This window comes from Gastrolobium bilobum, unplaced genomic scaffold, assembly GCF_033153095.1.
Source record: "Gastrolobium bilobum isolate Gb01-03AN ecotype WA unplaced genomic scaffold, APGP_CSIRO_Gbil_v1 utg2421, whole genome shotgun sequence".
NCBI classification, from domain to species: domain Eukaryota; kingdom Viridiplantae; phylum Streptophyta; class Magnoliopsida; order Fabales; family Fabaceae; genus Gastrolobium; species Gastrolobium bilobum.
Genome location: NW_026899796.1, coordinates 8847 through 80935, shown reverse-complemented (window position 1 = coordinate 80935; position 72089 = coordinate 8847). Strand labels below are relative to the sequence as shown.

General features: G+C 35.4%; 5 protein-coding genes and 1 pseudogene across 8 annotated transcripts; 4 read left to right on the top strand and 2 right to left on the bottom strand.

Annotated features, from left to right (window-relative positions):
- Positions 1 to 9567: 9567 nt before the first annotated feature.
- LOC133293539 (protein RADIALIS-like 6) lies at positions 9568 to 10775 on the bottom strand. The gene is made up of 2 exons (XM_061492115.1): positions 10446 to 10775; positions 9568 to 9624 (listed from the first exon to the last, which is right to left on the bottom strand). The coding sequence occupies exons 1-2, from the start codon at positions 10773 to 10775 to the stop codon at positions 9568 to 9570; spliced, it is 387 nt and encodes a 128-aa protein (XP_061348099.1).
- Positions 10776 to 16713: 5938 nt separating this feature from the next.
- Positions 16714 to 18481, bottom strand: LOC133293538 (uncharacterized). The gene is made up of 4 exons (XM_061492114.1): positions 18356 to 18481; positions 17762 to 18206; positions 17156 to 17628; positions 16714 to 16941 (listed from the first exon to the last, which is right to left on the bottom strand). Exons 1-4 carry the CDS (start codon positions 18479 to 18481, stop codon positions 16714 to 16716), a joined length of 1272 nt encoding a protein of 423 aa, XP_061348098.1.
- Positions 18482 to 32107: 13626 nt separating this feature from the next.
- On the top strand, positions 32108 to 34687 carry LOC133293537 (subtilisin-like protease SBT4.14; annotated as a pseudogene).
- A 12485-nt stretch (positions 34688 to 47172) lies between these two features.
- Positions 47173 to 56385, top strand: LOC133293536 (mitotic-spindle organizing protein 1B-like). 4 transcript variants are annotated; one of them, XM_061492111.1, is made up of 3 exons: positions 47173 to 47348; positions 47683 to 47997; positions 56296 to 56385. In XM_061492111.1, exon 2 carries the CDS (start codon positions 47743 to 47745, stop codon positions 47965 to 47967), a length of 225 nt encoding a protein of 74 aa, XP_061348095.1. In that variant the 5' UTR covers positions 47173 to 47348; positions 47683 to 47742; the 3' UTR covers positions 47968 to 47997; positions 56296 to 56385. The 4 variants fall into 4 exon arrangements, with proteins under 4 accessions (XP_061348095.1, XP_061348094.1, XP_061348096.1 ...); XM_061492110.1 differs by lacking the exon at positions 56296 to 56385 and adding an exon at positions 50984 to 51120; XM_061492112.1 differs by lacking the exon at positions 56296 to 56385 and adding an exon at positions 49456 to 49472.
- Positions 56386 to 56425: 40 nt separating this feature from the next.
- LOC133293535 (protein RADIALIS-like 1) lies at positions 56426 to 57308 on the top strand. The gene is made up of 2 exons (XM_061492108.1): positions 56426 to 56862; positions 57099 to 57308. The coding sequence occupies exons 1-2, from the start codon at positions 56609 to 56611 to the stop codon at positions 57121 to 57123; spliced, it is 279 nt and encodes a 92-aa protein (XP_061348092.1). The 5' UTR covers positions 56426 to 56608; the 3' UTR covers positions 57124 to 57308.
- A 6323-nt stretch (positions 57309 to 63631) lies between these two features.
- LOC133293534 (putative SWI/SNF-related matrix-associated actin-dependent regulator of chromatin subfamily A member 3-like 1) lies at positions 63632 to 67488 on the top strand. The gene is made up of 3 exons (XM_061492107.1): positions 63632 to 65056; positions 65444 to 65735; positions 66586 to 67488. Exons 1-3 carry the CDS (start codon positions 63632 to 63634, stop codon positions 67401 to 67403), a joined length of 2535 nt encoding a protein of 844 aa, XP_061348091.1. The 3' UTR covers positions 67404 to 67488.
- Positions 67489 to 72089: the final 4601 nt, after the last annotated feature.

Genomic DNA, 72089 nt, shown 5'->3' with positions numbered 1-72089 from the left:
AAACACTATTCATTCTGAAGTTAAACATCAAAAGTAGTAGAAGAAGAAGAACACTTCAACTATACCCTACTTCCAATGAAAGAATGTTTCCAAGTATTATCAAGTGAAATCCTTGAGTAGCTTTTTGAGCACGTCCATTGATTTCTTTCTTGCACTTTGCTTTAAATTTTGATTAGCAAGGCTTCCAAAGATCCCATCAGGAGAATCCTTCAACTCACTGGCGGACCCGGACCCAGAAAAAAAAATTTATGTCTGCACATTTAGATGTCTGCACATTTAGTGGCGGAGTTTGGGGCAGCGGCTCCGATTTTTTTTTGGGTAAAGAAAGTTTAAATTAATGTTTAAACCCGCTCATAATCTAGTTGTTTTCATAATAAGTTGCCGGCAATAATTTAATCAATTATTTTTCCTTTATAAATCTTATCAATCCTTCAAAACAAATATGAGAGTATACTATATCCATACATCATCATTCTATTTTATAGTAGTGAGTAAAAAAGTCAACACAGATTGCAGCCACCTTCTTATGATCCAATGCATAGAAATTTTTCTCCCTTATAACAGAATTCATGAAGTTCTCTGGTTGACTACTTAGCAAAAGATTAATTAATTGTCGTGCTTCTACTTAGCAAATGATATGTCCTCACTTGGACTTGTTGAGTCTGTTATGTCAACGGCGCAACAAATTTTACCCTTTGATGCTATGTACAAAATTGGAGCAGTGCTTTTGAGCACATTTCGGATTCCATAGTGGCTGCTTTCTCTAGTGACAGTGTCAAAAGGTTTAACGCGAATGCAGTTATGAATATTGAATATGATCTTCAGATCATAGAGAATTTTGCGACAAAAGCTATTCTGCTGGTTTGGGTGAAACTTACATTGAGGATGGTTTTAAGAGCTGCTTGGTAGAAGCACGGTAATTAATTAATCTTTTGCTAAGTAGTCAACCTGAGAACTTCATGAATCTTGTTATAAGGGAGAAAAATTTCTATGCATTGGATCCTAAGAAGGTGGCTGCAATCTGTGATAAGTTCAAGGATGTAGGATAAGATTGAAACTCAACGATTTATGGGTGAATTCCTTCCTCGAGCATCATAAAGACAAAGTTTTTGGACTTAATGTTCTCTCTAAGAGAAGGTTTTGTCGTTTGCTTCACATTGAAGGATGTGCACTTGAGAAAACTGAGATTCTTTGTTCTACTAACATTTTTCTTTCCTTTCGATTCCTTTCTTTTACTGTTCGCTATTCTATGTTCGTTCCGATTAATAATGAATTCGATTTCTGAAGGATTTCTCTGCGCTTCACCAGCTCAGGTTTGCTTCTTCTTTGTATCCCAAAATCCTAGAATACTCCTTTTGGTATTCTCCCTATACTATGATGGATGATCTGCGAGAGTCTATGTTTTGTGCGATTATATTGATCTTGGTGAAGTTTCATGCAATTCCCTATTGCGAATTAGGGGTTTCGATTTTAGAGTTTCTTTCAATTTATTTTTTAGGGTTTTTTGAAAGATTCGTGATACGGTAATTTGGGGGTTTAGGGTGGTCGCGATTAACGTTGCTGAACAAGGTTAAATTATTAGTCTTTCGCCCAACTCTGGTATGGGTTTTGAGGTTGCCAGACTGGAAGTTCTGCGATCGAGTTGTTCTACCCTTATTATTATTTCCGTGTTCATCGTTTGCTTTATAGTTATGTGTGATTATGGAAAATTTGGGATGCAGAAGGTTTTGGGTTTTTTATGGGTAAATTATTCTGTGGCTTGTTGTTTATCGATGAGTTAATGGAAGAAAGCATGAGATATGGAGGGTTTTATCGATGGGATTCAGTGTCTGATTTGGGGCGCCATTTGAATGTTTGTTTTTAGAGTATTATGGCTATAAAAGTGGCGAGGAGGACTGAACGAATCGGTGGTACACCATTGTGTATTGGCTAGATGCAACAGAAATCCATGCAGGTTTTTGCACTATAAAATCCCATTGCCAACTATTGTCTATTATCATGGAAATACTGTCGATCCTTATCCAAGGAAGCCCCGTTCCTCTTCCGAGAAGACACAAGTTTCGTTGAGGCTTCTAAGATGCCACCTGAGAAACCCCTAAGTACAACTCAAAGGCAGTATTGATTAGGAAGAGTGGAGATGGGACAAGTGCGACTAAGGCTTCTCAGAAGCCACCTGAGAAGGCCCCTATGCATAACACAAAGGCAGTGTTGATTCCAAAAAATGTAGATGGGACGAGTGTGGCTGAGGCTTCTCCGAAACCACATAAGAAGACCCCTTACTATGATTCAAAGGCAGTGTTGATTAGAAAGAGTGAAGATGGAGATGGGACCAATGTCCCCGAGGCTTCTCAGAAGCTGTCATGAAGTGTATGTAGACTCTGGATGTATGGAAATTGTATACACGGTGACTAGTGCTGTAATTTACATTCATGGTTTTATGGTGATGAGATTTCTGCAATAGCGAAGCTTCAAGAACACAAGAAGGTACTTTCTTGTAATACCATCTTTTAGTATTGAATACAACAAACATGTGCATGTATACCAATTATGTGTTTTTGTAAAAATCTTATTATTTATTGACCTTGGTTTTAAGTATTTGGATGATATCTGAATGGATTGAACTTGATATGTAGCTGAATTATTTTTTGACTGATATTTTAATAATTGCTAATTAGAATGGAGTCTTTAATTTTACTATATGGTGTTTAATTTAGGAACTACCAACAGCATTATAATCAACCAAATGTTGGCTGGAAATTTTTTTTTTAATTTATTCTTCAAGTTTCCTCGGAATGCTAGTAATTATGTGGCTTCCTTTTATGTTAATATTTTTGGAGTACTTAAACTAAAACTTTTGACATCAGGTTGTCATTGGAATTGCTCTTCCGGTTGGATTAGACAAACTTTATTCTGGCAGTACTGATGAGACAGTTCGAGTGAGGGACTGCCATTCTGGTCGATGTGCTAGCGTGATAAATCTCGGTGCGGAAGTTACCTCTTTGATTACTGAGGGTCCATGGGTTTTTGTTGGTGTCCGGAATTCTATTAAGGTAAGCTCTTCTGTTTTCAAGTTGTTTCATTTTGCAGTCATGTATTTTATATATAAGCATTACATGTTAGCTGATTATGTGATCATGGCTATTGTGAAGGCTTGGAAAATCCAGACTACTTCAGAGTTTAATCTTGATGGACCTAATGGGAAAGTCCTTGCTATGACCGTTGGCAATTATACACTTTTTGCTGGAGCAGAGGTAACTTCTCATTCAGTGGTTTATTTTTGTTATTTAATACTATTCTCACTTTTTTCTTCTTTCTGTAATTAGTAACTAGATAGATTTTCTCTTTGATAAGGCTTCTATCATACTCTTTAACAGTTCTTTTATGTCATATATCAATTTATCTATCATGTGATTATTTAAATTGTAGGGTGGTGTAATCTCTGCATGGAGAGGCAGCTCTGAAAGTATGAGACCCCCTTTGAACTGATTGCATCACTAAGAGGAGTTGCCAACAGTCATAGCAATGACTTGCCCGTTAGGTCCATCAAGAGTAAACTCTGAAGCAGTCTGGATATTCCAAGCCTTCACAATAACCATGCATAATCAGCAAACATGTACTGCTTATATATAAAAGACATGACTGCAAAATGAAACAACCTGAAAACTGAAGAGCTTACCTTAATAGAATTCCGGACACCAACAAAAACACATGGACCCTCAGTGTCAAAGAGGTAACTTCGGCACCAAGATTTATCACGCTAGCACATCGACCAGAATGGCAGTCCCACATCCGAACTGTCCCATCAGTGCTGCCAAAATAAAGTTTGTCTGGTCTAACTGGAAGAGCTATTCCAATTACAACCTGTCCAAAAATATTAACATAAAAGGAAGCCACACAATTCCTAGCATTCTGAGGTAACTTGGAGAATAATAAAAAAAAAACACTCGAGCCAACACTTGGTTGATCCCTTATTTTTGTGATCAGTACTTGTTATCAAGTTCATTCGATTGCACTATTAAGGTCTGGGGAGGGAACTTTGGAAGTAACATAGACGCACACAGAGGAAAATGTAAGTTGCGTAACCAGATGTTTGCATAAGTAAATTTTTTATTTTATATCAAGTATATTTTAGTAGTGATTTCATTTTTAGAAATCAAGCTGATATTTTTTATAATGGTCATGGAGTTGGTTGATTCACACAATAAATCTTTTTTGTTTTTGTTATAGGATGTTCTTGCACTTTGTGGGGTGACTGATGCAGAAGCTAAGCGTATATTGTATTGCTCGTGCAGAGACAATTCATTTCGCATATATGACTTTCCATCGTAAGTGAACTTAAACTTGCATCCATTTTCCTTCTGTAACTCTGGTTGTTATATTTCTGTGTTGGGTAAATGTTGTACAGCCCCTGACCATGTCTACATGTACAGATTTTCAGAAAGGGGTAGGCTATTTTTGAAAAAAGATGTTCGGTCATTACAGATAGTTACTGATAGGGTTGGGCTTTTGTTCATTGGAGATGAGACTGATTTGCTAACTGTCTGGAAATGGTTGGAAGAGCCCAAGGTGCTATGAGAAATGTCCAGTTTACCCCATCAACTGGTCTCTTTTTTACACCAAATGCCCAGTTAATGCAAGTGATATTATGCAGGAGGCAGGACAAGATTGAATTTACTTTTTTCTGTGCAGAGAGCAATAGTGATTGTAACAAGAAGTATATCATGAATGAAAAATTCCAATTCCAGTGTTCTCTTTCTTCTGGTGTTATTACTAACTGACGTTATTGTCTCCTGCTTTTATAAATATGTTAAAAAGAATATTTTATGGCTTTTAGTTCCCAATTACTATCCTTAAAAAATTGTGGAAAATAACAATTGGGATGTCTCTTCTGGATGCCTAAAGCAGTGATTTTTATTTTTGGTGAACAAAGCAATGATTTGTGTGATATTCTGTAATGCCTCTACGGATAATTTTAAATATTGAATTTCTTATTATTGTGGATCTCTTTTAAAATCATTTTTTTTGTTTTGAAAATTATTTGTCCTGAAAACTCGCTACAGTTCAACTCACTTTATAAATTCTTTCTAGTTAATGTGTCCTTTACTACTAAATAATTTAGAAAAGAATATGTTGCAAAGTTAAATATTTTTTTTTTTGGGTACATTGCCAGGAGGTATCCCCATTCAACCTTCTCAGGGCACCATGCCCTCGGGGTACGGCCCGTATGGGCTAGCCCCTCATTATAACAGTGGGTGCACTAAGCTTCGCAACCGGAGAAAGGACGAGACTAATCCCCCAACCGAAGATTTTTTGACTTATCCTCTGGCAAAGTCTCTGTCCTGTCACTCAATTACGTTTTTGGCGCTGCTAGAGAGATTATTTGGTATTCTTGGTCTTAGAGCACGTTTTATGTTAATGAATATTTACCATTTTAACTATGTGGGGAATCCAATATGTAACTGCATTTTAATAAGGTAATTCATATTTAATAATGCAATGCAAGAGAAATCTCCTACTTATTAAGGAGGAGTACTTAAAAATTTTCAATCAATGAGTGCATAATATTCGTAAGTACGTGGCATATACAGCACTTAATTGGTGGTCCCGAAACAATGGCTTCAGTTCTTTCTTGGCTGACACGTACCAATTCCCTTATGTAGAAAGCTATAACATTTGTAATCATAATAAACATCAGCATGTGAGCGTGCTAATCAAAAGTTGTAAGAGCTAAAAACCAAAACTTCTATTAACTACCAACCCACTTAGAAATCTCCCAAAGAACAAGAATGTTGGGTAGCTACTTGGGGTGGATGATTAAACTTTGCAGAACAACCAAAGATCATTTCTCTAATATCCTAGTGATGTAGAATAATTGATAAAAGGAGTTATATATAATTTTATCTCCTACACACATATAAAAATGTGTGGGGTCATGTAAAAAGAAGAGAGAAAAATAAAACATGAGTTCCTCACATTTTTATGTGTGTAGGAGATAAAATTATCTCTTATAATATGAAAAACACTAATGCCTTGATAAAACTAAAAGATCCCTATAAAATTTCACTTAATTAGCCGATCCTTTCTTAGCAAGGCTCAAGTTGGTTGAGGTAAGGTTAGATTCAATTTTTACGCTTACTAGTGGACTTAAATATAAAAAGTTGCGTCTTTGGGCTCACATGAATATTGTTATAGCTATCCCATAGAATACTTAAATTCTCTAATTAATAAATAAATAAAATTATAAAGGTACTGAAAAGAGGGTAAAAGAATATCATACATAAAATTGGAAACAATTTCTGTTGTCACTGATATAATTTGGCAGAGTTTCGAGAAAGATATTTGCACCGTTTTAATATACAATGACACGTGAATAGACCTGTTGCCCCATCCTATTTTTGTCGACACTAACATAAATAGTTTCTATGTCATGCTAGGAGTTAGCATACAGAGTAAGTTTATACTCTAAATAAATCACTTGATACTTGAATTCAAGCGGTTTAATTATTATAATTAAAAACAAAAGAATAATAAAAGCAACTGATTAGATGTAACATCACCAGAATTTTTTTTCAACTTTGTGCTGAAATAATCCTTTTCAAACATAGTATAATAGACTATATATTATCCATATAAAACATTTTAAATAAGAACTACCACCTCCAAATCTAAAACCAGGTAACTTTTCGCTTTAAAAATTATAAAGCATTTATTTTCCTTCAATTTTAAAAGGGTACGCCGATGCTGCACCCTTTCTTCCACCATCTAAAACATTAAAAGATGTAAATGAAAATAACTAAATCCATACCAAAATGCAACAAAAGTTTAAATAACATATCCACAATTATGTTCTTGTGTGTCCCTCAATTCATGTGCCTGTTGCAATTTTTGTAAGTGTTGAAGCATTTGAACATCATCAGCAAGAACCACAATGTTGATTTCAGCATTTAAGGTTATGTCATGGATGCTTGTTCTTTTCCTTTCCTTCTTTTGGGCACCTTGAGCGAGATTGTAAGAACCCGCACCGTTAATTAAGGTATTTAATTAATTAATTATGCAAAATTAGGAAATGATTCCATAATTGACCCTAATAATTATTATGAGGCTTTAATAATTATAGTAAGTGAGTAATAATGCTGAAAGTCGCTTTTCGGAAGAAAAGTGCAGATACCGGTTCTGCTAGTCGGTATAAATACGTACCGAAAAAGTATCCCGGAAAATTATAATAAGTGCATGACAATTATTAGAATAATGTGTAGGACTTGTAAAACGAGTTTCAAGTCCAGATAATGAGAACTGGTGCTAGAAACCGGTACTGGCTTGGAAAAGCGCGTACCGGAAAAGTGCTCAGAAAATTATAAGAAAAATATGATAAATCTTAGAAAATTATGTAGTTTCATAATCAAAAATTTGGGATTAAAATGCTAAGCGTAGCAATTAAAGTTAATACTGTGTGTTTAAGTGGCTTGGGCTATAAATACCCATTTTTAAGGGCACATAGCCCTAGAAAACAGAAAACCAACGTGAGAGGGAGCTGATCAGCTGCTTGGTGACTGCCCTATTGGCCTTTCCTTCCATTCTTGAACCAAGTCTTGATCTTTCTTGATTTTCCTTCATCCTTTCACTTGGGAAACACTTGGGAAACATCTTGAGAGGGTGTGAGGGTGCTGTGCTTGAGGTTTGGCCACTGTTTGTGGGCTGTTTGTGCTCTGAGTTGGGGTTTGGGTGGAGTACCTCCTTGCTCATTGGGTTTTGAAGCTTAAAGGAGCTTTCTTGTTGAGTAAAATGACCACCTTGGTATACCATTTTCGTGTGCAGAGAGAGACAGAATCTTGGAGTGACCTTTTGAGCTCCAAGAGCACCTCTTGTTGGCTGGTTGAGTTTTGGTAAGCCTTGTCACCTTTGGTCTTGAGTCTTTGAACTTAAAAATGAAAGCTTGATGCATGTTAAGGCTTAAAGATGATAACTTGTTGTTGGGTAATGTTGAACACACCTAGAAATGCATGTTTAGGTGTTTAAAATCGGTAAAAACCCAACCTTGGAAGGATATCTTCACGAAATGCATTTTCTGCATTCTGTCGTGAAATATCCGGATATGTGCCCGATGAATATCCGGATATATGATATCCGGATATGGGTTTTGTGTATCCGGATAATAGATATCCGGATATGGGATTCTGGATATCCGGATATGGCATATCCAGATATGTCACTTGAGATATCCGGATATTGTATATCCGGATATGGTCCCGAGGAATATCCGGATATTATGGGATTTCGAAGAACAGTAGCTGTGCTGTGAGGACAGTAGGCTATTGGGGGTTTGGGGACCCTAGATTGATGAAGTTGAACTTCTGTTTTAATTAAACTAAGTCAGAATCAAGTGATTAAGGGCTTATGGCTTGGTATGGAGCCTTAAGACGTTAAACGTATGGAAAGGCGTTGTCTTAATATTGTATGCTTGTGGTGCATGTTGTTGATGTATTGTTGGTCCATAACAGATTGTGAATCTGCTGTGTTTGGACTTTGAGCTGTGGACTCTTGGCTTTTGGAGTTAGCTTGCAAGGTAAGCTTTCGTGTCCTCGGTTTAGCCATGTTGTGGTTCCACCATGTCCCATGGGGGTATGGTTTATGCATGTTGTGTACATGCTTTTGGATATTTGATATGTTGATTGAACTTTACATGTAATGGCTTTTAATATGCATGTGTTGTTTCATCTTGACGGGAAGCCTGAGTATGTAGCGCCATACAAGACGGTGTACCGGGGTGAATGCAAGTGGTACTTGCACGGTGTGTAGGTGATAGACGTATACATGCACTGTCTCTGGCCAGTAGATTAGTATTGACACACATGGCATGATTATCTGCTGCATTGCATTGTTTTAGAAATGATAAATGATAAACTGTTTTTGAACTTATATTGCACATGTAAGTGAGCTTGGGGTGGAAGATCCTTGAGGACTCACTGAGATTTCTAGATTAGAGATCTTACCCCACGTTTAGGGAATGCTTATTTCAGGATCAGGTAGTATGGGTACTGATGTCTCAGGCGGCAGGAGGCCGGAGCTTAGCTGATTATGTTGTTTCTGCTTATTTGTTAGCATGACTGGATTTGGATGCTATTTATGTTTTCCGCTATTTTTGATATGTTGTTGTTGAGACTGATGTTGGGCATGTTGCCTTATTTGAGTGAGCATGGGGATTGTCCATGACACTTTCTGTTAGTACTTGTAGTTTAGAGTTGATTAACTGTTAGATGGTCCGGTCTACGTTGTTGTAGTTCCGTGACTAGAGCCACACTTATATTATCTATGTTATGAGGTATTTCAGTTAGCTGTTTTATTGCAATTACATACAGGCGATGTTTTATTAATTGATTATTAAGCAAGTTGGTAATGTTAATGGCACCATAATTGAAAAGAAAAAGTAATTCTGTATTTTAATTAAGCGCAGCTTAATACGATATTATGATAACATTACCGGATATATACGGGGTGTTACAGAGATGAAGGAAGTATTTTTGGGCATGACTAGCAACTTGTGTTGCATTTTTTGTCTTAACAAAATATCTAACAATGTTTTTCCAATCTCCCTTGCCATTTATCTGCAGCCCAGCGAGAAATAACCTATCACAAAAAAAACAAATATAGAGATATCATAAAATTTCACGAATACATATATATACGAAAAATCCATCATAAGTTTAATTAAAAACAAATTGAAGTGACTCTTGATAAGAAACATATTTTCCCTCTAATGTTTGGGTTTTCCTATTCTGTTTATTAGGAGGAATAAGGTAAATCAACCATTCTAGAAAAATCTTTCCTCTTTATACCCTGAAGATAGAGATGAATTATCCTTCTACTTCTTTAAGAAATTGTTTTGAGATTCGAACCCAAGATTTTGAGTGACAAAATTAATAATAATTAAAAATAAATAAGTCTTTTACATTAGATTATCTTTTAGTACTATTATAGTACTAAAAGATTTTTAATTATTTTTTTTATTTCAATCCATTTTTTATTTTGAGTAAATACTCTTTTGGGTTCTCAACAAAAAAAAATTCGGAATTCATTTTAATCTCTTAAAAAAAGTCAATTTATGGTCACTTTAAAATTTCAATTTTTTGAAATTATTGTCCCTCAGAAATTCAAAAAAGACATATATTAGTCCCTAAAAAAGGACTAATAGAGACTTTTTTTTCTAAAAGATTAAAATGAATTTCGTATTTTTTGTTGAGAACACAAAAGGATATTTGCTCTTTTATTTTATTTTATTTTTGTCAATTACCATTTTAATCCCTAGTTTGCATGTTATTCGTGCATGTCTTGTCAACCCACAAAAAAATATCCTTGTCGTGTCAAATTCATGTTATGTCAACCCATTTTGACACATCTAATTTTAAGTAACGAGATAAATAATAATTAAAAATAAATGAGTACTTTACACAAACATACCCGTGTTCCTCTTCTGTCCATGTCAACCTTTTCTTTCCATAGTTACCTCCGTCGGCCTCCATCAGCACCGGCAACAAGTGCGGTAACGGCACTCGACCCGTCTCAATCTCTAACAAGCCATGGACCAATACCCAGTAATAATTTTGGACCTCCGCCGGTGATTTTCCAGGGACAAGAGCGGCTACTTTCTCCCAATACTCTGGCTCAGGCATGGCTTTTGGGATGATAGCGAGGGCGTTTTCAAAGGCAATGTCGTCTTCCCTAGTCCACTGAGTCATCGCTGCATTTGCATTATTCTCTTGCTGAGCAAGTTGAGACATTCTTAATTTCTTTATCCTAATTTAGTTTACTTTGAAGATTCTGAAAGAGTTACGTGAACTTTTATGGTTTATGACCTACTTAACTACGTTCCATATTTATAGGAAGGAGGAAAGGGCAAAAAAAAATATTTATTGCAATTTAACTAAATAATTATACATTTATTGTAGTTTGGGGAATATTTACAGATCTATTGCACAATGTGACGTCTTTTTTGGGCGTCACATGTGACGCCTCGTTTAGGCGTCTCTCACCAAGGGAAGATGCCTCAATGAGGCGTCTCTCATGAGGTGTTGACACGTGTCATTTCTCTCTAAAAAAATAATAATAATTTAATCATAAAACTTCTGAAGGTCATAACTTTTGACTCGGGTATTCAATTCAGGTAATTCCTTTTTTAAATCCACATAACTTTTCGAGATCTACGCAATGCCATCTCATTTGATATATTTTGTTTCTCACAAACATAATTTAAATTTGCAAGAATGGTATTATAAGAGCATTTAAATCCACAAGCCTCTAAGTACTAGATTTGTAATTTAATATAAAAAAATAAAGATTTAGTTTGCGATTTGAATTTAAAAAAAAAATCTTATTTTTTAATTTTTAATATAAAAAATAAATAAAGTTTTGGTTTGTGATTTAAATTTAAAAAAATCTAAAAAATTATCATTAATAAGGAAAACAAAATAAAGATTTGATTTGTGACTTAAACTCAAAAATCAATTTGAAAAATCTGTATAATAAAAAAATAATTAAATAAATATTATAAATCTCTAAGTAAGAATGATTTTATTTTTGAAAACTATTCAGAAGCTATAATTTAAATGGCTTTAAAGAAAAAAGTCATAAAACAGAAGGATGTAACTTATGATACCGTATGATTCAAGATACAAAAAATCAACCAAACGATACACAATATGAATTTCGGTTCAATAACATTGTACACTATTTTTTTTCAAACACTTGGTTTTGGTGTGTTTGGTGTTGATTCAGAAAGAACTAAGAGACTTTTAGGTTTAAACGCTCGTATAGTACCATTCTTGCAAATTTAAATTATGTTTGTGAGAATTAAAATATATCAAATGATATGTCATTACGTAGATCTCGAAAAGTTATGTGGAATCAAAAAAAGAATTATCTGAATTGGATACCTGAGTCAAAAGTTATGGCCTTCAGAAGTTTTATGATTAAATTATTATTTTTTTTGGAGAGAGAAATGATACGTGTCAACACCTCATGAGAGACGCCCCATTGGGGCGTCTTCCCTTGGTGAGAGACGCCTAAATGAGGCGTCACATGTGACGCCCAAAAAAAACGTCACATTGTGCAATAGAACCGTATATATTCCCCAAACTGCAATAAATACGTAATTATTTAATTAAATTACAATAAATAAATTTTTTTTGCCAAGAGGAAAGTATTATCTCCTGCGGCACAAGCATTTTTTAGGTTTGATTTTCTCTCTCCTAGTTCTAGTACTTTTATCTTATCACACGGAGAAAAATATTATCCGAATTTAGTTAGTTTGAAGAAATGACGATGCATGCATGTGTTATCTTATAATATTGTAAAAATATAATTGAGGGTACTTGAAAATAAGATAGCAGGAAACATTAATTTTTAAATTCCCATGACGAGGGTTCTACGCTTGAGTTGCGTAGCCCTTGTCTGAGTAAGAAAATAAAATAAAAAATATCATATCACTTTTTTTGAATTCAATTAATGGTTAAATCTATTTTTTGTTAAACTAAGATAGAATCACATATACAATATTACATTTATGCCTAAATATAAATGTAAAATATCAATGAATGCAAGTCAGTAAAAGTTTTAAATTCACATTTTTATCATAAATATATTAGTTTCCATTAAGCAATAATTTACATTATGTCTCTTTGAATAATACCTTAACTAATCCCATTTTATGAATTTAGATTAATATAAATATTACTTCTCTCATATAAGTTAATAACAAGCTAGTTATAATCTTCTTAATTTACATTAATGATAATTTATTACGCGGTTGTTAAACTTATTATTTGATTTAATTTCTTTAAACAAATATTAAATGTTTAATTGGTTTAGTACTCTAAATTAAAGGTGACTCACTCCTTTATATGTTATTTTAAAAAAAAATTGGTCATCTATGGGGGTTAACAACAACAACAATAAAATCGTTCTGAAATTACAAGACAAAGACAAATCAGCCCAATACAAAGGTCAAATACCAGGGGGAGGGTTGAAAAAACACAAAAATTATTCTCAACAGTATAGTTTAAAGGATATTTATAAAGTCAATCTGCACAACTATTTATTTCTCTAAAAACATGAACTAGGTGAACTTGCCAATTTTTTTGTAACCATGCTCGAATTCGAGTCACCAATCAAAACTCTCGAGCTGCTCTTCCACTACTGGAGAGCAAAGTGATAACTGGGCTTGAATCACTTTCTAAGATGCAGGGTCTCCAACCTCTAGAGCCCAAGCAAATTCAAGACCCTTGAGGACTGATATGCGCCTGGCGTATAAGGAAATCTGAGCCAAAAAGAGAAAGAATGTTGATGAAATCTTGAGAAAAAGAGCAAGAATCACTGTTAATTTGTCAAAATCTTAATCAAGGATTGAATACTGATTTTATGCTAATTTTGTAGGAAAAAGCAAACAAACTGGAGCAAAACGAGGATTTTGCAAAATCAAAATCCACGCTCAAAGCGTGGATCTCACGCTGGCAGCGTGGAAGGAATTTTTCAGACAGAAGCATTCACGCTTGAAGCGTGAATTTGACGCTGAGAGCGTCAGTTTGCGAATGCTCAGACCCCGTGTTTTGCAACGGGGCAATTTTGGAAAAGAAAAAGATATAAAAATCAAGTTTTTGATTCAGCAATGAGATCTCTATCCAAATTAGAGATAAGATTAGATGATTTGTGGTAAGATTGAATCAAGATTTGAAATTCTAATTCATCAATCAAATCTCCAAGGTTGTTACATGAAAAAAAGGAAACAAAGTTTAAATCAAATACAAACTCTTGGATGGGCTCAATGCCGGTAGTTATAAATAAGGAGATTGGGAGCACAACAAAGCAACCAATTTCAAAACTCGGAGCAAGCAGTAGAGGACTGAAGATCAAGAATTCTTCTCCATTCTTTCTAGTAATTATAGTTTTTATGCTTTCTTTTGAATATTTGTTTATGTCGGATATGACTATGTCTGGCTAAGTTCTTTTATTGTAGTTAGGGTCACAACCCTATATGAACCCTTGTTATGACGGATTGATTTAAATTATTTTACTCGTTTATATAAATTTCTTTATCTTATCTTGTGCGTATTTGATATTTTCTTTATTAAACTTGATCAATTTGATAGTTGAAAATAGTTTGAGGGTTAGAACCTTAAATAGGGATATTGGGGTTTCTGATCTCGAAAGGAGATAAGATAACTATTGGTATGCATACTAGGGATAGATGTCTATTTAATTGCAGATGTTGGAATTATTGTGTTCATTGCTTAATTCTCATGAGGGGTTACTAAGGGATTAGAATTCTAAGTGAGGTTAAAGGGTTAAGTTACCAAGGGATTGGGATTTAATTATTAATATATTGAGATCATAATTATCTGAGAAATTATATAAATAAGTATTTTGTATCAATCCAAAGTAATAAGTGGGGATCATAGGGAGAGTGTTCCCTAACTGCAATTCTTTCTCATATTTTCAAAACCAACTCCATTATTATTCTTCTTTTCATTCTTGAAAATACAAAAACTCAAAAAATAAGTCTTTACTTTTATGGTTACTAAGATTCAATTTAATTTTCCCAACAAAAGATCAAGTTTTTCAACTTAAAGTGACTGATTATTTTAGTACTTGGTTTTCAATCCCTGAGGAGACGATCTTTCTTACTACTTTACTACTTATGCGAAACGGTATACTTGCCGGATAGCATCAAGGACGCCCCATAATTCTGCAACAAAAGCTGAACACTGGCCAACATAGTAAGCAAACCCTTCTTTCCAATAACCATTTTCATCTCTTATAATTCCTCCACAAGCAGCACCCCTGCCATTACTCCTGGCTGTACCATCCGTGTTTAATTTCACCCAACATGTGTTCGGAGGTAACCATCTAATAGGAACAGAAATGTAATTATTTGTCAGCTTTTTCCCCTTAGAAGTTATCCAGGCTTGTGTATACTCACGAACCAGACTCTCTACGGACTGCACCTTGTATGCTTTCCCGTTATTTTCCACACCATGCACCTGATTGTTTCTACAATGCCAAGCTAACCAAACAGTAACAGTAAAAACCAACGACCAGGGGGCATCAAAGCACAAAATAGATATATTTTTAATATTCAATGAAAGCCATGAATCTAAATCAGTATCAAAGAAATCATTTATCAAATTTGGCCTCAAAATATCTGACCAAACTTTTTTAATCTTGGGACAGTCACGTGCCATATGAATAATGAATTCCTCATGAAAATTACAAATAGGACAGCTAGGAGGGCACAATCTAAAGTTAGCCAGGAAGCTCCTAGTTGATAGACGATGATGAGCAGTCTTCCAAAGGAACAAACTTATCCGATTGGGCTCTTTTAAATTCCAAATGGCTGACCAGAATTTTCTGTCAATACCATTAGAACTATTCTGATTTAGCAATGTAAAATAAATATTTTTCACAGAAACTTCATCTGATCCAACTAAATTCAACCATTTTCTATCCATTAGATTCATGAGGAGGAAGCATACTTCTAATAATTTGAACACAATCATCACAAAGAAAATTAGATATATTCTCACAATCCCAAAAACCATTATGAGTAACATAATCAATTACTCTCTTACCAGCCTCTGTTGGGGAAATTTGAACAATAGCTCTGTTTGCAAGTTTTTCCCCAATGTTCACCCAATGGTCCTCCTAAAACAGAACTGAAGATCCATCACCCACATCCCAAACCAGCTTGGGTTTAAGCTTATTCCAAACATCACACATAAATTTCCAAAGTCGAGAATTACCATTCTTCCAATTTAAATCAGTCTGAGTATTGGATGAATTTGTGTACTTAGCTTTTAGTACCTTCACCCAAAGTTGATCAAGATCTTTGACAAAATTCCAAACTAGTTTTCCCAAGAAAGCTTCATTCATGACTTGCAATTTCCTCAACCCCAGCCCTCCATCTGCTTTTGGTCTTGTAATTGTGTCCCAACCAATAAGATGCATATGTTTCTTCCTTTCTGTATCACCCCATATGAAAGCTCTTTGAAGCTGTTCCAATCCATTACAGACAGCTTTAGTAATCATATTGCTTGCATGAAGTAATACGGCATAACAGACAACACAGATTGAGAAAGAATCACTCTGCCCGCCTGAGAGAGAGACTTGGATTGCCAGCTAGATAATCTTTCTTTAACTCTCTCAACTATACCAGCAAATAAATTTTTAGTAACTCTACCATGATGTATCATTGCTCCAAGATATCTTCCTATATTTGTTACTCTTTTGAATCCACTCTGTTTAGTGATTTTAGTAGCTAACTCATCTGGAGTATTCTTTGAGAAATAAATATAAGATTTTTGAATATTCACCTTTTGCCCAGAAATGCCTCCAAACAAATTCAAACATCTGAAAAGGATATTAAGCTGATCCTCACTGGCTTCTAGAAAATAACATCAAATCATCCGCAAATAGGAGGTGATATATTTTGGGTTCACTCATACCAGCTCTTATTGGCCTCCAAAGATTCTCATTCACTGCTATATCAATGATATGAGAAAGCTTCTTCATTGCCAAGACAAAAGAGTAAGGAGAGATCGGGTCTCCTTGTCTGACACCTCTGCTTGGTTGGAATTCCTATGTTAACTTTCCATTCCATATAATGTTAGTTTTTGGAGATGTGACAGCTGCCATAATCAGTTTTGAAAGTCTATCAGGAATCTGAATTTAATCAAGCACTCTATGAATGAACTTCCAATTTAAACGATCATAAGCTTTCTCAAGATCCACCTTAATCACCATAAAACACTTCTTACCCTGCATTCTCCTGATAGAATGAATCAGTTCTTGCACAATGATGATAATATCTTGAATATGGCGCTGGGGCTCAAAACTAGATTGAGCAGGAGAATTACTTTCTTCATAATTGGTTTCAGACGACTCACAATAAGCTTGCTGATAATTTTATAAATAACCGGGCATAACGAAATTGGCCTAAATTGCTTGATATTCATCGGATTCTGGACTTTAGGAATTAATACCAGCAGAGTAGAATTTATTTATGCTAAAACTTCAGGATAATTCCAAATTTTCTTAATTAAGGAACATACCTGAGATTTAATTAAATCCCAATTCTTCTGAAAGAAAAACGTAGGAAAACCATCAATACCTTGTGCCTTGAATGCTCCATGCTGAAAGTTATTTGTTTAATTTCCATCTCATCCGGGACTTTGCTTAAAGAATCCTTTTCCGGCTCTATAAGTTCAGGCCAAAGGTTTCCTGAAGAAATCCACCTTCTGTCACATATGTCTTCGGTGAAAAGAGTTTTGAAGAAATTGCAAGCCATGTTTTTGAGATCATCAGGATATGAAATCCAAGCCTCACCATCATTTTTAAGCTTGAAGATTTTATTCGAATTCCTTCTTACAACCGTACTGAGATGATAAAAACGAGTATTTCTATCTCCGTACGCAATCCATTTCTTCCTGGACTTTTGAAACCAAAAAAGCTCCTCTTCACGAAGAACATTAATGAGCATATTCTGATAATCATTCTCCAACTTCAATAGAGCTTGAGAATCATTCTGGATGTTGGCAATTTTTTGGGTAATACTATTTTTCCTTCTATCAATATCCCCAAAAACTTTCTTATTCCATATTTAAGTTCAGGCACCAATCTTTGTAACATATATGGAAAATCAAAATCAGAATCCCACTTGGCCTGGATAAAGCTTGATGATCCTGTCAGGATGCAGAAAATCTAAAAGGCTTCTTACCTTTCTTATCTGAATTTTCAAATAACTTTATTAATAGAGGATTGTGATCAGATAATATCCGAGGAAGGGAAGACACTCTAGCATCATCAAACATCATTCTCCACTCCAAATTCGCTACAACTCTGTCAAGCCGTTTAAAAATTCTCCTCAAATTGGTCCATTTAGGACCTTTCCAGGTGAATAGAGGACCATCACAGCCCAAATCTGTCACTTGATAGTCTTCAAGCACAGAAGAAAAATTAGCACACTTGGTTAGGTTAGCTGGAACACCCCCTATCTTCTCATGTGTGTAAGCTATTTCATTAAAATCACCACCCAACAGCCACAGTCTATTCATAGTTTCACTAAGTTTTCTAAGATCCTCCCAAAGATTATTTCTAACATTTTGAGAAGGACTAGCATAAATAGCAGTGAAATGAAATGAATTCCTGTAGGAAGAGAGACTCTACAATGAATAAATTGAGTTGACTTGGATAGAAGAGCTATATCCATCTTTGAACTATGCCACATTAACCAAATACCCCCTGCAAAACCCTACGCTTCTTGAACTAAAAGGCTATCAAATCCCAACTTCTTCATTAATTTTTTGCACACCTCGCTTTGAGTTCTGGTTTCAAGAAGAACAACAATATCAACAGATTTTTTCCTGACCATGGACTTAAGAGTACTACCAAAATCTTTCTTGGCAGCCCCTCGAGTATTCCACATTAGGACATTCATTGATAACTGATTAAGCTTTTTGCAGGGGTTAGAGAACCCTGCTTATTCTTATCATTCAGCAAACCATTATTCTCTGTATCTTCATACTCCATATTAGCACAGTCAGTCTCAACATGATTTCTATCCACTCCCATCCAATCTCGAGGTTTTGGGTCCAGATTCCTGTAGTGTTTATTCTGTTCATCGTCATCTACTCCCATACAATGGGAATGATGCTTGATCTGATCTTCATTCCTCTTAGCATATTCAGCTACTGTTGAACTTACTATTCCAGAATGATTTCCTACTTCAGAATCTCTAATTTCAAGTGGTGCTTTTATACCCACTGAAATAGCAATTGGGATGTCTTTTTCAGATGCCTAAAACAATGTTTATTATTATTATTATTATTATTATTATTATTATTATTGTTTTGGTGAACAAAGCAATGATTTGTGTGATATTCTTAATACCTCTCCCAATAATTTCAAATATTGAATTTCTTAGGACCCGTTTTGATGAGCTTTTAAAAAAATGACTTTTTATGCATTATTTTTTTCTTGAAAGAATTTTTTTTAAAAGATAAAGTTATTTTACGTTTGGATGTATGATCTGAAAATCACTTTTACATAAAAAATTGTTTGGGTATTAAAATAATATAAAAACATTTTTTATATATAAAATTACAATAAAAGAGAGACAAAATAGCATGATCGAGGGATAAAGAGAGATAAAATAGGTATGATAGAATGAGGTTGAAATTGTATTTTTAAAATTTATATTATATTTTTCCCAAAAAATAATAATTTATATTATCTTTTAATTTTTACTTTTTTTCAAAAGCAACCAACTACTGGCTAAAAAAAGACAGCATTTTAACTTTTATTTTAAATTTTTCTTGTTTAAAAAGTTGTTATTCAAACATCTAAAAATTCTCAAAAGACTTATTTTTTTTTAAAAAGAAATTTTTTTAGGAATAAAAGCCGATCTAAACAGGCACTTATTATTGTGGATCTCTTTTAAAATCTTGTTTTTAAATTTGAAATTTATTTGTTCTGAAATCTCGCTACAGTTCTACTAGAGGTATAAATTTATTCTGGTTAATGTGTCCTTTCTCATTAAATAATTTAGAATATGCTGTAGAATTATAGGACCCCATTTATTGGAGCAGTGTTTGACCCATCACTCAAATAAGTTTTTGGTGCTGCAACAGAGAGGTTATTTTGAAGCACTTTTTTTGAGCTAATGAATATTTACCATTTTAGCTATGTGGGGTATCCACTATGTAAATGCATTTTTTTGATAATCATAAGGTTATACATATTTAATAATACAATGCAAGAGAAATCTCATACATAAGAAGGAGTACTTAAAATTTTTCTATCAACAAGTGCAGAATATTCATAAATACATGGCATATGCAACACTTAATTGTTAGTCTAGAAAATGGCTTATGTTCTTTCTTGGCTGACGCGTACGAATTCCCTTATGTAGAAAGCTAAAACATTTGTAATCATAATAAATATAGGTTATGTTTATCTCATTTTACATGATATAAACAACTTTCGTATACACAAAAAAGGATTGGATCCCACCACTCTTTTTTTCTCTCTTTTTATATATGGATCTCACTTATAATTTTATTTCTACAATATGAGATAACTATTTACCTACAACATAAATAAAATATTTTCCAATAAACATTAGCATGGTAGCATGCTGATGAGAAGTTGTAAGAGCATAAAAAACAAAACTTCTATGAACTACCAACTCACTTAGAAATCTTTTAAAATATTTTCAAACACACAATCCTTTGTCCTTTTTTGTTTCGGCTTCTAAAAAAATAGTTTTTATCTCTTTCTTATTTTAAAAGTATTTTTTACAAAAGTTAAAATTATTTATATTTTTATAAAAATATTTTGTTTTTGAAAAAAAATATTTAGCTTTTGATTTCTGTTTTTTTTTAAATTAAAATTTTTAACTTCTAAAAAAAATTTAATTTTTTTGGTGATTTCTATTTTTTTTAAAAGTAAACATTCAAATAAATTTAAAGTGAGAAATATTTTTATTCTAGAAAAAAAAAATTGGAGAAAAAAAAACCATACAAACGAGCGAATAATGCCATCATATCAATCCTTTTTCTTTGCGTCATACACTAATTAAAGGAAGGATAACTCTTCACTAATTGATGTGTGACATAATTAACGATGAATGTTCATGAACAGTAAGTCTATCCTTGTTATTATCTTCAAACCTTTTTGAATAAAAAAAAGTGCATTTTATTATCCAACTACTATTTCTAAAAGTTAAGTAATAAAAAACAACAATATGAAATTGAGTAATGTTTTTCTCCTTTCACATGACACAAGTAATTTTCCTACAAACACATAAAAGTGGAACCATCAATTCTTGTACTTTTATTTCATTTTAAAAATAGTGGCCCCACAAATGACTGTCTCTATGACATGACCTAAAATTTTTCCTATAACATAATACTTATTTTTTCCTATGAAATTATATATATATATATATATATATATATATATATATATATATATATATATATCTTTTTCTTTTCTTTGGTACAGACATATCACTCCTTTTTAATTTAATTAAATGTGGGAGTGGATCCTCTCATGTCAAAAAAAGGTCATGTGGTCATGTTATTTGATCACAACTACTCATTTAAAAATTATACACTTTTCTCTCTCTTATCTCATCATCAATGAGTGGTTGTGATCTAATAACATGATCACATGACCACTTTTTCACATGAGAGGATCCACTCCTATTAAATGTTGAGTTTATTTTTAGGTTTGATGTTTGTACTTTTAAAGAAAATAAATTTATATTATTTTAAGTGAGAAAAAACATGTAACAGCCCGTTACGTACCAGTATTGTTAACATTGATTATGATATTAAGCGCAGTTAAAATCACAACAGTTTAGCTAAAAATACGAGTAAACTTTTTCCTTTTCATTACGTAAGAATTTGAAAATAATCTAAAATGTAATGATATAAACTGTGATCATAACTGAACCCTATATGCGGAATTAACATTGCACATGCTTAACTATCATACAATATTTATTTTAAGTTTCTAAGAGGTTCCCATAAACCAACTTAGCAAAATCTCGTTTTTCCACTTTTCCTAACACTGAACATGCTTCTATCCTTTCACTACTGGGCGTGCAAAACACATTATTAGTTTTCCATCTTTTAGTATGTTAAAATAGATTCCATTATCTTTCCAACAAGGTATCACACGCCTCATTTGGAGTTCTATAACTCTGGATACGCTCACCATAAGTTGATCCCTCAAGACTGTAAACAGACTCTAAACAAAACAGGGCAACAACTTATAAATTAAACTGGGAATAATCCATAAACTCAATGGTCCTAAACCTTTACCAGGTTATAGCCCTATGTGTTAGCTTCATATAAGTCCAAACCTCACTCGATTTGAAGCTCTATAGCTCAAGTTATATCCATTTTACTAAATCATGTATGAGCTGGGAACGTGTGACGTTCCCCCATACACGAGACGTTCCCTATACATATAAGTCATTCCCTAGGGTCATTCTCAAGAGTTGTTCCCTTTCTGGTTCGTTCCCACCATTTGAACATAAGGCATTATCATCCCATAAACCAAAGTCGTTCCCGTCCCTGCTATCGGAACATCACTTCCATTTTAACATTTTAAGTTTCAGCAACATTAGTTGTAATCCAAACTGGGCTTGATCCACTACCCAGAAAATTATGAATTTTGGATACAAGAAACTAGATTCATGGGGCTTTAATTTGACATATTATAAGCCTAATTTGAGTAAGAAATAAGAGATATATGCATTTTTGAAAACTGCTTACAGAAGCTGCGTTCTACAGCGCGGAACGGAGTAGTCTATATTCATTTGAAAACTGGGCAAGTTCTACTACTCCGAATGATACCAAATTTTGACACAATATAGCTGACATCTCAAGCTTCAAAATGATATATGGCACGTCCCTATTGGACCTTTGTGGAGGAACATATGCTCTCCCAAATTTAGCTTAAAAACTGTCATTTTAGTATAAATTTCAGCGGCACCTCCTTTGCTTATTCAACCTATCCCACTTTATCAAAATGTGTTATTATGCCTCAAGGGTACCTAATAGACAAGGGTGGCACTCGAGGACCAATAATGCCTTGGTGCTCTTACAACCCACAACAATTTGACATATTCTCATCCATTTATGATTCATTACATACTTTATCAAAACTAAGAATTATTACAATCATATTGTCCCATTTGCTTGCATCCTTACAATAGATACACAATCCTATCTTAAAATAGGCCTATTGTCCTTTTATCACATACATGCTTTACATATTACACAAGGTCCATGAGTTCACAATTATGATTTTCCAAATGATAAATAATACAATTAAATCCTCCAAAGTACAACATGATAAGTCAACAACTAGACTTAGGCAAAATATGGCATGAACAAAAATACAATATGCATAATACTAAATCAATATACAATGTTCATGCCCTAAGTCTAGCCTATGCCAAAGTGGCCTCAAAATGCAAAATTCCTCCAATCTCCAAGTGCTCAACCTATGGGCCTCTTGCCCACAGCTCCAGTCCCACTGCAACTACCTGAAATAATGCCCCAAACACGGGTGAGATATACGAATATATCTCAGTAATCAAGAGGTTCTGGAGAAAACTCCGCCTAATGGCTCACTTCGATGCATATAAATAATATAAAATAACCTCTTTTCAAAACGGGACAAAACAAGGGATTTAGAGAAATTGGGGAATATAGGAATACAAAATACGACGAAGCGGGAATGGTAGCTACCAATACCACACAATGTCCTCGGCATATAAGCCTATGGGTTTCATCCAAGGCGTGTTCCTAGAACATCCAACCAAGGTACCCCTTCCATCCGCATACACCCGAGACTTCCTAGTGTGCTCCTATCCGGATCACACACCACGACCCTGGGTCAACTGGAACTCCCTCTCGGAGACCTATCCAGTGGAAGTTCGAAACGCCCGAAGGCAAAAATTGTCTACTGGCCAGATACTCGGTATATATGTACCCTCATAAATACTCAATGCATGCTCATGTCATTCTACATTACTCATATACATTTTCTACCATCACCCTCAACGGGCATAGTGGAACACACAAGGGGATCAAGCCCCAGTACCAAGAGGTTACCTGTTCGAAGCTCCCAAACTAGGTAGCTGCAAGAGTTAGTCCTCTACAATCGTGTCCGAGGGAGGCCACCTACAATGATCGCACACACATGATCATTAATTAACTTGTCCAACAAGCACAACAAATAATATATTGCAATCCCTCCATCACACTATAGGTTTGGTCACTAGGCCCAAAATGTTACCCAATGTGTTTCAATCACACCCAATCAACTCCATGGTTACACAACCTTTCTCAACACTAATACAATTCTCATTTACCTTACATTATCACTTAGCATCACGTTCCCCTAATCGTTCCCTCTAGGCCGAAAATACATATCAAGGGGGACAAGGTTTTCCACTCAATTCTTATGCATTACACACTCTTTTTACCTTATTATTACTGATTCAAGGCATCCATAACTCATTTACATCGTTCCTCAACATCTTGTTTTACAAGAACTCCTAGTTCATCCACCAAAATTTGTCTAAGTTACCAAACTTTATCATAATAATTTTTACTGGTTCAATCATCGTAATTCACCATTGTGAGCATTAAATTCCAAAGGGACACTATCATTACATGCCTCCAACTACTTCAATCAACTCACACATATTCAAGATTTATACCCATTTTCAATCCATCATCAAATCAAGTCAAGAGTTGAGGTACTTACCACAAATGATCTCCAAGGACTCTTAGGATGTGTTTTCAAGTACCAAAGCAACCCAAGCCACCTCCAATGGCCCACCAAAGCTTCAAAACCGTCACTTTATTTGGGAAGGATCTCTTTTCACAGTGCTCCCCACTTGAAAATAAGGGTAGAAATGTGTTCCTCTTAAAATTTTACACAAGTTTGGCTTTGGAATCGTTCGATTCCGTTGAGTGTAGCTTGAGTTATGAATTTCTCAAGTTTTAACTCTTTTCTTCAATGGTGGAAGGGGGCTGCGGGTTTTGAAGGAGAAAGTGAGAAAGATGATGCACTCTCACTATTTATCATGTGCCCTAATATTCCACTTAAGTGAGGTAGGCCCTACAAGTGCCACCTCATTTAAAATCACTCAACACGCCACTAATCTTCAATTAACTCTCAAATCATCCAATTAATTTATGTTCTAATCATCAAATCATAATTTTAACATTCACCAAAGTGATTTAATACTTACCCCCGTTAACATTATTTTTGGATTTTCGATGACTTTTTCCAAACGACATTTTTCTCTCAAAAATAACTATATGACGTTCTCAAACTAGGAACGTCATTCCCACCATGAGAACTCTGTTTCCCTTATTGGAATAACCTACTGAATATTGTTCCTACCTTGGGAACTTCGTTCTCCCTTTAGGAACAACTTACTGAATACCGTTCCCACCATGGGAACGTCTTGCTGAATGTCGTTCCCACTCCGGGAACGACCATTATTCAATAATTTTTTTCAAAAAGTGTCTATCCACTCCAAATTTCGTTCTGAATCCATTTCCATCATTAGTTTCATCAATTCAAATGTAATTTTATCATCTCACAGACTAAGGTTGGGTATTTACAAAATTATCATTTTACCCTTCGTGTGTATTTTTACCTGGATTTCAAGATTTTTCCTAAATAAATCCTCTAACTAACATTTTAACTATAATTAAATGTTTTAAAACTACGAGGTGTTATATTCACCCCTCCTTTTTGAAATTTTGTCCGCAAAATTAAAATCGCACATGTCCACTAACTCGGGATATAGCCGGATCACCTCATCCTTCCGCTCCCAAGTAGCCTCCTCAGGTGTGCGTCTTTACCATTTTACTTTCATCACAGACATAATTTTGTTTTGTAGTATTCACCATTCCCCAATCCCTCACAACTACTTTCCAATTCCAGTGATATGACTTTTAAGTCACTATAGTTTAAATCTTCCTTAGGTCAATGCCATACCTTAGATTGCACTTTCACTAATTTAGAAGTAATAATCTTGCCATATTACGAGTTCATTTACATAATCTTACTGCATCTTTCCCTTTTATCTATTCATCAGACACAAGGTCGTTCAAACCAACCTCAAATAGCTTTCAAGTATATTTATTATTCCTTTCGCTAACATTTTTCACTTACACGTTCTTTAGTATGCCAGTCCTTTTGCTGCTAATACTATATCACAACACACTAGGATACCCGTTCTTTCCACTGATAATACCAATCTTACAATTTCATTAATGCCTTAGCTTTTCCACAAGTATATACCTTCTAGTTTCAACGGTTCTCTACAGTACCCAATAATCTCAACTCACAGTGAATTCTATATTTATATGCTTTACTTTATCGCATGTCTCCACATCTTCTTAGATAATCATAACTATATTTTCTCTTAGTGATACAAGGACTAACAACCCTCATCATAGTATATATCTTAGATCAGTCACTTCAAGTCTTCATCCATAATCCATTCATGAAACTTTTCATCTACAACATCATATCTATAATTCACATCCATTATTCGTTTGTCTATTAACTTAATCATCTCAAAGCCATTACACAAATACTTAAATGACTTCCACATCAAAGGCTCCACGCCTAAGATCTCTATTAACTTAATCATTTTTACTTATCATAGGATACCAGTGCTATAATCCCCACATTTGTTCCATTCTTTAGACCTCTATCTCATTATCATGACATTTATTCTTTGATATTTATCTCAATATACTATATTCCATCACGTATGGATTTCCAACACACTGTTCCATTACCTGGAACTAAATTCATCCTTAACACAAATTCTAAATTTCTTTTCATGTATTATATCTCCAAAGGATATCTCCTTCTCACTAAGCATGTATGAACATACAATACTCTAAGTCACTCTACCGAGCTATCAACCTTTTCTTCAACCGAACACAATTTAAGTTACCAGTCATTGTTACTTGACTTCCTCACAACTAACTTCTCATTGAAGGCCATCAGGCCACTGTCTTAACTCAACATCTCATCATCACAAGCCTTCGTAGCATAACATTTACTCAATTCCTCAGCATTAACAAGTTGCTATTCCTTTCCCTTAGGGCAATAATCCCATATTAATCTAAACTTGTGCCTCATTTAAGTTAAACTTCAAGATAAACTCTGATGAAAAGTATATAAAGACTGCTAAATGGTTATCACGCTTGCATTGGAATTCAAGGAATAGAGGAGTTCTTGCTGCAAGGGCTCTTTGTTTTTAAGCAATTTCTCTACTGCACTTGACAATGATACGTGTCTTACAGCTTCTAAAATCAAACTTCTCAAACTCTTATGTTTCTCATTATTTCTTAATTTTGAACTTATAAGACCCAAAATTATGATATTTCTACGCTAGTCCCCTGCTGATCAATTCATCACAGGCCTAATTTGTGACCTCCCTTGTGTTTAATACCTAATAAAATTGTCCAAGTTACAGAAAGATAAAAGAAGTCAAATATAACATAATGACAAATTAATCTCCATTGATATTGATAGTGATAAAGACTAACAACAAACATAATGAAAATGAGAATGTTAGTTCCTCCTAAAGAAGCAATCCTAGGCTCTATATGTGACATTCACTATAGCAAAATTAAGAAGGAAACGGAAAATCTGTAATCTATTTTACAAGTTTCTCCTACCAAAAACCTTGGTTAATGATTTTTATGCAAGAACCAAACTAGTTGAAACCAGCTTTCTTATCCTTTCTTTTCTACATTTGTGATGGTATATAAGCTTCTTCTTGGAGACCAGCTATAGATTATAGTTTGTTCACAATGTCACAACTAAACAAGTTTGTTTTGGACCTATATAAGGGGCCCATTGATTGACAGGCCCAGTAAGGGGTGTTGTAAATATTATTATTTATTTATTTGTTATTTGTTGTATTAGGCTTAGCCCATTAGGTCAAGTATTCTAGGTCGTGTATTCTCTATAAATAGAGAACCATTTTGTACATATAATTTACAATTCTATAATATATTAGAATTCCTTTTTTCAAGTTGGTATCAGAGCTCTCGATCTGAGGGTTCTGCTTCCGCACATATTGTCTTTTTTTTTTAAAACACAACCCTAATTTCTTTGCCTCTTGCCGCCATCAGCCGCCACCGGAAAATTTTTCCGGGGACCTTTTGGACCAAGGGGACCTTTGTTGACCTTTATTTTCTCCGATCTATCATTCTACGAACAGTTCCTCCGCCACAAACGACCCAAACACCTATGACCGCCTCCAATCAGATCTGTCTTCACCGTTTGGACCACTTTCCGGCACCTTTTCAACCGTGACCACCCACAGACAGGTGCGTGCTCACCGGACGACCACGCCAGAAAAATGTCAGCTGGAAAATCCCCTCCACGCGCTCACACGCGCCAACTCTTTCCCGGCGAGTGAAGCCCACGCGCAACCCATTTCTCCGGCGCGTGGAGGCGCGTGCGGCGGTTGTTTTTGACCGGACCACTGCCATTCTTCTCGTCTCCTTGTTCTCTGTCTGGATCTGTGATTATTTCACTGATCGGACTTCATTTGATATCTGTTTGGTTGATTTTATCGCTGGTTGTTAACTTTTTTATTGAAGAATGGCCGAGAATGACAGTTCTTTGATCTTATCTGGTAAGAGCACACGTTCTATATCTCTTCTTGCTTCTTGCACTGATTTTAAAACCTCATGAATTTTGGATTCTGGTGCAACTGATCATATGGCTTGTCGTACTGAGTTGTTTTGTTCTTATCATCCTACTGTTGGTAGTCATACTATATCCGTAGCTGATGGATCCCATAAATCAGTTATTGGTTCTGGTAACATTCAAATTCAACCTTCCTTGTTTCTTAAAAATGTTCTTTATGTTCCTCAGCTTTCTACTAATCTTATCTCCACTCAAAAACTTACAACTGATTTGAATTGTTGTATCACATTTTTTCCTTCTCATTGTGTTATTCAGGATCTTACCACGAAGAAGACAATTGGAGTTGTTAATGAACAAGATGGGTTGTATCATCTCTTTCCAGACCATGCTAGCAAAAATCAGTTATTAATGACATGTCATCCTTCTACTGCAGAGTCTATGATTTGGCTCCATCACAAGCGTCTGGGGCATCCACCATTTAGTCTTTTGAAGTCTACGTTCCCTTCTCTGTTTCTCAAGTTAAGTCGGTTGAGACCTTTCATTGTGATGTTTGTGAATTTGCAAAACACCATAGAGTGTCATTTCCTTCTAGCACTATTAAAAGCAGGGAACCTTTTTCTCTTATCCATTCTGATGTTTGGGGCCCTTCTAAAGTGCACAGTGTTTCAGGTGCAAGGTGGTTTGTTTCTTTTATTGATGATTGTACTCGGGTAACATGGATATACTTGATGAAAGAAAAGTTTGAAGTACCAGAGATATTTATTCGGTTTTATCACATGGTTGAGACTCAGTTTGGTAAGGGTATTAAAAGACTAAGATCTGATAATGGTACTGAGTACGTCAATCAACGCCTGTCACAATTCATTCCAGACAGAGGTATAATTCATAAGCTCACATGTGTTGATACCCCTCAACAAAACGGGGTTACTGAAAGGAAAAATCGTCACTTCCTTGAAGTTGATAGAGCTCTACTTTTCCAGACATCTGTTCCTAGTTCTTATTGGGGAGAAGCAGTGTTAGCTGCAACTTTTTTGATCAACCGTTTACCTTCACGGATCCTTAACAATATCAATCCTATTCATTCCATGACTTCCTTCTTTCTTTCTATTCCCATATTGCAGAGCCTTCCACCAAGAGTGTTTGGATGTGTTGCCTTTGTCCATGTTCATAAACAACATCGGAGTAAGTTGGATCCTAGGGCTCTTAAGTGTGTCTTCCTTGGTTATACCCCTTATAAAAAAGGGTACAAGTGTTATCATCCACCAAGTCAAAAAAATTTGGTTTCTATGGATGTCACCTTTCAAGAATCTGAATCTTATTTCCTGGGTCTTCATCGTCAGGGGGAGAACAGTTCTTCAGAAGACTCGTCCCCTTCCTTCTTTGAGTCTGGATCAATCTTCTCTCTTCCTAGTGTGTCTGCTCCTGGTGTGTCTGAACCTTCCAATACACCTGAGATACGGAAAATTTTGACACCTGAATTGGTATATCAGAGGAGGAAACAACCCATACTGTCTGACCAGCAACCTCAATCGTCTGAACCACTGGTAAGTCCTGAATCTCCTATTTCTTCTGAGTCTCCTGAATCTCTTGTTTCTGATTCTAATATTATTTCCTCTCATGATTTGTCTATTTCTTCTGATATCTCTAATGACTTACCCATTGCTTCTGCTTCTGATGACTTACCTATTGCTCTTAGAAAAGGAAAAAGATCATGTCACAAGAAAACTTGTTCCTCCTGTCTCTCTTGTACTCAATACCCTATCTCCCACTTTGTTTCCTCTGCTAATCTTTTTGTGCAGCACAAAAGCTTTGTTTCAGCACTAGATTCTATTGCAATCCCAAAATCAGTACATGAAGCCTTGAAAGATAGGAATTGGGCTCAAGCCATGCAAGAGGAGATGAATGCGTTGGAGAAAATAAAACATGGAAGGTTATTGATAAACCCAACGAAAAGAAAACAGTAGGGTGCATATGGGTTTATGCCCTGAAATATAATTCTGATGGCACTCTTGAGAGATACAAGGCTCGATTTAGTGGCCAAAGGTTACACTCAAACCTATGGCATTGATTATGAAGAAACCTTTGCTCTAGTTGCAAAGATGAATACAGTGAGAATCTCGTTATGCCTTGCTGCCCATTACAATTGGGATATAAATCAATTTGATGTGAAAAATGCTTTCCTCAATGGTGAGTTAGAAGAAGAAGTCTACATGGAAATCCCGTCTGGTTTTGATTCTGTGAAGGGGAAAATAAAGTTTGTAGATTAAAAAAGGCCTTGTATGGATTGAAGCAGTCACCTCGTGCTTGGTTTGGAAGGTTTACTAAGGTTATGATGACCTTAGGATACAGACAGAGTCAAGGAGATCACACTTTTTTCTTCAAGCACTCCCATTATGGGAAGCTTACTGTGCTCCTTGTATATGTTGATGATATTATTATCACAGGTGATGATTTTGTGGAGAGACAGATTCTGCAAACACGGCTTGCCTCTGAGTTTGAAGTCAAAGACCTTGGAAAACTGAGATATTTCCTAGGGATAGAAGTAGCTCATTCAAGCAAAGAAATTTTTATCAGCCAGAGGAAATATGTTCTTGATCTTCTCAAAGAAGCAGGAAAGCTCGGGTGTAAACCCTCTAATACTCCTATTGAGCAAAATCACAAGATGGGCTATGAAGAAGAGAGTCCTCCAGTTGATAAAGGACAATATCAACGGCTAGTTGGAAAATTAATATATCTGGCCCATACTAGACCAGACCTAGCTTATGCTGTTAGTGTTGTTAGTCAGTTTATTCACGATCCAAAGGAAAAACACATGCACGCAGTAGAGAGAATTCTTCAGTATCTTAAAGGTACTCCTGGTAAAGGATTGTTATTCCGACGTGATGGCAATCTATCTTTAGAAGTCTACACAGATGCTGATTATGCTGGATCCGTGACTGACCGTCGTTCTACCACTGGTTATTGCAGGTTTCTTTGCGGTAACTTGGTGACATGGAGAAGTAAGAAACAAAATGTGGTTGCCAGATCGAGTGCAGAAGCTGAATTTCGAGCTATGGCTTAAGGCATTTGTGAGTTATTGTGGCTGAAAATTGTACTTGATGATCTCAAAATAAAATGTGAGGAACCTATGAAGCTGCTATATGATAATAAGTCCGCTATTTGTATAGCTCATAATCCAGTTCAACATGATCGGACTAAACATATTGAGGTCGACCGCCATTTCATCAAAGAGAAACTTGATAGCGGGTTGATTACCACTCCATACATTCCCACTGGGCGTCAATTAGCTGATCTATTAACAAAGGGGCTTCCTTCAGACAGATTTCAAGAACTTACTAGCAAGCTGGGAATGATAAATATCTATTCCTCAGCTTGAGGGGGAGTGTTGTAAATATTATTATTTATTTATTTGTTATTTGTTGTATTGGGCTTAGCCCATTAGGTCAAGTATTCTAGGTCGTGTATTCTCTATAAATAGATAACCCTTTTGTACATATAATTTACAATTTTATAATATATTAGAATACCTTTTTTCAAGTAGGGGTATTATAAGATTTAAATCAAGCATAACAATGGAAATATATCCATCAAGGATAACAATCCTAATACGACAGCATGGAAAATGGGTCTGGGCCCTCATCAAAGGCACTAAAGGTCCAAAATCTACGAGCCACAGGTAAACCCTATAAAGAAGAAGTAAAACCTACAAGTCTTTACCCTTGAGTGAAGCAGATCGGCTTTGCCAAAGGGGGTGTGTGTGCGCACATAACAGTAAGAGAGAGAGGGCATTAGATCCAAGATCAACATACTAGTCCATTGGGCTAGTCTCTAAAACAGAACAATGTTCTTACAGAAACTTATCAACTCCATTTCTCTTCCTTGGATTCCATTGCTACTGATCATGCTAAGCACTGCCTCAGTTAATGGCGTCCAGCAAAAGGCAATTTTTTTGACTTGTCTGCGGAACTTTTATATTGTTTTCCTTGGAGTTCATCCTGTGAGTAGTGACATTGTTTTCCTTGTCTGCAGAACTTGAATATTCTCTCAGTTGTTAAAGGAAGGTGGCTTGATTAACTCATGAATCCATTCTTATCCGTAACTTTTCAAACATAAAATCACATAAAAGTGAGCTATGTAGCTCTTTTTCAATCAAATACTCTCAGTGTTTTTAAACTAAAGGCATTCATTCTTTCAAAGCCATCAGAAGGAAACTTCTTTCATTATTTTGTTTTAATTTCGTGTCCTTTTTGTGTTTTGATCTGTGTTTACTTAACAGCCACCTTGAAGCCAAAAAATCCATTGCATACAGCTACACCAAAAGCTTTAGTGCATTTGCTGCTAAACTGTCTAAGGATGAAGCCAAGAAGTTATCTGGCATGTTATCGTTATTCTCTATTTCCTTCATACTTTTTTTTAAGCATTATGTACTTACAGTCATTATTACCTTTGTTGTATATGTAGCCATGGATGAGGTACTTTCAGTTTTTCCAAATCAGTACTGTAAGCTACACACAACAAGATCATGGGACTTTATTGGGTTACCTTTGACTGCTAAGAGAAAACTGAAATCAGAGAGTGACACAATTGTGGCTCTTTTGGATACAGGTTCATCATACCTTTCTTCCAATTTTCATTTTTTGTAATTCCTTGTTTTTGATGTTAGATATTGTATAATGGCACTTCATTATTTAATTGCAAAATCCTGTGCCTTCATATTGATGAGGTAGGGATCACTCCTGAATTTCAAAGCTTCAAGGACGATGGACTTGGTCCTCCACCTGCTAAATGGAAAGGAACTTGCGATCACTATGCTAATTTTTCAGGCTGCAATAAGTAACATCCCTATCCTTGTGTATGTTGTGTCACTATGTTTTCAATCTGTGTACTATAACAAATTGGAAGTATCAATATAATTAATCATTTTAATCAAATCTCAATTGTAAGCAACTAAATTAATGTATTTCAAACTACTAAAATAAGTGGTTTATGAAATAATCAAACAATCACCATTAAAATTAATCATTTAATAATTGAATGAACTACCACTGTTCAGTGTTAACGATTTATATTAAATGTTGAAAATCTATTTGAAGTATGGTTCCATATACATAATTATGGTTAAAATCAAGATTGTATGCATACAATCTCTCATACCACTACTACTATTTTTAGTTTATGAAGGATGTCCTAAATTTAGTACTATTGATCAGCATGCTTTTAAATATAAACTTCACAAGTTTTAGTATGGCTATAGATAACTTTATGTACTCCTTGTTCTTTTTAACTATATATGGAAAACTTGAAGCAAGATCATAGGAGCCAAATACTTCAAGATTGATGGAAGGACTGATCCATCTGACATATTATCTCCAATAGATGTGGATGGCCATGTCACTCATACTGCATCAACAGCAATAGGAAAACATGTCCCAAATGCAAGTCTCTTTGGGTAGCTAAAGGGACTGCTCGTGGGGCAGTGCCATCAGTAAGGTTGGCAATTTACAAAGTTTGCTGGTCAAGCCATGGATGTTCGGACATGGATATACTTGCTGCATTTGAAGCTGCTATACATGATGGGGTTGATGTCATATCCATTTTTATAGGTGGAGGGAATGAAAATTATGTGGAGGACTCTATAGCAATTGGAGCTTTCCATGCCATGAGGAAAGGCATAATCACTGTGGCCTCAGCTGGAAATGATGGTCCCACTATGGCAACAGTCACAAATAATGCACCGTGGATTGTAACAGTAGCAGCTAGTGGCATTGATAGGGATTTCCAGAGCACTATAGAGTTGGGGAGTGGAAAAAATGTTTTTGTAAGTTTTATTCTCTTGGCAATCACATATTCTACATAACAAGTGTATTCACCATTAATCAATTTTAACCATACAAACTAGGTTTCATATACAACTATTATAATTAACTTAAAAGGAACATACGGGTAAATATTGTTATTGAAAATAACTATGTGAGTGTAAAACGAACTTTTCTATTATTGTTTCATGAGAAGATTCTGTAATACTGATAGAGTTGGTCTACATTGTCATAAGTTGCAAGCATGTTCAAGTTATTGGCACAATCTACACCAATGAAGTAATTGTTATTTATGTAATAGTCATTTTTATTTCAATTGCGAAGACTATTTCAATAACTTGTCTCATGCATGCAACTAGTGGAATTATATCCAAGACCAAAAATAGTGTAGTTTGGAGGGATATAGTGAATTTCAGTGACAACCAATCTAACATTAGTGGCTTGTTAAGAAGTACTGTGATGAATTTATCATATATGTACATCCAATTGAGAACGTTATGCAGGGGACAGGAGTAAGCACCTTCAATACAAAACAAAAACAGTACCCCCTTGTTGATGTTATCAATACAGCTCGAAACACTACAAGCAAGGAAGATGCTACGTAATTTTCTTTTTGTTTTTGATAACACATTGTTAAGTTTTCAACATTAACAAAGAACATTTTAATGCATTGACAGATTCTGTATAATGACCCAAAATGGTAAATCTTAATTAGAGATTTAATTTAAGGATTTAAAGGCCATAATTAGATTCACTGAGTGATTTCGAGTATTTTGACTGTAATCATGACTTGGTTATGAACAGTGCGTTATGTCGGAGAATTCGCAGTCTTGTGAATTAACCGGTAGAGCTTAAATAAGCAAAATAATTTTAGAGACATAATTTGACAATTCTGACTCCATATATGAGTTCAGAATGAAAAATTGTGTAGTCTGCCACTTTCCGTGAAAATCTCGTGAATAGTGTTTCTACCGGGAATTTTGTACTGCTGTTTAAGCAACCGGTAGAGTCCAGAAACAAATAATTAATGAAATAAGAATAAGAAAGTCCAATATATGCGAAACAAGTCAATATAGGCCCAAGAAAGTGATAAGTTAATAAGTGTTTTAAGTTTCAAAATAAATAAAGTACAGTTAGTGGTTCACAGTGCATTTCGTCAAAAACGGTGCAAAAACCATACTGTGAATTAAGAATATTGTTCCTTAGGAAATAAAAATTAATGTAAATGACCTTAGAAAAATAAAAATATATCCGTAGCTTTAAGTTAAGTTTCGGGTCAGTTTAAGTAAAATACGCGTTAAAGAAACAACCGGTAAAAAGGGGTCACTTATACAAATAGGTCCCTCCACTCAAAATTATACTATTCACAATTGTTCCATCTTCTTCTCTCTCTTCATGGCCGACCAGCAGCTCATGGGAAGGGGTTAGGGTTTGGTTTTGTTTTCTTTGATTTTCTCCTTCATTATTCAACCAAAATACAAAGTTTATAACATGAAATCGATTGGAAACTATCCAACAAATCCATTCCACTGATCAATTTGAGCTTTTGTTGAGAGTTTGGGTGAGTTCTTCTCTCCCCCAAATTCGTGCACTATTCATCAAGAGGGCAAAATGAAGTTTTTGATGTAGATCCTCTTGGTGTAGGTCTTCTAGGCTTTGGGTAGTTGATTTGAGGTAACAAACCTCTATTTCCATGATGTTGTTTTGATTATTTAAGTTATAAAATTGTGTGTATGCCTTGGGTGGGAAAGCATGATGTGTTAAAATATGTATTGATGAGGAATAGTTGATATTTTGATGTATGAAATGAAAAGAAGCTTTGTAAGTATGTAAAAAAAATCAGAGAAAAAAATCATGTCTTTCCTCTCTATGTTCGGCCTTTGATAGGGTTAATAGGATTTATTGTGCCAATTTAGTTGATGCTTTAAGAGGGGTTTTATGTGTCCAAGTAAGTAGAATTTGGATGAATTAGTAAGAATATTACATTGGAAAGAAAATCCTTGGAAACATACCTTGATGTTTCAGCCATGATGTGTTGTGAAGGACTTGGTGTCTAAACTCAAAATAGGAACCTAGTGGATGCATGCCTAGGTGTTTGCAAGTTGTAAGGAAGTAAAGAAAATGTATTGTAAAAAAGAAGGATCTTTGGAAATTCCCTTATAGGATTCGACCTATAGGGTATTTAGGGATATATTTGTACATTTTATTTTAAATAAAATGTATTGTACTTAATGGTATAAAGTGATGAGTTTTGAAGAACAATAACATGATTGATGTTGAAAATTCCTAAGGGAATGTTTGATTAAATTAAAGAACACCAACGGTTATAAAGTGGTCTAGACTTGTGTATTGGCATAACATTGGCAAAAATATTAAGAAAGGAAGATAAGTGATAAAATGTATGCCTTATGGAAAATCTAGGCATGATAACATTTTATTGATTTTGGATTTGTGGATTCTTGCTCTAGGTGTACCTAGGGACTAAAAAGGATCGGAATCTCTTGAAGACATATAAGTAACTTGTGCAACAAGTAAGCGTAGTGGTAAAGCTTCAAGAGGTAAGCTCTATGTTTAAGGAGTCTTTTCCTGCTTGAGTGCTCCACCATGGTTAGTGAACTATGGTTGGACTGTATGACTGTTATTTAGATGCTTTGTATAGATGCATTCATATAGAGTTATTTGATAACATGATATGTTTTGCTCTGATATGACTTCTGTAATATGATTTCTGTAACAATCTCTGGCCATTGATTGTATAGTACCCTGATGTCCGCTTTGGGGTTCTCCCTCGGGACTAATGGTGTACGCCTCTGATATGTCTGGTTCCGCTTTGGGGTCCTCCCTCGGGAACACGTGCGTTGATTTCCGCTTGGGGTCCTCCCTTGGGAATGACAGCGCACACCTCTGATATGATATGGATATATGCTCTGTTCTGTTATGATATCCATTATATGTTGTATTCGTATACTCTGTATCTGACTTTCATGCAGGAGTGAGCCAGGGGTATGGAAAATTCTATATAAACCTGGAGCTTATTGAGATTTGTAATCTCACCCGTCGTTGGGGACATATTTTCAAGTGCCCAGATTCTCGGTGAGTCCTCACTAGGCAGGGACGCGACACGTGGCTGAGGCAGTGGACATATTGGATTTTGAGTAGCTGTAGACTACTTTTATTTTGGAGTATAGTACGTTCATTTAGTATTTCCGAATTTTGTGGATCATGATGTTAGATCCTATATTTTGTATGTGGCTTGTATATGTTTTGTACATGTCTGTCAGTTTGATGCATGTACATTTGAGTATTCAGGAACATTATATGATGATGTAGTATTCAGATAGGTTTACGTTTTGATGGCATGTTGTTAGATATAGTGGCACGGAGCCATGTTATGCATGCGCCCATGTATGGGTATTTGATTATATTTGGATACCTAGTATTTCTGAATTGATATGTTGTATAAACTGTTTATCAGGAAAAGTTTCTGAGTGGGATTGGAAAATCCCCAGTTGTCCGATTTATAGAGGAAACTCTGCCCGATTTTCGTTTACGCCGAGTAAGAATTAAGTTAGAAAAAGAAAAAGTTAGCTCATATTTTTGTAAGTTAAGTCTTCTGCTGTTTCTGTTTATATCATGTGTATGTTAATTGAACCGGCTCGAGACGGGGATGTTACATTTATGGTATCAGAGCAGTTTCTCTAGGAGAGCCTGTGAAATATTGCATGAACTGTTCGGGTTGTTATATTCTTGAGTTTTTCTTGGAGTACTATGATATGCATGTCTGATCACCGGGTGTGAGCGTAGCTAACTCATTCCTTTGTGTGAAATATGCAAAATTATGGTTCGCCCAAGAAGGACTTCTGATCCTCCTATTGACCTGACAGATCCAATTTTAGCAGATTTGGCTAGACCCCGTGTTACTCAGCGGGGAAGTACTTCTCAGCCAGATCCAATGATAACGGCCTTAACTAAGATGCAACAAAATATGGCTGCAGCTAAGCAGCGAGAGCTGGAAGTGATATTGAAAGCAAATCAAGACCTGTTAGAGGCTAATAGGTTGGCCAATCAAGAAATGATGGCAGCAAGCAGACTGGCAAATATTGAAATGATGAGATTACTCTTGGTTGAGGTGAGGGCTGGTGGGCAAGATCCACAGCCACAGCCTGAGCCACAACCACAACAGCCTGTTCCTCCTCCTCATAATCCCATTATTGTGGAGGGTGAAGGAAATAATGAGTTGAATGAAGAATCTAGTCACAGGGGTGGTGTGGCACAGCCAGCCACTAATAGAGAGCAAAGAGAAAGAATGCTTAATGCCTTCCGAAAACATGCACCACCAAATTACAAAGGAGGCATTGATCCGATTGCCGCAATTCAGTGGTTAGAGGAGTTGGATCGCATTTTTACTGTCATGGAGTGTGATGATCAGCAGAGATTGTTGTATGCTTCTTATATGTTGCAGAATGATGCAGCCGATTAGTAGAGAAATACCCGTCAGCCCTTGGAATGTCAGGGTTATGCTATTACCTGGCCTTTGTTTGAAAGGCAATTCTTGCTGAAATATTTTCCGGCGAAGGCCCGGATAAGGAAGAAGGGTGAATTTGAAGAACTAAAGCAGGGCCAGATGTCTATTGATGAATATCTGAATAAGTTTAATAAACTGGCCAAATACTCTCATTTCCAGAGAGCTCCACCTACTGAGGATGATCTGGTGTTTAAATTTCATAGAGGACTACATGATAACATTTCTGAAAAACTTGCAGGACACACTTTTGATACTTTTGCTGCACTCGTTAAAAAGTGTAAAAACATTCAAGAGTACTATAGAAGGAAGCATAAGGACCAATCTGCTCCTAATTCTGGTCCTAAAAACACTTCTGGGAATTCTAAAGGAAAAGGGTTGCAGGTTAGACAGTCTGATGGTAAGTTCAAAAAGGCGGGAAATTCTAAGCCTGGAAATTTTAAATCTGCTCCTCAATGCTCTATATGTGGAAAAGCCCATTCTGGGGTTTGCAGGAGAGAACAAAGACTGTGTTATAAGTGTGGCCAACCTGGGCATTTTATTAGGGACTGTCCCTTTAATGGGGGACAGGTTTCTACTATTCAGGCTACTCCGGCTCCTATTGTGGTTGAGGAACCATCTCTACCTCTCCCATCTCCAGTTGCCCGAGTATATGCCGTGACTCAGCAAGAGGCTGAGAGGTCAGCTAGTTTGGTGCGAGGTATGATTTCTATTCGTGATGAAATGCTTAGTGTTTTGTTTGATTCTGGTGCCACACATTCTTTTATTGCTGATTATGTAGCCGAAGCATTTGGTATGCATGTGATAAAAATGAAAACTCCTATGCGCATTATTACGACTGTGGGAAGTGTTTTTAGTGAAGACTATGTTTGTGAAAATGTGAAATTCAAGTATGATGGCAGAGAATATTCTGCCGATTTTATTGTATTACATCTTGCCTCGGTGAATTTAATCTTGGGGATGGATTGGTTGTCTAAGTACTGTGTGAAGATTGACTGCTGCAGTAAAACCATTTATGTCTCGTCAAATGATGAAGAGGGGGAGTCTCCTTATTTGTCTGTTCTTCGGGTTGTAAAGGCCTTGAAGGAAGGAGATTTCGGGTTTGTTTTATTGGGAGGTCAGGTTGGCGTCAACAAGGAGCCAATTTCTGTTATTCCGATTGTCTCCGAGTTTGAGGATGTCTTTCCGGATGAAATTCCGCACTTTCCTCCAGGGAGGGAAATTGAATTTGCAATTGACTTGTTACCTGGCGTGGGGCCTGTCTCTCTTGCCCCATACCGGATGTCACCTCCAGAATTATCTGAATTGAAGAAGCAGATTGAAGACTTGTCCAATAAAATTTTTATCAGACCGAGTGTGTCTCCGTGGGGAGCACCGGTGATCTTTGTTAAGAAGAAGGATGAGTCTATGAGATTATGTATAGACTACCGGCAGTTGAATAACGTTACTGTTAAGAATAAGTATCCTTTGCCGCGTATAGATGATTTGTTGGATTAGTTGCGTGGTGCGACTGTATTTTCTAAGATTGATATCCGGTCCGGGTATCATCAGATCCGGGTAAAGCCGAATGACGTTCCGAAGACAGCTTTCAGGTCCCGATATGGGCACTATGAGTATCTGGTTATTCCATTTGGGCTTACAAATGCACCAGCCGTTTTCATGAGTTATATGAATCGGATCTTTAAAGCCTATCTGGATCAGTTTGTGGTTGTCTTTATTGATGACATACTGATATATTCAAAGAGTAAAGAAGAGCATTCTGAGCATCTAAAGGTTGTTTTGCAGATTCTGAGAGAGCATCAGTTGTATGCTAAACCGTCAAAGTGTGAATTCTGGCTTTCTGAGATACAATTTCTGGGCCATGTCATCTCATCTGAAGGAGTGGCAGTGGACCCGAGTAAGATTGAAGCAGTGCTAGAATGGGAACGTCCTAAAAATATTACAGAGATCAGGAGTTTTCTTGGTTTGGCTGGGTATTATAGGCGTTTTATTGAGGGATTCTCACGGATGGTACTACCTTTGACACGGTTAACCCGTAAAGGGAACCCATTTGTGTGGACCCAAGAATGTAAAGTGAGCTTTCAAGAGTTAAAAAGGAAGTTGACTACAGCTCCGGTATTGATATTGCTGGATCCTACCAGTAAATTTGTGGTGTATTGTGATGCTTCTAAGTCTGGGTTAGGCTGTGTTTTAATGCAGCTCCGTCAGGTGGTTGCTTATGCTTCTCGGCTGTTAAAACCGCATGAGGAGAACTATCTGACACACGATCTTGAGTTGGCAGCCGTAGTGTTCGCATTGAAAATCTGGCGACACTTTCTATACGGGGCCGATTTCATTGTCTACAGTGACCACAAAAGTTTGAAATATCTGTTTGATCAGAAAGAGCTGAATATGAGGCAACACCGATGGGTGGAATTACTGAAGGATTATGATTTTGAATTGCAATATCACCCCGGTAAGGCCAATGTAGTAGCAGGTGCTTTAAGAAGAAAGGCGCTTGGTATGACCAATTTGATGATTTCTGAGTATAATTTGATTGAGAAATTCAGGGATCTCCGCATTCCTGTGAATACAGAGGATAGCCCGCATTTATTGACTACTACGGTAGTCCTGAACTCATTAATTGAGCGGATTAAAGAAGCTCAATTGCTTGATGAAGAGATTCAGTCTATGAAAGAGCAGGACTTTGTGTCCACGGATAGGTTCGGTCTTAAGTTTTACAAAGATCGGATCATTGTTCCGAAGGGTCAAATGGTAGATGAAGTATTGGTTGAGGGCCATATGGGTAAGTACACTATCCATCCTGGTGCTACCAAGATGTACCAAGACTTGAAACGAAACTTCTGGTGGTCGGGAATGAAGAAAGATATTGCTCTGTTTGTGAGTAAGTGTTTGACATGTCAGAAAGTTAAGATTGAGCATCAGAGACCTTCTGGATTATTGCAGCCCTTGGATATTCCGGAATGGAAATGGGTCAGCATTTCTATAGATTTTGTGGTGGCATTACCGAGAACTCAGGCTGGTTTTGATTCTATCTGGGTAGTTGTTGACAGATTGACAAAGTCTGCACATTTCATACCAGTCAAAACGAGTTTCTCTACAAAGCAGCTGGCTTGGTTATATGTAAGGGAGATAGTGAAACTGCATGGTGTTCCTGAAAGTATCATTAGTGATCGGGACCCTAAATTTACTTCTCAACTTTGGGATGCAGTGCAACAGGCATTCGGTACGCAGCTGAGGCTGAGTATGGCTTATCATCCCCAGACTGATGGGCAGACTGAGAGGACTATTCAGACCCTGGAGGACATGTTGAGGGCTTGTGCCTTAGAGCAGGGAAATGCATGGGATAAGTATCTTCCTCTGGTGAAATTTTCCTATAATAATAGTTATCATGCCAGTTTGGGCATGGCTCCCTATGAAGCTTTGTATGGCCGTAGGTGCAGGGCGCCTACGTGTTGGTCAGAAATTAGTGAGAGGCAGTTATTTGGGCCCGATATGGTCCAAGAGACTACCGATCAAGTTATGATGATTAAGGATCGATTGAAGAAAGCACAGAGCCGCCAAAAGAGTTATTATGATGCAAAACACTAACCCCTTGAATTTTCTGAAGGGGATCATGTATTTATCTGTTTGTCTCCGACTACGGGTGTTGGGCGTGCTCTAGGAGTGAGGAAGTTGAGTCCTAGGTTCATTGGGCCTTACCAGATTATAAAGAGGGTCGGACCTGTGGCTTACCAATTTGCCTTACCTCCACATCTGTCAAATCTGCATAGTGTGTTTCACATCAGTCAACTTCAAAAATACGTGTCAGATGCATCCCACATTGTACAGCCGGACAATATCGAAGTACGAAAAGACTTGAAGTTTGTTGTAGGACCGTTGACGGTTCTAGCACGTGATGAAAAAGTGTTGAGAAACAGGACTATTCCCATGATCAAGGTACAATGGGAAGGATTGACTCCTGAGGACGCTACTTGGGAGCGGGAGAATGAAATTCTCCAGCGGTATCCTGAGTTTGACGTCAGGTATGTGTGATATTTCGTATTTGATTTTGTGGGCAAAATCCTTAAAATGTGGGGTGAATATAATGACCCTAAATGGTAAATCTTAATTAGAGATTTAATTTAAGGATTTAAATGCCATAATTAGATTCAGTGAGTGATTCCGAGTATTTTGACTGTAATCATGACTATGTTATGAACAGTGCGTTCTGCCGAAGAATTTACAGTTTTGTAAATTAATCGGTAGAGCTTAAAAGAGCAAAATAATTTTAGAGACATAATTTGATAATTATGACGACAAATATGAGTTCAGAACGAAAAATTGTATAGTATGGCACTTTCCGTGAAAGTCTCGTGAATAGTGTTTCTACCGGGTATTTTGTACTGCTGTTTAAGCAACCGGTAGAGTCCAGAAACAAATAATTTATGAAATAAGAATAAGAAAGTCCAATATATGCCAAGCAAGTCAAAATAGACCCAAGAATGATAAGTTTATAAGTTTTAAGTTTCGGATGCAAACAGTTCATAATTAATGAACCATAGTGCATTTCGTCAAAAACGGTGCAGAAACGTCATTGTAAATCATGAATATGATTCCTTAGGAAATAAAAATTTATGTAAATGAGTTCAGAAAAATAAAAATATGTTCGTAGCTATAAGTTAGTTCCGGGTCCGTTAAGTTAAAATACGCGATAGAAAAACATCCGACTAAAAAGCCACATGTGCTTAAAAGACCAAGTCACTCAAGTCTCACTATCCAAATCAGTTTCTCTCTCCTCTCATCCCTCACAAACCCGAGCTGCACCTTGGAAGAATGGGGTTAGGGAAACTGCATGGTGTTCGTGAAAGTATCATTAGTGATCGGGACCCTAAATTTACTTCTCGACTTTGGGATGCAGTGCAACAGGCATTCAGTACGCAGCTGAGGCTGAGTACGGCTTATCATCCCCAGACTGATGGGCAGACTGAGAGGACAATTCAGACTCTGGAGGACATGTTGAGGGCTTGTGCCTTAGAGCAGGGAAATGCATGGGATAAGTATCTTCCTCTGGTGGAATTTTCCTATAATAATAGTTATCATGCCAGTTTGGGCATGGCTCCCTATGAAGCTTTGTATGGCCGTAGGTGCAGGGTGCCTACGTGTTGGTCAGAAATTGGTGAGAGGCAGTTATTTGGGCTTGATATGGTCCAAGAGACTACCGATCAAATTATGGTGATTAAGGATCGATTGAAGAAAGCACAGAGCCGCCAAAAGAGTTATTATGATGCAAAACACCGACCTCTTGAATTTTCTGAAGGGGATCATGTATTTATCCGTTTGTCTCCGACTACGGGTGTTGGGCGTGCTCTAGGAGTGAGGAAGTTGAGTCTTAGGTTCATTGGGCCTTACCAGATTATAAAGAGGGTCAGACCTGTGGCTTACCAGCTTGCCTTACCTCCACATCTGTCAAATCTGCATAGTGTGTTTCACATCAGTCAACTTCAAAAATACGTGTCGGATGCATCCCACATTGTACAGCCGGACAATATCGAAGTAAGAAAAGACTTGAAGTTTGTTGTAGGACCGTTGAAGGTTCTAGCACGTGATGAAAAAGTGTTGAGAAACAGGACTATTCCCATGATCAAGGTACAATGGGAAGGATTGACTCCTAAGGACGCTACTTGGGAGCGGGAGAATGAAATTCTCCAGCGGTATCCTGAGTTTGACGTCAGGTATGTGTGATATTTCGTATTTGATTTTGTGGGCAAAATCCTTAAAAGGTGGGGTGAATATAATGACCCTAAATGGTAAATCTTAATTAGAGATTTTATTTAAGGATTTAAATGCCATAATTAGATTCAGTGAGTGATTCCGAGTATTTTGACTGTAATCATGACTATGTTATGAACAGTGCGTTCTGCCGGAGAATTTACAGTTTTGTGAATTAACCGGTAGAGCTTAAAAGAGCAAAATAATTTTAGAGACATAATTTGATAATTCTGACGTCAAATATGAGTTCAGAACGAAAAATTGTATAGTCTGGCACTTTCCGTGAAAATCTCGTGAATAGTGTTTCTACCGGGTATTTTGTACTGCTGTTTAAGCAACCGGTAGATTCCAGAAACAAATAATTTATGAAATAAGAATAAGAAAGTCCAATATATGCCAAGCAAGTCAAAATAGACCCAAGAATGATAAGTCTATAAGTTTTAAGTTTCGGATGCAAACAGTTCATAATTAATGAACCACAGTGCATTTTGTCAAAAACGGTACAGAAACGGTACTGTAAATCATGAATATGATTCCTTAGGAAATAAAAATATATGTAAATGAGTTCACAAAAATAAAAATATGTCCGTAGCTATAAGTTAGTTTCAGGTCCGTTAAGTTAAAATACGCAATAGAAAAACATCTGACTAAAAAGCCACTGTGCATAAAAGACCAAGTCACTCAAGTCTCACTATCCAAATCAATTTCTCTCTCCTCTCATCCCTCAGAAACCCGAGCTGCACCTTGGAAGAAGGGGGTTAGGGCTTTGATTTTTATTTCTTTGATTTCTCCCTAAATACTCATCCAAATCCTTTGATCCATACATGAAAATCATAGGAAAAAGTCTAATGAATCCATCCCACCTATCAATTTGAGCCATAGTTGAGTGTGTGAAGAGTTCTTCCTCCCTCCATTTTCGTGTCACTATTCATCAAGGAGGAGAAAGTGTATTTTAAGAGGAGTTTTGCTTGGAGATGGCTCCCTACACCTTGTACAAGCTATTAGAGGTAATAAAACTCTATTTCCATGGCATTATTTTGATATTGTGAGCCACAAAAATTGTAAGCATGTGTTGGGTGGGAAAGGAATGAGTTTAAAAGGTAATGTGATGATAGATTTTTGATGTTGGGTATTTAAGCTTGTGGAATAAGCATGTTTACATGTGTTAAATAAAAAAAAAAATCCCTTATGTTGTATCCCCTTGATGTTTCGGCCATGAGAGGGTGAGGAGGGGAGGATATGAAAAATTGTAATGCATGTATTTTGAAGTGTAGAGTGTAGTAATAAGTAGAAAAATGATGAATTAGTAAGGATCCTTAAAAGAGGAAAAATCATAAGAACCATACCTCTATGTTACGACCTTGTGGAGTTCGACCTATAGGGTGGCTTAGGAATATATTTTGTTACATTTTATTTTAATAAAATGTGTTGTAATGTATTGTATAAAATTGATGAGTTAAGAAGTGAAATGGCTTGAATAAGGGTTGAAAAATACTTTGAGTTCCTAAAGGTATGTTCACGGCCTTTTAGAGAAAATGGCATGAATTATGTTGAAAATTCTCAAGTGAACACTTGATTAAATTAAGGAAATCCTAACGAGTATAAGGTAGTCTAGACTTGTGTATTGGCATAGCATTGGCAAAAACATAAAGAAACGAAAAGAAGCGATAAAATGTATGCCTTATGTGAAAGGTAGGCATGATATGATATTTGATAACATGATATTTTTTGCTCTGATATGACTTCTGTAATATGATTTCCATAACAATCTCTGGCCATTGATTGTATAGTGCCCTGATGTCCGCTTTGGGGTCCTCCCTCGGGACTGATGGTGTACGCCTCTGATATGTCTGGTTCCGCTTTGGGGTCCTCCCTCGGGAACACGTGTGTTGATTTCCGCTTGGGGTCCTCCCTTGGGAATGACGACGCACATCTCTGATATGATATGATATATGCTCTGTTCTGTTATAATATCTGTTATATGTTGTATTTGTATACTCTGTATCTGACTTTCATGCAGGAGTGAGCCAGGGGTATGGAGAATTCTCTATAAACCTGGAGCTTATTGAGATTTGTAATCTCACCCCTCGTTGGGGCCATATTTTCAGGTGCCCAGATTCCCGGTGAGACTTCTCTAGTCAGGGACGCGACACGTGGCTAAGGATTTGGACGGATTGGATTTTGAGTAGCTATAGACTACTTTTATTTTGGAGTATAGTACCTTCATTTAGTATTTCCGTAATTTGTGGATCATGATGTTAGATCCTATATTTTGTATGTGGCATGTATATATCTTTTGTACATGTCTGTCAGTTTGATGCATGTACATTTGAGTATTCAGGCACGTTATATGATGATGTAGTATTCAGATAGGTTTACGTTTTGATGGCATGCTGTTAGATATAGTGGCACGAAGCCATGTTATGCATGCGCCCATGTATAGGTATTTGATTATATTTGAATATATGGTATTTCTGAATTGATATGTTGTATAAACTGTTTATCAAGAAATGCTTCTGAGTGGGATTGGAAATTCTCTAGTTGTCCGATTTATAGAGGAAACTCTGCCCGATTTTCGTTTACGCCGAGTAAGAATTAAGTTAGAAAAAGAAAAAGTTAGCTCATATTTTCGTAAATTAAATCTTCCGCTGTTTCTGTTTATATCATGTGTATGTTAATTTAACCGGCTCGAGACGCTAATGTTACACTTCCCATCTATAAACCCAACCTCACGTGTGTTTCCACACTCCCAGACTCTACCCAAAATCCAATAAAATCACCAAAACCCAAATCTTCATCTTTACCGCGCGCGCTCATATTAATCTAAAACCTCCAAAACCGGTTCAAAACCATATAACTCGTTCACCAAACCGAGGAACCGATTCGGTTCGCTACGTGTTTTGTTTGAAAATTGAAAGCATTTCGATTCGGTTCAGCCCTAGTTGATGGCGCATCTTAACCTCTTCTTTGCCCTTCTGGTTCAACAAGATTGGGTATGTCTTTGTCTTCGATTGCTTCAAACTTGACTCAATTTAATGTCAATGTGTGTATCGTTTTGACAACAATAAGAATTCCATTCCAAAGTTGTATTGTAATGTTGTTTATAATAAATTTGATTTCGTCTCATTTGTGGATATAAGCATGTTAGGCAGAATCATGTTGAATTTATGTTTAATGTGTTTATGTTGAAGTCAAATTGCACACACAGAAGGGGATGTGGAATTCCCGAACACTATGTTCATGAGTATTGGAAGTCAAATAATTCCAATTTGTGTTTCTTCTATCAGTAACTGATTTGTTGTATCTGAATCCGTGGCTTCTGTTTAGGTGTAAGCTGATAAGTTTTATGAAACTGGTGCATTAAACGTACCCTGATTGATTTTGAATATGGATCCAGAAGCTGCACGAACTGTACTAGAATCTCTAGAACTGGCATCCAATATATCAAATATACTTGACACGGGTTTGGACCGGCACACACTTTCTGTTCTCATTGCCCTTTGTGACCTTGGTGTCAATCCTGAGGCACTTGCTGTTGTTGTTAAGGAACTGAAAAGAGAGAAAATCTCATCATCATACTCACTGCCTGCAGCCCCATCCTCTTTGGCATGAATTGTTCTATCTATTCTGGCTCAAGATTCTGTATGTCATCCCTTTTTTCTGTTTATGCTTTGCTTGTTTGTTTGTATTGTTTTATATGATATCTAGTGACATTGCCTTAGCACAAAAATGATGTTTATTGGAACACTGATTAGGTATGCAGTTAGAAATATCCGCACATATTTAAGGTACCAATTCCCATGTGTATACGAATAGTAGTTAAAGAAAGATATATGGATGTTTCATGAAATCTTCTGCAATCTATAACCCTCCCCCCTCCCTCCCTCCCTCTTACCCTTTATGCCAAAAGAGAAAAAAAAATTCTCATGTGTTTGGACCTGAATATATCTATTACAGACTTGTAAATCTTAACAAAAGCTCGAAACCTCGGGCTGGAGTTTAGAATTTTGGGTCGAGGAGGATCTCGTGGGAGTTTGGTAGAGTTATCTTTGAAATTTTAACCAAGGTACATGAGTAGAGCCCTGTGCACAAATTAAATTCATCGATCTCTTAACAAACTCCATTTGGCACAAAGAAATTCACAGACATTTGCCTTGAGCTATGAGACAGAAAGATTGTAATTATTTGGGGCCATTCTCTTTCGTTAGAGGCAGAGAAGATTGTAGGTCCAACTTGAAGATCAAGCCGGGAACTTGTACTAGTGGAGGCGAATGCCTTGGTTATGATATTATCTTGATGAAATACTCTCCAGTCTCAATCTTGTAAACTGCAAAATTACCCTTTTAAACCAACCTTGGCCTAAGGGCCTAGACCCTTGCAACTTACAAGTACGTTTATGAACCCCCGATAAGTTTTTTTCTTTTTCTTTTTCCATGCAGTAATAACTATTTAAAGTGATTAATTGATTCAGTTTACAATTTAAGACCTGAAGAATGTTAATATATCATTATATATTTTTCTTCATGACAAATATTATTGATAAGAATTCATGTTTGTTGGGCCTTGTTTATTTTTTATTTATTGAAACTCCAGTGAAATTCACATTGAGTTGCAATGCCGTTGAAAATAAAAATAAAATGGAAAATGTCATGACCAACAGAAATAAGTGCCCAAATCCTGGGACACCTTTGCATATACTATGGGATAGTGAAAGGATTTTTTTTTCTCCTGTGAAGGATGGTGAAAGGCATTTAGTCCAATAAGAAGGTTACTTACTTGGTAGAAGCACAAACTAACTGCCATACCATCCTATAGAGTTTTTTTATCCAACCTGATCATAAGGCTACCATTTTATTTTCAACAACCAATCCTAAAAACCATCCAACTACCCTGCAGATCACAGAAAACTTGTCTAACTTGGTATACATAATCTTCGGGTGATGCTATAGAAATTTGAATAAGGATATATTGACAAAATTTAGCGAGATTTACAATGACATTAGGAGCTTTCTCAGAATTAGCTAGTTCAAAGTTGTCCAATTGACTAGTGTAATTATAGCATTAAATTGTTAGTGAGAAAGTTCATTGTTTACTTCACAGGGTTACCACTATTTGATGCATTTGGTCTCACTGATGTAGACTCATAAAATCAGTCAGACCGATGAAATTAAATGACTGATGTAATGTTCTTACTTCTGAAGAATGTGGAAATCTCTTGTGGAATGCTAGTGAGTTTCATAGTGAGAATATTTTGTTGTACTTGAGAAGTTACATTGTAAGGTCCCACTTCACAAGTTCATGATTGTGCAATACAAATTTTTATTGTTTGGGGGAAGGCTACATGCCAGTAATTGAGCAAATAGTTCACAAAATGTTCAAGTTGATCCATTGCTTCATGACTGGTGGATGAATATTTGTCTAAATCCAGTTGAATTAATTTGTCTTCTACAAACAAGTCAGAAGTGGATGAAGAATTGAAGAAATTCTGACATTTGCAATTGCATTTGGAAAGGGATTCAGAATTTTGACATACATATATATTCACAACAAAGATTTCCCATCTCCTAACTGATAGATGTCCCGAGTGTCTGAGCCAAAATAATTTAGAAGTGAATCATTTCAAGATTTTTTGGAGACATGAGCATGGAGCATAACAAGTAGCAGGATATTTGCATTAGAAGGTAGAATATATAACTTGGGGGGACGTATAAAGTTGTCTCATTTTAACCTATAAGGCAATTATTGTGTTCATAGAAGGGAGGAGGAGAGAGAGACTGAGAGACAGAGAGAGAGATGGAGAGTTGGGGGTGGGGAGCTTAAGCTTTTCTCCTCTGGTAACTTTAACAAGATCCGTAGGTAGCAATAATCCTTTAAAACAAATAAGAAAATCAGAATCCTAGAGAAAGGACACAATTATAATTAGTTGGTAATTGTAAAGAATCAATTCAATCTAAAAGTTTAAGCTGTTAAGTCTCTTTAATGATTTTATATATCTCTAACACGTCCTCTCGTACGAGAACTCATTGGGTTTGAAGAGTGGACAATGCACGGGTCCACCTATCTGTGTTAAGAAATTCCATAAGAGAAAGTGAGGAGCGGTGAAGATCGAACCCGTGACACCGAGGCTCTGATACCATGTAAAGAACAATTCAACCAAAAACTTAAGTTGTTAAGTGAAGGTCTTTTTAATGGTTTTATTTATCTCTAATAGTAATTTATATTGAAATCTACTCCTACATATGTTTAAAGGTTAGATTGCTCGGCAAGATGCTTCTGAGATATAGAAGTTGCTTTTAATTAAGAAAAATAGGGTATATATAGAGAACACCTAAAACTTCGTGTGATAACCTTGCCTGGCAAAACAATCATCTGACCCAGATTGCTAAGTTGGAAGGAAAAACATATCTATATTCTTTCGATAAAATTTGGTTATCATTCCAATTGCTGCTTCTTTAATACATAGGAGGAAGATTGCTTTTACTAGTTATACAGTTGCATTATTGCGTGCAAAACTTTCATGATTAGTGTAGTAGCTATGATCTCAACGTATGACTAACTAAAAATGTTTGTAACAATTGATTATGGAACAACCGGAAACATAATCCATATCCGATGATAAATGAAGCAGAGCAGTCATTTTGGAGAACACCACGCATTATGGGGAATCACCAAGGAGACAAGATACAAGTGTTTGCTTCAACTTTAGTAAGAACGATAAAAGTAAAAGCCTAAGAGCATCAAAACGGTCCAACTTGGAAAACCTGCCAGTATCCTGTGCTATAGAAAGAAACTAAGGTATTTCTGTCCATTGTCTTCGTTTTATCCCCATGAAATCTAACATGGACACCCTTAAAGTGAGTAAATTGCAATTCATGTTTATATATAAATTTGAAAAAGAAACCAAAGTGTCTAAAACTCAAAACTGTTTCTTACCGATCTTTTGTTACATGTAGAGTTCTGAAAATTTGCATGCCTTATATCCTATGAGTGCACTAACACATGCAAGTTGAATACAGCAATACTGGGAAGGCCATGTCATATTGCTTCCAACAATTTCATGATTTAATTATTAACTGAAAAGTTTAGTTAAAACACACAGCATGTTAGTTACAAGCAGCGTATTTTCTGCAGTTCCCTTACAAGGTTTGTTAAGCATAATAAAAAAAATAAAAAATAAAAAATAAAAAAACAGTGTACCACTTTAATTTCAGAACCTTTTGCATTGACCAAATATTTCATCTAATTAGACCTTTCTCTTTATGCTATTGCGGCAATTTTAGGACCAGACTATATGCTAGGCATTTTGCCTCCTCCCTTAAAGTTTCAAAATTCCTGGTTCCGTGTTCTGCAATAATGTCTAAAAGCCTAATCTTGATACAATACCGTTTTAGTACGCTTCTCTACTAATCATTCCTGGAAAATCAACCAACTATGCATGAGAATAATTAGTGTTGAACAAACATTAGTCCAACTTTTCAGCTGGTAATGAAGGACCACTGAGAAAGGAATCCTCCAGTAATGGTGGAAGAGTCCATATGTTTTTTCGTACTGGAGATAGAATGGGTGATAAGGATTCTATATTCATGATGAGGCAGATCTTCAACCATCTCTTTTTCTCAAAGATTCCATGAATGGAGTAATTTTAAACCAATGATCACTGCCAACCCCATTACCATACATTGTGGCTCGGATCCAGAGTGACCGTGATTGATGCAACTTGATAGCGAGACTAGATTCACTTAATAGAGTTTTTAACTTGCTAGAATTAGCCTATAATTATGATATATTACGATTCATAAATGGATTTTATTATCTATTTTGATCTTCTATAGAAATCCTGCACAGCAAGGATAAAGTTGATGTCGTAAAAATGTCTGAACAGTTACGACAAAGTACATTATTGAACATAAACCAAAGTTAAACAGGAAATGAGACTTGTCAATTACATTTAGTTGTATGAAGTATCAAAGAATTTCCAAATTTTTCATCTAAAAGACTTGGATGCAAGGCATAAATGTCTTATCCTTTTGGACGAGTAGCAATCATTATCATTACAGCATCTTAAAGATCTTCAAAGCAATAATATTGGAAAATAAGTACTCTCGTGTTAAAATTTCAATGATTTTATCATGTGAAATGTTAATATCTATCCCTTTTTTATAGATATTAAGCAGGTGAAGCCCTATTAAATTGTGAATATGTACACACAATTTTCTGTCACGTGAAATTTTAACTAGGAGAGTCCAAGTGGATCCGAGATATATAGAGAGTGTCTGGTAGGAGAATTATGGGTTTCCTAATTGAGTGTGTTTGGTAGGAGGTTTTAAAAAAATTGGTCATAATTCGGATTTGCATAGCAATCTCAGTTTGTGTGTAAAATTGAAAAAATTTGCCATTTCAGAATACTACTAATTATCTCATCAAACCAAAAAGTAGGAAAAAAATCAATGGACACCAATATCCCTTCTCAAAAAATGTGCCAAAAGAAAGCTGAAGAAAGAGTCTTCTTTGTATTTAGTCAAGGGTTAGTTTGGTAATTTCATACTATTTTTTCATCAATATTTTACTTTCAATCAAACATAGACTCATAAAATTTAACGCAATTTTTCCGGTAATATTTCAGCTTACCAAACAACTTTTTTTTTTTAACTTTCTTATCAAATTCATTTTTCGACCATATTCCTTGTAATTGTATTTTCTTGGTAAAAAAAACTTTCTGCTGTACCAAATACCTCCGTAAAGTCAAGTCCAAGTTTCTATATAACGTAGCAGGCATTTCCAAAATGTTGAGCATTTGTTTTGGCTACTTTTGAAGAATATACTACATCGAACCCTAGGGCTACTTGCTAGATATTCGGGGGGGAAATAATTCCATAGGGCGGGGGCAATCTAAACAAAGTTGATACCTGTAGCCATGGTATCACTACAACGACCTCTGAAATATGATGCTTTTTGAGCTTCAGCATTATTCCAAATTCCAAAAGCTAACCTTTCATTAGAACTTAGTCATTTTAATCGTTGATTGAGATCAACGTATTCTTATTGCTTATTTAAACAATATTAAGCCTAGAAGAAACATGTTACTAATCACACTCGTTACACGTATAACACTCAACAGCTTGTGGTGCAGAACGTTCATGTTTTCACAATAATTTTTGCATGTGTTCACCAAGTTTCTGAACTAGAAAAATTACAAACAAAGTAATGAGATTAAAATTTTTGCATGTCTGCACCAAGTTTCTGAACTAGAAAAATTACAAACGAAGTAATGAGATTAAAAAAAATTAAAAAAAAGAGGCCCAGGCACAAAATTAAAAACCAGCAATTACAACATGAACAAGTAATGGTATCTTATTACTGCTCTAAAGAAGCAGAGAAAAGATGTTGAGTATAGCCCATAAAGCTGGTAAAAGAAATTGCAAAATCTTGTTCTAGAAATAAATCAACTCAACAATTAATTTGTAAAATTCAACAGAGAGGGATTGGCTGCAATTAATTAAATGTAGCAGAATATAATGCTCTTACAAGATTTGGCTCAATCTAGTTTCCAGTAACTCCATCATCCTATAATTCTTTTCTGAATCTCTTATATCAAAAAGCTTCACTTTTGATGATCCCCCCCCCCCCCCCCCCCCCACACACACACACACACACTCTACACATTCAGCAAACCAACCATGTTAATAAGTGGCCAAAGAGCTTAAAAGTTTATCTTCCTGCATCATTTTATACAAATTAACCTTGATGACAAGGTTCTGGTTTAATCATTCTTACATTGCAAAGTTATAACCATTTTTAGAAATAAGGCTAATAATGGTTTCTGTCACCTTACTAACTTTCTCTTGCTCATGACCAACCGTATATGAGTTAAAAAGATATGATTGTGGATGTTCCTTATTTACAGTATAAAGGCCAAACAAATGAAAGGGCTAGCTAGACTCACCCACGTGTTTACCCAGAAGCAGCAAAATTCCACAGATGTATCTTGTTTTCATGAGGCGTGACAAAACTTGGCAGTTAAAGATAATTATCCATATACTATAACCAGGTCTTAATGGCAAGTGGGCAATCCCTGAAAAGCCAATAGTTCTCCATGGCACTGGCCTGTGGTAACAGCAAAAGACAAAGCAACAGATCATATAGAGATGTTCTTTGTATATATATCAGTACTGCATTTGTTGGTATTTGATGTACAACCCGGAAACTGTTTTGATAAGAACAATAAAAGAATAATGAAGTATTAATACTTATCCCCTTATGAAATTGCTTCCTCTTTTTTTACCTCACATGCAAGTTCCTCTTAATGTTGTAATAATTTGAAATATTCGACCACTTGCACAAGTTCCTCTTTTTTCCTGTGTCTATCTCTCTCCTTTTCATATGGGAAAAGTGTTTGTCATTTTAAATGGCATAAGGTTATGTCATTTTAAGAGAGAGACAGACACATAAATATTTTTTTATTTAAATTTTAAATTAAAAAAAATCATTCACTTTCTCTCTCCCATGATTTCCGTTTTTCTGTGTCTATCTCTCTCCTAAAATGACATAACTTATGTCATTTAAAATGACAAACACCAAACCCCATTCAGATTACCTATAATGAATCATCTAGTTGTGAAAAACGTGATATGCCATTTGATTCCTACATGGTCATGCTCCAAGGTTATGGCTGTTATGAAATCAAAAGACAGTGCTTAAACTGCAGCTTATGTAGTTGTTCTAATTTTTTTGTACATGTAAGTATGTAACCAACATTTATATTTTGGCCATCTAAGTAAATTAAATCAATAAAAACATTATGAGAAACCAAGTGATCAGGGGAGGGGGAAGAGGCCCCAAAGAGTAGTCAGTAACTTTTTTTAACCTTTCCTCGGGGTAAAAAAAGACACCACAATAATTGTACGGGCACAACTGGCATGTAAGAGAGTATTGGAATGTTGTTCAGGACAAAGTACATTTACAAGATCACCAAGCAGTGATGAAAATACAAAGGAATTTCATATGCAATCGAACTCTTTTGAACAGGTTCTTAAGGTTGTATATTGCATACGTGGAGGTTTATGTACCGGGTAATGGTATTGGTAACACTCCGTCAAAAAATGTTTTCATATGTCAAAAAAACTTTTCTAATCTCAAAATAAATTAATCTAAATATACCCTTATTTTTTAGTCCAAAAATCTCTTTTTTAACAGCTTTTAAAACGATTGTTTTTCTAAAACCTGTTAACAAACTTGCATTAAATGGTGCAAATGATGCTCACATTGTTTTCCCTTATGTATCTGCTACGGGTTCAGTGGATTTGAGCTTGGGCCCACTGAAAACTCTGCAAGAAAGAGAATAAAATAAAGATAGGCATTAGCTGATCTAGCAGATAGGGAGTTAACTATTCGCAAATGATAGTAGCTCAGTTGGTGCATGGGAGTTGAGTAAAACAGGGGTGAGAGATGTGTTTGATCATCATCAGCACTATCTTTGAGAAGGGTTTAAAATCTTAATCATGGATCCACCACGAACAAGATTACCTCTCTTAAAGAATACATGTGGTTTATAAAAAAAAATATATATATATTCGTTCTTACTTCTTAATATCTGAACTGTTTAAAACAAATAGGTTTATTGTGTGCATTTGCTGAAGTACGTGCTATGATATCTGCTAACTAAACTAAATTTATTTTCAATCAACCAAAGTGGTTTTTACAGGTTTTACTTTGTTCAACAGTTTATCAACAAGTAATGAGCTTTCATTAGCTCTTAAATTCACAATTTAGAAGGCAAAGAAAGTAAAATTTCACTTTGATATGATATATATTGAGCAAAAGTAAGAGAAAGGGGAGGATGAAAACAAAAAAGAAAAAGTTTTAAAAAACTTATTGATGAGTCCTATCTATTTCATGCACTTGTTTTTACTGTACGAAGATATTGATTCTCCCATGTTGCAGCTACTCAACTTCTTGGTCCAGCTCATCTCTTGGTTCCTAAGGAGACAAATCATAAAAATTCTACTTCATTAACTGGAACCACCCCACCTCATACCTTCCACTTCTGCTTATAAAAGGAGCAGGCATTGCAACCTCTCTCAACATATCAGCTCTTCCTTGGGGTCTTCTTCTTTAGACTTTCCTCAACCTTCTTATTACCCTTTTGTTTATCCTTACTGCTACTAATTCAGTCAATTTACCCTTCCTTTTAAACCTTAAACCATTCTCTGTAGTGATCCTCAAACCACAACTTTATTGTTCCTGCCTCTAAGAAATGGCATCAAGCTCAATGTCAGCCTCTGGTTCATGGAGTGCTAAGGACAATAAAGCCTTTGAAAGGGCTCTAGCTGTTTATGACAAGGACACCCCAGACCGTTGGTACAATGTTGCAAATGCTGTTGGTGGGAAAACTCCAGATGAAGTGAAGAGGCACTATGAGCTCCTTGTTCAGGATGTTAAGCATATTGAGTCAGGACAAGTGCCATTCCCAAATTACAGGAAAAGTGGAGTGTCTGAGGAGGAGAAAAGGTATTATAATCTAATACCCTTATATATAACAGTAACTAGCTCTAAATTTCTAGGTTCACATTCTCACATGTTGCTTATTGAACAATGCTATCTTTGAGTCTCAATATCTGAAGTGCTTATACATGTATGCTATTCACATAAGCCTAATCTTTCAACAAGAAGAAAGCATACCTTGCTTTTGGAATAGTTAATTATACTTACTATCTCTATAATCAACTTTTAATTTGATCTTGCAGGCTGAGGAACCTGAAGCTCCAGTAACCCACAACTACCATGAACAACAACAAAGATTTTCTCATGTTCATCATCCAACAACTTTTCTTGTTTCTTGGTAGTAGTACGTGGTGTTATGTCATACACAGTGCTAGTGCAATATAGCATTAGACTATTAGTCATAAGAATCATATATCCCATGATTCCATCTTGTACTTTCTTGTCGTTGAAGCTGCCAACAAGAATCAACGACTGTTTCAGTTCCTAGTCCTAAATAAAGTTGTAATCTTTAATGTTAATTATCATTAAGGGATAGCAGTTACCTGATTCTTAAATAACACGAGCAATTTGTTCCCTAGAGGAATTTAATTGCAGACTCGAAGAAACAATTACTGCTGTGCTGCTAAAATAATTATCAAGAAAAAGAAAGACAAAAAACCCTTTATTAGCTGTGCATTTTTATGAATCACTGTCTGGTCTTGAATCTACCAAATAAAAAACATTGTAGAACTGGAATTGTGAAACCATTGCCATTAGAACCCGAAATGGAAGGTTGGAAGAATATAGAATGAGTAACTTGCATTGAAACTTTGCCACATATAAACAATGATTACTGTCGAAATTTTCAATGAATGTACATCAATGTGGCTCTTTATTTGCTTATTCTTCTTTTCTTTTCTTTTTCTTTCATTCTTTTTATGACAATGCTTTAATATTAAGTACTACAGAAAGTTTTTTTTCACCTTGTAGATGCAATTATTGCTCGAGTGAGCTTTCTATAACACTGGCCTCTTTCTCATCGAACATAACGATGGATATCATGTTGTCTTCTCCATCTTTTCAAAAGTAAAACACGTTTTTGCTTTGCTTTGCTTAAAAATTAATGAACTGTTAGTGAGGTGAGAGTCACGTATGTAACCCGTATATTATGTCATTGTGGGGTGTCCTTGACAGCAATGGTATAGACCAAGGCTATGCAAAGACTTCCCAGATGTTGTGTATAACATTGGTGAGGGTGTCTAAGGGCTATTATGGCTCTCGAAATGGGCAGAGTAACAGCTTATGCAAGTGTGCAAAAGTGTGGAAGAGTGACCATTTTGCCACACTTGGCAAAAAAAATTATCAGACTGTCACGCCACCAGTAAATTTTGCCAAAATGCCACGCTGCACCCTTAGCCGTCGTTGAAAAAGTCTGAAAATATAACTAATTCGCATTATCTTATCTTAACTCTTAATTATTTTCAGACTTCTTCAACGACGGCTAAGGGTGCAGCGTGGCATTTTGGCAAAATTTACTGTTGGCGTGGCAGTCTGGTAATTTTTTTTGCCAAGTGTGGCAAAATGGTCACTCTTCCCAAAAGTGTGTGTTTTGTGGAGAATAAGGTGTTATTTATAGTTAGGGTTAGGCTCCACCCATGTAGAAGAGTGGGCCAAGTCAACGATTATGAGGAGGAGTCATAATAGCCTAGCCTTGCAGGAGCAAAGCACTTTGCAGCCGCTGTTAGCATAGCAGCGATTGCTATGCAAGGGAAGGAAAAAAGAGAACATCCCAAGTGGGACATTTTGGTGTTATGAAGACAAATGAAATGGGTGGATATCCCGAGTAAGGCATTTTGATGTCTTATATTAGGATATTTAGTGCAAAGATGGCAATGTTGCCAAGACAGCTCTCATGTTGTGAGCTGAGGGTAATATGAGCCCTCTAATATTGAGCTAGCCAATTGAGCTGCCCAGAACAGAAATCATTTTGTCATCTCCATCTTTTTAAAAGTAAAAATGTTTTTGCTTTGCTTAAAAATTAATGACGATATGTTTAATCCAATAGTAATTTAAATAATGACAAAATATAATATTGTTTAGCTTTCGTCACGCCATAAGTAAACATGCCTCTCAAAATAAAAAATGAAAATTTAGGAAACAAGACCATGATACTATTTTCATATCTGTTTGTAATACATCTTGGTTTATTCAATGTAGAAGAATTCAGAGATTTTCATGTCTATTATGATAATTAAAAAATTATTCAAATCAAAATTTACGAAAACAACTAAAAATGTAGTTATGTCAGATCATGTTTAAATTTGATTGGAGCATCTAAACATAAACATGTATTTGTATGGCATCAAATGCAACTATAAAAAATGAAAATGACTTTTATTTTTCTTCCTTTTTTGGTTGAATAAAAGTTGAATGAGAGAAACGGTTGTCTTACTCCAAGGTTAGTGTATGATACAATTAATATGTTAATTTTGGAATTGTGTTATTTAAACAACGTTATACACATAAAACTTCGATCATACTAACTTTACATTTTTAATCAAATCTATATATTTTGGAATCTATACAATATCATATTATAAATTCTTTATATTTTAATATCTGTTTAACTCAAAGTGTTGTTCATAAAGCTATCACTTTCCCTGATCTCTATGTATAGTTGTACTTCAAGACCATGTACCCTCCATCTATTATGTATTTCATTGGCCATATATATATATATATATATATATATATTCTAAAAATCATTCACGTGAGTATACTGTTATGTTAATAAAACATTTCTCTTCGTAACAACAATTTTTGTTCCGTAGATTAAGGTTTACACATAAGTGGGGACAGAAATAGCCAATAGCTACGAAAGTTTGTAATGCTAATTATAAATTGGATGGTCCGGCCAGCTTAAAGGGAAGTAAGCAAATCATATTCTATTGAGATGCACGTAGGTCAGTTAGTTCAACAACCTATGTCTCGGTATTATTGATAATATTAATGATCCAACTAAATAAGGAACAACAATTATTATTCTTGATCAGCACCAGTTATATAATTGGCTGATCATGTGATTTTCTTCCACACAAATGGTCTAGAACCGTCTTGAGTCAAAGCAGCTTGCAGTTGGAGCAGTTTTAACTCAAGGGTCTTCAATGGAACAATATTATGGGGCGTATACCTGCAAGACACTCCAACACTAAGTCAGATTTAGTTCAAGCAGGTTTTTATTATGTCGAAAAAGATGTGTACATTGGGTTAACACATGTATATATAATGGAGTGATGACCAGCTCGGGAGATGCCTTTCTTCATGATAAAGGTAAAGATTTCTCCATATTGGTTCTTGTGGGTGGTTGAAGTTTCTTGGCGGTGAAGTATTTTTTGTGGTGAAATTTGTGGAAAAAGTAGCTTGTTGTCATATAGCCTTTAATATTGAGGAGCTTACTCGAATATCTCAACAATCTTCCCCTCAAGTGTGAAACCTAACATTGATATGCTCCCCCTCAATCGAGTACCTCAGGGCCCAAGTACTCAACCAGTCTCCTAGCCAAACACCTGGCTAGCTCGAGCACAACCCGATTCTAAACCAGTGTCTGTCAAGCGGGTCCAAAGGGAAGCCCGTGGCAGGAGGCCACCACCAATGGACTAAGGCTACCCCAACCGTAGCAAGTGGATCCGACACCAGAGATAAGCTTGGGAGATAAAGAAGTAGTAGCCTTTGTTGACTAAAGGCTTTCAAAATGAGCTTGTGTTATTATAATATAAATCCAGATCAATTTTTTTTAGTACATAGATCAATTCTTATTATTATCAAGATAGCTGTAAGGGTACGAGGAAAAAGATGCTTCTATCCCACAAAAAATTGAAAACTAAGCAATGCCGGCCATGTTTGAATATTGTTTTAAAAATAGCTTTTTGGTTTTCAAAATAAAAAATCTGTTTGATAAAAAAAATTAAAAATTGTAATTGGTTTTTTATTTTTAGAATCAAATTTAATTTATTATATTTTTTGACTTTAAACTTTCAAAAAAAAAAAACTGAAAACATTTATTTCTATAACTATTGTACAAAATAATTTTAGAAATAAAAAAATTAGAACGTAGTCAACATACATATACTTACTAAGGTCAAGCCTCGTAAACAACAGTTTTAATTTTATACGTTGCTCTTAGCATGCTTAGTAGTTATTTTATTTTTATTTTTTGTTGGGGTCAACCGCAGTTTTTCCTTTGAGCTTATAGGCCTATAATCCAAAATTTATAGGCCTTGAGGCCCAAATAAATCCCATTTGGAGCCCATACGTTTTTTCAGTTGAGCCTTGTTTGTTTCAAATGACTTCCGTACATGTAATAAAGACTATATAGTAAATACTTCTCATGCGAAGAAGGTCTTGCCTTAGTAATATACTGCTTTACCTCATAGTGAATGAGATACTAGTTTAACTTTTCATCTTTTCCCCATCCATCTCTTCTTTACCCAAAAAATAAAATAAAATAAAATAAAAAACCCTTATATACAAAATTAAAAATGGCTTATCTTCATCTAACCTTATATAATAATTTTGTCATTCTTTTTTTTTAGATCAGCTTAGTTTGTTATGCTACTTTTTTTCCATTTAAATGCTATATGTCCTTTTCTTTAAAACAAATCCCTCTCTTAAACATTAACATTATCATCCATCTTTTAGTTTTCTTAATCATATTTACATCTGATTAAAATACAATCCCATTCATAATAAATTATAATATGTAAAATTGGTAAAGAAAAAGATTAAATATATTTTCAAAAAATTATAAAATGTAATATAATTAGGATTTCTTTAAATATCCATGCTTTGTACGGGTAACTCACTAAATCACATATGAGCTTGGGCCTATCTCTTATGGACGTTCATTGATTCAATTTGATCCAGTGGACCCAAAATCTAATGCAAACCAATTAAATTTATTTGGTTTGGTTTCAATAGGTAAAATAGGGTTAAACTTGACAAAACTCATTGACTCGGGTTGCAACCCGACCACCAAATCCATTTGACCCGAATTATCTCAATTTATTTCTTCTTTCGTTTCTTTTTTCTTTTTTCTTTTTCTTTTTTGGGTACTTTGCAAGCTGTGTTATGTGTTTTGGGTAACCATTTCCATTTCAATCACAGCTCATTTCAAATTTCACAAACATCTTCTTTCCAAAAAGGAAAAAAAAAAACTAATTTTGGTAATAAAAAAATTACTAACAAATGATAGGAAACTGATCAGGTGAGGGTGAGAACAAGTATTCGATCTTTCTCATTACCGTCTTTGAAAACGATTTAAAGTCTTAATTTCAGGTACCAGTCCCGAATCGAACAAATCAAAAATTAATGAACCAATTGAAATATGTATTAATCAATATTATAATAGTCAAACTTGTAACCTTAATAGATGAGAAGTAGTTTCGAGTGAATAAAATTATGCATTACAAATAAAGTTACTGACATAAAACTCAATTTTCAATTAATTTAAGATTTTAGTATTTCTCCTGCCATATAAAAGAAGTGGTTTTGAGGTTTGTATTAAAAAAATAAATGATATTTTGGGAGAGTTCCTATTATAAAATAAAAAAAATATAAAATATTATGTATATTTTCTTAAATCCAAAATAATATTGTTTTAGAATTATTGAAAATAACTTTATCTATTATGATATAATATTTTTCCCTCAATTTAATATACTTAGTTTGTTAACTCTTAAAATATATTAAGTAGGACCTTGAAGTCATGAACACCACGTGCCTACCTATTTGTGGATCCTAGTTAATTTTTTTAACGTCAAGTTCATATTCTTTTTCTTTTTTTTTTAAGTACATACGTCAAGTTCATATTCTACTTATTAGTTATTTGAAAAAAATTGGCCATGGATTAGAGCCATTATAGGACTAGGTAATCTGAATGGGATAAAAAATGGGTCTAGAACTGTAATGCCGAAATAAAATTGAAATAAGCCTCTTAAACAATCCCTCGGTTAAAAAAATTGAGGTTAATCACGTGTAATCGTGTATTAATTGATAAGGAATTGTTTTAGCTTAATCAATTGTTTTAAGTTCGAGTTTATGAATTATGAGAATGCAGCTTCTCTTAATTTAAAATAACATAACTTTATGTCATTTAAAATGATAAATATTTTTCTCTTAATTTAAATGATAATCTTTTAAAAGGACAAATATTTTTTTATTTTATTTTTGGAATTATTGTTTGTCCTTTTAAAGAATATGAAGTTGTTTTATTTTAAGTGAGAAAATAAGATAAATAACAAAAATCATAGGGAGAGAGTGAAAAAAAAAGTTTAATATAAATTTTAAATAATATGACCTTCCTTTAATTTTTTACCTTTTTTAAATAAAGGATAAATATTTTCCTTTTACTTTTTACCTTTTTTAATAAAAGATAAATATTTTCCTCTTATTTTTTTATCTTTTTTAAATAAAGGATAAATATTTTTTCCTTATTTTTGACCTTTTTTAGATAAAGGATAAATATTTTTCCTTTATTTTTTTTGACCTTTTTTAAATAAAGGAAAAATTTTAAATAAATATTTTCCCCTTATTTATTTTTACCTTTTTAATAACAACGGTCATAAAGATAAGAATGCCACTAACCTTCGATAGCACGTTTCTGATTCAAATATAAACACACAGAACAGAACAGAACTGAACTGAACTAAAACCCTCCCCCATTCAAATTCCTCTTTACAGAGAAACCCAAACCGAAATCGACACCGAAACCCGAAACATAAACCCAGAAGAAGAAGCGATGCATTCTGAACAACAACAACAAGAAGAAGAAGAAGAGCAAGGTTCACCGTTGTCTCCATCGGACACATACCTGGTAGGCTTCATCAATGCCAGCATCGTGGGTATCAAGCACTACTCCGCCACCATCACCGGCCGCGAAATGGTGGGTCTTGTCCGCGAACCCTTCAACGACCACGACGAAAACGCCATCAAGGTCATCAACACCCGAACCGATCAGGTCGGTTACATTGACCGTTCCACCGCCGCCGTTTTGTCTCCCCTCATCGACACCAACCTCGTCATCGTCGAAGGCATCATCCCCAAATCGCGCTCCGCCGCCAACAAGTTCCGAATCCCTTGCCAAGTTCACGTCTTTGCTTATTCCCGCGACTTCCCAACCGTTAAATCCGCAATCTTGCGAGGTGGGTTGCACTTGATTACCGAATACGAAGCGTCGTTCACTCTCTCGGAGTCCGTGGCCGTTAAAGAAACCAGAGCCGGGAAAAGAATCAAGACCGAGGACGCGATTTTCAATCTTGTTGATGAGAATCTCGCTAGCAATAAGCGCGTTTTGCAAGCGCTGGAGCCTCCGAGGAGCGTGATTACCACGGAGCTTCTTGAACATCAGAAGGAAGGTCTTGGGTGGTTGGTTCACAGAGAGAATTCCGATGAGTTGCCACCGTTTTGGGAAGAGAGTGATGGTAAGTTCGTGAATGTGTTGACCAATTATCAAACCGATTCAAGGCCTGAGCCCCTGCGTGGTGGAATCTTTAATGATGCTATGGGTTTGGGAAAGACTTTAACTTTGCTTTCTTTGATTGCTTTTGATAAAAGAGATGAAATGGGGCATAAACAGCGTGAAGGGTTGTTGGTGATGTCTAAGAAGAAGAAAAGGGCAAATGAAATTGCCACTGGTTCACGAAAAAGAATGTTCTTTGGTGACAGTGAGACATCTTCTACTGACATGGGAAGAAAGACAACATTGGTCGTGTGCCCTCCTTCTGTAATGTCAACTTGGTCAACGCAAATATTGGAACACACTGAGAAACGGTCATTGAAGACATACATATATTATGGGGATAAAAGGACCAAGAGTCCTGAGGAGCTTTTGATGTATGATATTGTCTTGACCACATACCCTACTTTAGCTAGTGAAGAAAGAGAGTTAGAGACTGCGGTGAAGCAAGTAGATTGGTGGAGAATCATCTTGGATGAAGCACACACAATTAAGAACACCAATGCTGGACAAACTCGTGCAGTTATTGAACTCAATGCCAAGCGGAAGTGGGCTGTCACAGGGACACCGATTCAGAATGGTTCATATGATTTGTTTTCTCTTATGGGATTTTTACGCTTCCAACCCTTTTCAGATAGGGTCTATTGGCGAACCTTGGTGCAGCGTCCACTTAACACGGCCAAGAAGAGAGGGCTCACACGTTTGCAGGTATAATAATGTGTTAGTTCTCTTTGTTCATAGTATGATCAGTGGCTGCTGGCATATAGAATTGCATAAACTGTGGTGCTACATTATGCAGAAATACAATGAATGTACCCTTGCTTTCTTTTTTGTCAATTATTTTCTCTCTGTTCCCATAAATGTGATGAATGCCTCATTGAGCATATTGCTTGAGAGTCAGGACTCAAATTGTATTTCACCATGCTTGAGGAAGTATTTGCTCAATTTAATCCTTATTGTCCTTTTGCTTAGCCAACTGAATTTTGAGTTTTGGCGATTCATTTCCATGTTGCTTACTAATTGTTCGTATGTGTTTTCACGTCTTGTATTTTTTGCATAAGCTTTTTTATATGGTTTTCCTTACTTGTTTTGTAGGTTTTAATGGCAGCAATTTCATTACGAAGAACAAAAGAGAAGGGATTGGTAGGGCTGCCACCGAAAGCCATAGAGACTTGTTATGTTGAACTTTCTCGGGAAGAACGTGAAATGTATGATGAGGTGAAAGAGGAATCAAAGTTAAGAATGATCGATTATTGCCATAATGATTGTCTAGTGAACCATTATTCCACTGTACTGAGTATGATCCTACGACTTCGCCAAATATGTACTCATTTGGCATTGTGCCCTTCAGATCTCAAATCAGTATTCTCTTCATATCGTACAGAAGGTATATTTTCGCCTTTCCTGTCAGGATCGTGTAGATATTTACTTGCTAGCTTCTTCGACTGGGTACAGTGTTATTTTTATAACAGTTTTTTATCATACAACGAAAATTTACTAGCAAGAGCAATTTGGTCAAGTAAATTCCTGTAGAAGTACTTTTATAGATGTAGCTGTTGAATTGAATCCTTTGAATGAATGGAGGTGCAAGTACTTGGGTAGGGGAGAAGGATAGGTGGTCTGGTGGAGGATCAGATATGCAAGTCATAAAGATTTGTTCCAGTGCCAACTGTGCTACAAGCATGTTGGCAGAATATTTTATTTTAAGCAGTTAGGCTAACGTTAACATGTACTGGGAAAATGGAAGATTTTATTCATCTTCGCATTTAGATTTTCACAGATAGTATGTGATAAGATGTCCAACAGTATCTATAAAATGTTGGGACTTTAATATTGTGCACTGAAGCTCAAGATGGTGAATGACTTTCTTAGTAGCTTAAATTAAATAGGAAGGACTTTTCTTATGCGTTGAATAATTAGAGATGTGTATTTGTATTCATTGCATTTGATTTTGATTTTCCGTATCATTTATAATTGATGTATTGTTTTGTAATATTTAATGTTACAAATTTATTATGTTCAATCAAATCTGCTTTGACCAATGGCAAAAAGATCCCTACCAGTAAGCATGTATGTAGCAAACTGATATTTAATCATGCATGTCACTAAAATACTATGGTTTTGTATGTTCTACTACTCAGTGGAACTTACATTTTCATTAGTATTGAGGATAGTTATGAATCATGTATAGCATAAAGTATATCTTACTAACCATACATAGTTTCGTTTGTAAGCAGATGTTACGAATAACCCTGAGTTGCTGAAGAAGTTAGTTGGGGTGCTGCAAGATGGTGATTTTGACTGTCCAATTTGTATGTCTCCTCCATCGGATATAGTAATAACATGCTGTGCTCACATTTTCTGCCGAGACTGTATTCTGAGAACTCTAAAGACAAGTGATTCTTGTCCTCTTTGTCGGCGCACACTCTCGGAACCTGACTTGTTCTCTGCCCCTTCTGAATCTTCTGAGGTTGATAATAGTAGTGAATCATGCTCATCACAGAAAAGGTTATCTTCCAAAGCCTCTGCTCTAATAAAACTTCTGACAGAAACGAGGGATCAACATCCAGCTGCAAAATCAGTTGTATTTTCGCAATTTCGCAAGATGCTATTGTTCCTAGAAGTGCCTCTGAAAGCAGCTGGTTTCAAAATTCTGCGTCTTGATGGGACAATGAATGCTACACATAGGGCTAGTGTTATTGAGAAATTTCAAGCCTCTGGAAGGGATGAGCCAATGGTTCTGCTTGCAAGCCTTAGGGCCTCATCTACAGGTATAAATCTTACAGCTGCCTCTAGAGTGTACTTTATGGAGCCATGGTGGAACGCTGCAGTTGAGGAACAAGCGACGGATCGTGTCCACCGCATTGGACAGAAAGAGCCTGTGAAGATTGTTAGGTTGATTGCTCAAAACAGCATTGAAGAGAAAATATTAATGTTGCAGGAGAAGAAGAAAGACCTAGAAAGGGAAACATCTAGGAGGGGATCAAAGGATGATGGCATGGGCATGGGCATGGGCATAGGCATGGATGATCTACGTTTCCTTTTGGAGGATTAGAGATGGTTACATACAGTATGGGTTAGTGGGTTCATAGTGAATGTAAATTTTGTGTAACAATGCTTAATCTCCTCAAAATTTTGCTTTGGCCCTATACTTTTGATATAAAAAAACAAAGGTATTAGGTTACCTGATTTTTGATATATTGGATTACTGGATATATAAATACAAATCCTTATTCCATGCTAAAATTTCCAAAAAATCATAACACAATTTAATACTTGTGCTGCAGATATTTTGTTCCATCTTCCATGTAAGGTAATGAAATCTTCACAAACTAGTATTTTTAACTTAAGGATGAGTGACAAATGTTGAAAAGTCACATGAAGGCAATCTAAACTAAACTGAGTATTTTCTTGATATGTCAAACTTTTTAAACTGAAGTATCTGAGTTATGTGTAATTTTAAGGTCTTATTAATAGACGTCTCTTGATGGAAGATATAAGCAACTGATGAATCCAAAATCAGAAGAGGAAAAAGGGTTGGCGATGGAGGTTTGTACCTTGAGATTGAGAATTGCAATGAGAATTGAAATGTGGTAAGAGGGGTTAACTCGTATATTTAGTTCGTTGTTGACTCTTAAAATGTGATAATTTGGACCTAGAAGTCATGAACACCGCTATCTGCCTAAGCATTTGTGTAGCATAGTAAACTTGGTTATGTCAAGTTCATATTTTCGTTATCATTTATTATTATTTTCCCATTCTCTCATAATTTTCAAAAATTTAGACTAAAACCTTATTTCTTTATACCAATCAATTTAATTCATTTATTTACAGAATGAATACCAGACAAATCAACTTGTACCATGGAAAGATGCGAACTTCAAACTCAAGTTTAGTACAGATAGTATAGATTAAGGGTTGAAATTTAACATTACCTCGTTTACGTGTAATCATAGAGGTGACTTTCTTTGTTTGTTTGTTTGTTTGTTTGTTTTGAGGTGACTTTGAATGTGTATGTACTTGTATTTTCTTCTTGGGATTACATATAAATAAGTAAATTAATTGATGAAGGGTTGAATTTGAACATTACTTCGTTCACATGGGTATTTACAGAGACGTCTTCAAATACGTACACCCTTTTTTTATAATGAGAATGATTTCAATGGAAGAGTCATTGAATAAAAATGCATTCAAAATATGCATACGACCATTTTAAACTTTAAAAACAACTCCACACGTTCTCCTTACCATTGTTACCAAGACCACTCTCTAGTATGTTTCCATAAACACACAGGGGTATCTAGGAAATGATCAATTTTGGAGGCATTAATAGCACCATTGAACTCCAAAAAATACCAAATCAGGATTTGGAGGTGAAATCACCCAAATGCTAATCCTAAACAGGGCATTTTGCTTATTGTGTTGGTCATTTTTGTTCTCATATATCATTTCTGTGCACTTGTACTTATCACTCTCCTAATTGTTACAGCCTCCCTCTATAAACCAACATGAGAAGCTTTTTGTGTCATTTGCGGATGCTCTTTTCCTATTACATCTCTTGAGGCAACTCCTTTTTCTCAGTTGCCAGCTTGATTTGTGGTATATAGTCTCCAAGCTCATGCCTTGGCTGTGTGCAATTTTATTTTTAAAAATTATGAATTATGTATCTCAATACATAAGTAATGAAATCAAAGTCGAAAGTCCTCCTTATTTTGAAATTAAAATATATATGCAGTACAAAAGTTTATGTAATTAGTTAGTGTGAATTGCATACAACTTGTTGGGCAAAGTATACAGTAAAGTTACATATAATGTTGAACCCCAAAAGAAAATAAAAAGGTATAGACATAAGAGAAATCAACTTGTCATGTTGTGTAGGAAAATTACTGTTCATACATGCAGAGGCATTCAAAATGGGGAATTGTGTTTATTTATTTATTTGATTTAATGTTTTAGTGAGTCCCACCATGGTTTTCTATCTGCATGTATGAACAATAATTTTCTCCAACATGACAAGTTGATTTCCCTAGATATAATCATTACACATTTGTGGTGGTTATTAATAAGCTTGTATATTTCAATCATCAAATGAACTTCAATGTCACATAGAGTCATGTTGTATTAATTTGAAAAAATGATATCAATAGTGCTGGTGGTATATGATAATGCCTTCATTTATATGTCACTCATTCATTTATGTTGAATCTCCAATCCCTTCTTCTCCATGGACATTAAGTAGAACTTTTGTGTTTCCCATATTTTATCTCCTTCTGGTTACAAATATAGGAACGACAGTAAGTGATCTTCAACATCACTGGTCGAGGAAGGTTGTTCAAGCAACGATAGATACCATTTATGAATCATGTGCCCTTACTAGTAAATGCTGATCATTTCATTTTAGATAGTTTGAACGACTTAATGTCTTGTACATTATTCATAGCAATATGGGTACCCTGCCCATTATTAATGACCAGAATGTTTAGCATATATATCAATTTAATGGATGACTACACATATCACTTGTGTTTATTTGGAAAAACCAATAATATATGTGTTCGTCAATCATAGATATAACCTAAGAATCAAATGATCTCACATTTGACAGCATGAAACAATACATTACCCAAAAAAAAAAAGCCCAATTTCCCCACTTTTTACTTGGTATTAAATACATCTTAAGTTACTTTCCCAATTGAGTTATAATATCTATGATACATAGCTATAAAATTGAAAAGTTCCACGAAAGCCTAGTAAATCATCCAACGGAAAACAATACAGAAATGACATACAAAAGAAAAAACAAGAACTCACTGATAAATTGATTGATCAAAAATATTATAGACCTTCATACAAGAGGTATGAATACCAGAGAAGATACTTCAAATTAACATTCCGTGTGCATCACTCCAAATATAGTTCTGCGCCATATGAGATCAAGCCTTCTGCGATATGCTGTTTACCTTTCCAATCAATTAAGAATATTTTTCGGCTTTTAACGAGTTTCTTATCCCAATCAAGACATAAGATCATGCATGGTTTCTTATTTGTTTTAAAGTATTCGGAATCTGAAAATTTAACTATTGATGTCGTATAGGGTGATTGATTCTTTTTCACCAAATTAAACTAAATAAAAAACATAATCTCATTTTACTGAGATTTTAATTGGGTAATCATTAATTAAAGAATAGGGATATCAAGTAGTTTACAAAACAATTTATTTTTAGACTTCTGTACAATGATTATCCAAAAAAATAAATGTCTTATTAAGAGAACTCGGTTGGTAAAGTAGTATCAAATGGTAATAGTTCAATTGATATATGGGAGCTGAACAAGTGTAGGTGAAAATATATACTTGATCTTTCTTAGTATCATCTCTGAGAGGAGTTTAAAACCTTAATACAGGATCTGACCTGAATTGAATTAGTGATAAAGCGATGAATCTATTGAAATATATACAAAAAGTTGTGGAATATGCAACAACAGTGTACGGATTCAAACCTAGGAATACACTCTGTCCGACTGTCTCTTTCTTCCTTCCCTTACCGTGAGACTCCCTCCGATCGAGAATCCTTTCTTAAATCTCAAAATAATAATAATAATGAAAAAATATATGTAATTAATTTATGTCGTCAATGTATCTTCTCCTAAACTTTTAATCACAAAAACTAAACCCTACATACCAAAATAAAAATCAAGCAAACCTCATAAATAGAAGTTAGGTGTTCATTAATTATTAATATTCTCTTAAATAATAGCATATTATTTAAGAATGAGATAAATATAAAGAGATATACCTTTATTTTTTTATTTATATTTTTTTCAGTGGGACTCACATCTCTTTATGTCTATCTCTCTTAAAAGGATTTAAGTTTGTGTCTTTTGAAAGGGCATACACATTTACCATTATATAAATATAATAAATCCTAAAATCTTCTTAAAATCCAGTGGTGAAAATTTTCATTCTCTTTTTTATGATACATAAAATTTCTTTCTCTTGAATTTCAGGTCTCAACTCAAAATAATATATTCCTTAACTCATATTGAACTATTTTTCTGACCTCACTTAAATTAGATACATGTTATGATCAGCAGCAAACAGTTTTCATATATGTCAAATTAATAAAGAGTACTTTGACATCTTGACAGCAGGAGGAATACGCGGAATCAAGGACTCGGTTCTGCCGTCCTAATTTGCTTTGAGGATACTAAGTCTTAAGCTACCTGCTACTCATCCATGTGCAAATAGCCATTTGACTCTCACGAAATTATATAAAGAATCAGTTTTTCATGTGATTCATCAATGCAAATTTTTGTTACTCCCTTTTTCAACCACACCACATTCTAAATTTATACTTACGCTCAGATATATAAACTTTTCTAGGTAATATAAATATATACTGTTATTGTTATTGTTATTATTATTATTATTATTATTATTATTATAAGGTATCATTTTGATCTTTGCATGAAAAAATTGTCACAACTTTTGTACAATGTAAATCTCCACATGAACTAACGTTAATTATAATATAATCTGCTTATGACAATGACAGTATATGTGTGCTGGTTGTATCAAATGGAATGGGAAGGTAGTACCAAACAATCATAATACTTAAACAATTGCTTAAACAATAATCAAAACCTTTTTCTTATTAAATGAGATTGGCTTAGATGAATTAAATGATATTATTATGATTTGAAATTAACTAAATCTTTAAAAAATTGATTTAGATCTAAGTAT

Excerpts from the sequence above, each read along its gene's own strand:
- LOC133293539 (XM_061492115.1), bottom strand. The coding sequence starts at position 10,775 with ATGTCTCAACTTGCTCAGCAAGAGAATAATGCAAATGCAGCGATGACT. Across the intron at positions 9,625-10,445 it reads AGGAACACGGGTATGTTTGT|GTTATTTCTCGCTGGGCTGC; the intron begins GTAAAGTACTCA and ends TTTTTGTGATAG.
- LOC133293536 (XM_061492111.1), top strand. The coding sequence starts at position 47,743 with ATGGATCCAGAAGCTGCACGAACTGTACTAGAATCTCTAGAACTGGCA.
- LOC133293534 (XM_061492107.1), top strand. The coding sequence starts at position 63,632 with ATGCATTCTGAACAACAACAACAAGAAGAAGAAGAAGAGCAAGGTTCA. Across the intron at positions 65,057-65,443 it reads GAGGGCTCACACGTTTGCAG|GTTTTAATGGCAGCAATTTC; the intron begins GTATAATAATGT and ends CTTGTTTTGTAG. Across the intron at positions 65,736-66,585 it reads CTCTTCATATCGTACAGAAG|ATGTTACGAATAACCCTGAG; the intron begins GTATATTTTCGC and ends GTTTGTAAGCAG.
- LOC133293538 (XM_061492114.1), bottom strand. The coding sequence starts at position 18,481 with ATGAATGTCCTAATGTGGAATACTCGAGGGGCTGCCAAGAAAGATTTT. Across the intron at positions 18,207-18,355 it reads AAACCAGAACTCAAAGCGAG|AGTCTCTCTTCCTACAGGAA; the intron begins GTGTGCAAAAAA and ends TATTCATTGTAG. Across the intron at positions 17,629-17,761 it reads TGAAAATTCAGATAAGAAAG|TTTTTGGGGATATTGATAGA; the intron begins GTAAGAAGCCTT and ends GGAATAAGAAAG.
- LOC133293535 (XM_061492108.1), top strand. The coding sequence starts at position 56,609 with ATGGCATCAAGCTCAATGTCAGCCTCTGGTTCATGGAGTGCTAAGGAC. Across the intron at positions 56,863-57,098 it reads GTGTCTGAGGAGGAGAAAAG|GCTGAGGAACCTGAAGCTCC; the intron begins GTATTATAATCT and ends TTGATCTTGCAG.